The sequence below is a fragment of the Monodon monoceros genome, unplaced genomic scaffold, assembly GCF_005190385.1.
Source record: "Monodon monoceros isolate NGI ecotype Baffin Bay Population unplaced genomic scaffold, NGI_Narwhal_1 Super_Scaffold_21, whole genome shotgun sequence".
NCBI classification, from domain to species: Eukaryota; Metazoa; Chordata; class Mammalia; order Artiodactyla; family Monodontidae; genus Monodon; species Monodon monoceros.
Window position 1 is genome coordinate 9,640,444 of NW_021703778.1, and position 72,089 is coordinate 9,712,532.

Below are 72,089 nucleotides of genomic sequence, written 5' to 3' on the forward strand. Positions count from 1 at the left end.
CTGAGCGGTTTCTGTAGATGGTAAATTAACCCAGTGGGGATTGGGGGGAATATTTCTGTGCAAAAGATTCCTTTATTCATGAGAATAATTGGATATTGAAAAGCCATCATGTATTGTATCTTGATTTGAAACTGTCAACTGATGTGTGAAGCCCCCTCCCTCCCTGCCCCCTGTCCTCAGCCCTGTGTGTCTTTGCTCAGCCAATTATGGAGCTGCCTCGCTGCAGCGATGCCCAGAGCCCCGGACCCACGATGGCTTCCAAATCACAGCGGCTGGGGCACAAACCCTCCGGCGTGAGAAGTCTATCCTGATCGGCATTGTCCGTACAGGTCATTCAAGTGACCCCAAGACCAAGAGGAATATATATATATATATATATATATATATATATATATATATATATATATACACATATATTTTTAAGGAGATGAAAGAACAGTCCACTGTTAAGGCAGACATGTGAGATTAGCCTCGAGGTAGCATCCTCTAGGAATTAAAGGGAAGGCTTATTTTTTAAAGCATTTTCTTTCCACAGCTACATTCCAAAGATATCATTTAGAGAGAAAAGACCAGACCAATGCACTGGAAGTTCACAAGTTATGAGGTAATTGCATTAGCACATAGAAAAAAAGGGAAAGTATGCACAAAATCCTGATTGGCATTTCTCTGTTTAAAAGGCATTATTTTCCAATACCTGAGCATGCCCAGAGGGGCTGTCTCAGAGCAGCTGTGAAACAGAACCTTTTTACTTCAGGGTTAGTGCAGGGAGCTCATTAGCACGGCTCTACCCCCAGCTAAACAGCCTTGTTTGCATATCGAAGCAATAGATAGTGAAGGTGTTAAAAAGGAAGAATTGCTCCCCTACTCCTGACTGACATGTCTATCTGGGCTCTTGTGTTTACAAGAGAATAACGAAGCTGCCCCAAAGCCCCTACTGGGCCTGATTATTATGCAGAGCTTCTTAGATTATGTATAATTGATATCCTTTTTCCCTCCAGCTAACCAATGGCAGCTCTCAAGAGTAATGCTAATTCTCCTGCATCTTACCATCCAAGCAAACACTGGAAATTGCTATCTTTCTCTCTGCTTAATAATTTTTAAAGACCAAAAAAGTGACATTTATGTTTTTTAGAAGCACAATGACTGCGCAGTTGGTGTGGGTTTACTGCTTAATAACCATCATTGAATCAAACAGTTGAGAGACAGTATTCAGGACCTGCTTAGCCCGTGTGTGTGTGTGTGTGTGTGTGTGTGTGTGTGTGTGTGTGTGTGTGTGTGGTGTGAGAATGCGTACTACGTGCTTGATAGAAATACACTAAACAACAGTCACTCTTTTTTGAAGGCAAAGTATTGCCTCAAACAATCCCCCTTCATTGGGGGTAGGGGGAGGAGAGCATCGAAATCCCAGGTTACATGGGAGAGGATTTCTGATGCTTTAGGTCTTGGAAGTTAATTTTTGAGGGACAAAGCCATACGTATGTGACATGGTTAGGCAAAGCCAACAGAGTTTAGCTGGGTTGCATTTCTGATCTCGGTTTGCTCAGAAGAAACAAACGAAGGGAAGGAGGATTCGTGGTATGAAGTCCCCATACTCCAGCCCCAGGGAGATCCCTCGGTCTCCACTGCAGTCACACTTCCCAACCTCTTGCAAACATAGGTTTCAGCGTGCGACTTGGAGACTGGAGCCTATCAGCTTAAACAGGCCTACCTACAAAAGACAACAATAATGCAGCCAGTTCAGCTGAAGGGTTGCCTCCAGCATGATAGTGGTACCGAGGCAAGTGTCTGGACAGCAGAACATCCTCAGCCCATGGACAAATCCAGAAACAGCGAGGTGTGATCTCCTTAGCGGTCAGCTCCAGGCCCCCTCATTACTCTATGGGATTCTCCGTAAATTTTACTTAATTGTTTTAAACTTATTTGTATTTCAGTTGCTACCATTTGGGGGAACGGTGTCCCCCAAAATTGTACTGTGTGAAGAGGGGTTGCCCTGTGAAGAGAATGTAGGTGGGTGCCAGGTAAGAGGGATTCCGCTTCCTTTTTCCCACAATGGATGCTTGTTCCCGTCTATTCTCAAAGGAGAATTGGATGTAAGGCATAAGGGCATAGAGGGCTCAATTCAGCTGGATGATGTGGTGGAGAAAGAGCTGAAGTATGAGGAAAAGAAACAAAAAGATAATTGTATTTTCTTTCAAAATAATTTGGCCCACAACCTTTGTGCTGGTTCTTAGCACCGCCAAATTCCTGGTGCTTAGTCAACCTCTGAAATTTAAGAGTGACTTGGATCATGAATCTTAGTCACTACCCTCACCAGTATGCGTGCACCTTGCGGAAATATCAGAACTTCATGCTTTGAGTTGGAATCGTTTTAAAAAAGCCCATTTCCCGGTGCAGTGACAGCTCTGTTTCTAATGCAGACTTATGGTAACTGGGTCTAAGACTGGCCTTAGGGTGAGGCCCGGGTGGACGTAGGGCTCTTTGAAATGGCAAGAACGAGCAGGTCAGACCTAGCCCCGGTTTCTAGAGCACACTCCTTTTCCAGGGCTCCCTTTAAGGAGGAAAGGAAAAAGGAGACACCTCTAGCCCAAAAGTTGTTTAGCTGCCAGTTTTCACCCAATTCTCCATCATCCACCAAGTTTCTCCTTCCCTACAGCAGCCAAAGCCCCCGAGGATGTGAAATCCCAGCAAAGCTGGAAACGTAAAGCCTTTGAGAAGGCAACTGGGGGACGTATCTCAGCATCTGTCACTCTCTCCTTGAGACAGTCAGTGGCTCTACCTCTTATTCCACGAACACAGAAGTCTGCGTTTCTTCCCTCTGTTTTAAATATTCCTCTCTTTGTTTTTGTTTTTTTTGTTTTTTGCACATATTTTGTGAGATTTATTCCTAGGTACTTGATATTTCTTACAATTTACTATTGTAAATTGTCTTTTAAAATTCCATTTCCTAAAACAAAATTCCATTTTCTTTTTTCTGGTACATAAAAATAAAATAGATTTTTTACTATTAACTTTGTGTACAGTGACATAGCTAAATTCACTTATTAATTCTAGTAGTTTGACTGCAGATTATTTTGGGATTTTCTAGACATGCCTGTCATTTGTGAATAAAGTTTTATTTCTTCCTTTCCAATCCTTATGCCTTTTATTTGTTTTTCTTGCCTCATTGCACTTGGTAGAACCTCCAATACAATGTTGAAGAGATGTGATAGCAGACATCCCTGTCTTGTTCCTAATCTCAGACCAAAAGTTTTCAAAATGTTGTATTGAAAATATTCCTCTCTTTGGATTAACTTCTTCAGGGCTGAGGCTGATGAATATTCCATTGTGCACCTCTTATTTTTAAGTTAGTTTATTGATTGATTGATTGATTTTTGCCTAGATTTTCTTCCAGATGTGTTCTCTCCAGTTAGCTTCAAAAACAAGACAGATTGTCCCTGTTAAATTACAAAAAGAATTAAATGATCACCTGCGTGCGAGCGTCTGTCTGGTCCCTGTCTTCACTGGGTGGCGCCAAGAATATCGAAATCTTTCTCTTCTCATTACTATGACTAACAGGATGTGATGGGTTGGTTCAGACTAATCCGTGCTAGCAGTGCGTGTGGTCACTTTGGAATTTCTCCCCAGCATCTCTTCTACAGAAAGACAGTCTCCAGGAAGGAAAGGAAGGAAAAGGTTGCCTCTATTTTAATCGAACAGAAACGATAAAGATGGCTAGCTCTTTTAACCATTGGGCAAACTACCCAATATGGAGAGTTTCCTTCAGGAGCAAAGAAATGAGTCAATATGAGGACCCTGGTCTGCCCTGGATGCAAAGACGAGGAAAACTGGTTGGAACTGAAGGCAGTTGTGTGAGTATCAATGGAACCGTCTCATATGGAGCATCTGTAAAGTGCCCGAGCTGCCAACAGTGAAAAAGCCAAAGGCCCCACCCTCCAGGAATGCCCAGCCTTCTGGGAGAGAGAACAGTGCAAAGAAACAAAATAGAGTGAAGGGAATAATAAGTGGAGAGGTGCTCAGAGGTGGTAAGTAGTCAGGGGAGGAGGAGAGCATTTAGGATGGTTTCAAGAGAAGCAGAGAAATGAGGCTTTGAAATATGGGTAGGAGTTTGCTCCACAGAAGAGGGAGGAACCAGCCTGAGCAGAGGGAACCATCATGAAAAGGTAAAGAGACATATTGAAGAAGGTAAAGTTGAGAGGAAACAGAGTGACCAGAACCTGACAAGAGCGAGAAGAATATGGGATGCTGGTGGTCACAGAAATGCCTTTATGACAATTAGTCAGATCCCAATGATGGAGCTTTACTGGAGATGTGTCCTGAAAAGAGCATCCTAAAAGTCAGAGCACCAGTCAGCTCTGAATTTGGGTGATCACGTATCCAAAGTTCACTGCCTTGTAGCCTTGGCTCTAAAATTTAGTCAGGATCTAGAAAGACTCAGCAGCAGTATCTGGGTTTTCCCAAAGTTGCTCGCCCAAAGTTCTCGCATGTTCTTGATGAGAGAGTCCCTCCAACCCTTACAAAGTGTCTATCTGTGCTTAGGTTGAAGATAACTCTAATAAATGAGATTATTTTCATGGATGTGAAGTAGTAAAAGGAAGGGATGGGAAAGGCTGTTAAATTGACTCTACTAGCATTAATAAATAATATTTACATTGAAGGAAGAAAAAAAAAACTAAAAAAAGAAGCCCAGGGATCTGACACAATGAGCCTTCATTTTCTTGACTGATGAACATACAATTTTTAAGGTTTTAGAGCCGTAGAGTGCTAAGTTTCAGTGTCCAAACCTGGACAAATATTTAAAAGTAACATCTTATTTTCCTGACAGCGCTGATGATAAAGTTATACATGCTCTTAAAATCTGTCTCTAAGCACCACAAAGTCTGCGCTGCTGTAATCTGAGAATTGAATCTTTAAGAAACTGCATGTGATTGCAAGGTAATAGAAACACAATTGTTTAAATCAGCATTCTTCAGCTGGGGGTGATTTTGTCCCCCAAGGGCCATTTGGCAATGCCTAGAAGTACTTTGGTTGTTACAGCAGGGGAAGGAGGATGATGCTACAGTGATTGGAAACCAGGGAAGTTGCTGACTTTCCTATTGTGCACAGGCCAGCCCATCACAGTGATTACCCAGCCCAAACCACCAACAGCGCCAAGGTGGAGAAATCCTGGTTTCAATGAAGGAAAAGACGTGGGGTCCTAACAGTTCCATGTTCACAATGTTAGATTTATTTTCCCCGGGAGACCTTTCAACCACAAAGAAAATTAGTAGTTATATATAGTGGTGTGTACATTTTAATTTATAGCTAAAATAATAAACTGTTTATCAAAAACAAAAAAATAAGTCTAAACGTCACTAGACACACAGCCATGCAAAGCAGCACACAGACCAAACCAAAATCAACAAGTCCATCAAAGCAGGGCACAGAGGAGCACACACTCAACATGATGAACAGAGTCAGGCCAACTCAGAAAGCAGCTGTGTGTTCTTGGCTGTGGGTTCTATGCCTACATGAAAGGGGCTGGTCCCCCCATCAACGAAAATCTCCCTGTAACCAGCGGTTGTCTCTAGTGTAGGAAATCATGTCAGTAATTAATGGAACTCCATTTGGACATGAGAACTGGTGAAGGCGGAGGAGGTCCCTCTAACCCTGGAGGAAGGTCTAAGCTTTTCTAGCGCTGCGTGAAAAACAGAAGTTATCTGCTTCTCGGAATTTATATGAGATTCACTTCAACTCACCTCCAAAGTCATCAAATACTAGCTTTAAAAAAACCCCGAGATTTCAAAGTATCTTTAAGAAAGAAGTCTGTCGTGAGAATGACCTCAATTAAATTAGTTCAAGACTTACTGACTTTAGATTTTGGATGAAATAAAAAATTCCTTGAAAGTATGGACTATGCCATTAATATATATTCAAGGGAATCGTGCATCCGTTCGCGACAATCATCACCAACCAAATGTCCTCTTCATTTATTTCTCCACTGATCGTAATCGTGTACACATCATTTTATAGGAAATTTAAGGATGCAATGACACAAACCTACCAATTGTACTATTATGTCAATCACTTTATTTAAGGTAGCCCCCCAAATAAAAGAAGTAGCAGGTGTAAGAGCAGGCTGGATTATTCTCCCAGGATGCACTTCGCATTGCACCGGATGAAAAGTGACTCTAGGATAAAAGGATGTTTCATGAGAGCCTCCAAGTCATAATGTGTCCCTCATGCCGGAGCTAAGGACCCAGAAGAAATCTGTGCTATTTCAGCACACTGTCGGTGCAGCAGTAAAGTTCTGACAGCCTCATGGAGAAGCCTCCAGATGGTTTGCTAGATGAGATGACAGCCATCCTGTTTGGGGAACAGTAGCCAGTTGTCATCAGGCCCCAGCACGACTGGACATGAGAAAAGTCAGGGGCTGAAGAGTGCTGGAAGATAGCATCTTACCCATGTACCAACAGACACGTGATTTATGCATTCCATTCGTTTTCATGAACCTAGCACCTACCGTCCGTGAGGTCAGAAAGCTTTTACACCACAAACCGGTAGAACTTCAACCTCTATGAAGACTGAAGTTCAGCCAAACTCTTCTGATTAGTATTGAGATCCACCTTCACCCTCTCTCCTGAATTGATACGAAATATAATATTGAGTAACCTCCCAGTTGATCATTAGAATTAGCTCCCCTCCTGTGGTCAAAATCCCCAACACCATACAGATATTTGAGTGAGTGGGTAACTTGCTTGGGCTTTTCCAAGTATTTATGATTGACCAAGAATTCTTGGGAACATGGGGTTTTTCTAATATATTTTTGGTAATATGTCCTCTTCCGAGATAAGACAATGATCAGGAATAATGAGTAGAAATTAGAAGTAAAATGAGTTTATATTTTTCCAAATTAATCAAGGACTGTTTCTCCCTTTTGTTAATATCTAAGTGACTCCTAGGAAAACAACCTTATAATTTTTTTTAACACATATGCCATTACCAATTATATTTATCTCTCGTCTTCAGTCTGGATATGTTGCCTCACACCCGTGGACAAAAGGATTCATGCTTCTGTTAAGAATGGCTATTAAATTGGATTTCCAAACCAAAAGTCCTCAATAAATTGAGGCCAGGAAGATGATAACTTTGGAGATAAATGTGAGGTGAAGCCAAGTGGCCGGTGTGTCACTGAGAATTTCTGGTATCCTAATTTAGCAACTTAGGGTGAGTTCTCCCTGATATAAAAGTCAGAGGGATATAGCACTGGGAAGTTTCTTAGAGGTTATTCATATTCAAAACTTTTCATCTTTTTCCTTATCTCAGGAAGGACCTGGCATTTGGAGAGGTTATAGGACTCCCATTGATAACCAGCTGCGCAATCAAAACTCCAGAGTCTGGACGAGCCCCAGCACTCGGCCCTGCCTTCCAGCTCTGGGCTTCTTTTCTTACAGCCCTGGCAATCTCTTAAAGGAAGAAACCCCTCCAAATCCCTAAGTACTCAAGGAAGGCAGGAGACCCGGAGTGAGAGTGCAAAGTGGGCTTTCCTCTTTGGCGAGGGTAGCTGCTGACTGTGGAAGGAGGGAAGGTACGTACCCACCTCTGCAAGGCGGCAGGGAGGAGACCAGGCTTTTCTGCAGAGCTGGATTTTGACAGATCCCTGCTCACCTCTCAGGGAACGCTGTCTGATCCATCTGTCATGAGTGACAGCTCTGACAGGTGTAAATACCCCTGTGTTGTAAATTTCATGAAAGCAATACACCTGGGCCATCTGGCTCTACACCGCAGCCTGCTGTGCACTCCTCCCAGACAACTCAGCTGCTGGGGAAGCACAATGCACAGGTCAGGCCTCGAAGGGAAGGAAACACGGGGCTGGCGGGCGGGGTGGGGAGACAGGCAAGACCAGCAGAATAGTCACAGCCGCTGCAATTGCATCCCTGACTGCCCCATTACTGCCTGGATGCATTTTCTAATTTACATCCCTTCTTATCCATTCGTTTAATCTTAGATAATATCCTCACTTACTGATAAAGACACAGAGAGGTTAAATTGTTTGCTCAGTGTCCTGAGACAATCAGCAGCTGACCCATGATTTAAACCCACATCTGTCGACTCCCGCACTCGAGATTTTTATGACTATACTAAAACATTTTTATCCTATCTCCCCCCCGAGTTCCTCTGTGCAACTGCTCCAAGAGGTGGTAATAAGGGTTTATTAATGTAAGAAAAATCAGTGATCTGTAAACTCTCAGCCCTAGAAAGTCGAAGCAGAACATTTTTCTTAGCCTTTTAGAGGCTGCTGAGGGGCCAGACATAATAGTTAAACAGCTGGAAGAATCACTTTAATGGCTCACCACAGCTGTACTTTTTTTTTTTTTTTTTTTTGGCATTGGCTGTTTGGATTAAAACATGGAAAATGTAATGAAATCTTTTAAAGAGAGGAGTAAAAAAATTACAACAGAAGCTGAATTCTGAAATGCATGGAGATATGATGACAGACAAAAGCCATCGCGGGGCAAGGGCAGCGGGCGTCACCCATCTCTGTAGAGGAGAAGGTCCTGGAAGCCACACAGCTCTGGGTGCCAGACACCATCACCAGTGCTTCATGGGTCCTGCGGACGGATGTGCCCCCGGCCACTAGTCCACGTGTGTCGGTTGTGGAGCCACGGAGCTGACGACTGGGAAGAACACCTTTTCAGCGATGAGGCCATGGCTGTAAATTATTCCCACACATGCTTCAGGGCTTGGATGGCATTAGGAGGCTGTTTGAAGCAACAATACCTAAGAAACTAAGAATAAAAGACAACTTTGAAAGGCATATATTTTTAGAGAGTTCTCAGGAGCCCGTCTGAGTCCTGCTACAGTTTTACATACCTGATGGAGACAACATCCATCTCTGCACAGCACGCGTCCACGCACAGGGTTGCTGACAGCTGGCCATGCTGCCCTGGGATGCTTGTGGTTTGCTCCCCTTTCCTGTCCGTCTGTCTTCCCTGGTCTCTTGGCTGCCAAGAGTGCAGCCTGGTTGTCAGCCTCAGGCTCCACTCCACCCAGTCCCCAAGCTCATCCTGTCCAAGCCTTGCAGAACACCAGAGCCTGCCCCACGTGGTTTCTAGAAGATGTCTATAATTTCAGTAGTAGATGTTCCGAATACTACCGCTGTGCCCATCAAGCTGTGTATCGTTACCTATTGCTGGGTAACAAACCAGCCCACCCTAGTGGTCCAGAGGAACCACCCATTTATCTGGTCCCAGTTCTGGGGGTTCACAGTGAGGGTGGGGTATAGCTGGGATGGCTGGTCTCTGCCAGGTGCTGGCAGGTCAGCTGGGGACTGGCTCATTCCAGGTGGCCTCACTCACACTTGGCAGCTGTCTGGGGCTGTCAGCTAGGGCACCTGGCTTCTCTTCCCCAGGCCTCTCATCCTCCAGTGGGCTGGGCAGGGCTCTTTCTCATGATGGAAGCATCCCAAGAGGACCAAGGGAGAAGCAACAAGGGATCCTGAGGCCTTGCTTAGAAGTCACGCAGCGCAGCGTTCACTGTGTTCTATTGGGCAAAGCCAGTCGCAAGGTCAGTCCAGGTTCAAGTGGTGGGGAATAGACCCCATAGACCCCGTGACTTAGTGGGAGGAGCTACAGAGAATCTGTGAACATGTTTAATCCACCACAACAGGCTCACAACATTAGGTAATACCCTCTGCTATGTACATCCATATCCTTGAACTGCGATGCTGAATCCATTTACTGATGGATGTCGGTTACTTTGCTGGGTCTAGAGTCCTATCCTGAGCCTCAGCCTATTGGGTTGTGGCTGTCCCCTGTCCCCCAGGGAACAGCTGTACCCCGAGGCCCTAGCTGGTATCTCATTCCAAACATAAGGATGCTCCAGTCACGGCAAGAAGCTCTTGTGGCTTCTAGCCTTATTCATAAGATTAGACACCAGAATGTTAAATTCCAGCCCAGATCATTCATCCAATAAATGTTTACTAGGCTTCTGCTATGTGTCACTAGACACTAGATACTTAAGGAGTTTCTGATGTTTTGGAAAGACACATATATGTATAGGGAAATTGCATTGTAATGTAATAATTGTGCTCCGGAAATACGAATGACAAGCCGATGGGAATCAAGGGCTCGGGGAAACTTGACCAAAGAGGGGACGTTTAAACTGGATTATAAAGGATGAATAAGAGTTTGTGAGCTGATGATGGTAAAGAAAGGAATTTCAGATAAAAGAAGCTACAGAGTTATGGTGAGGATCTCAGTCACTTTTAGAAAAGCCTGAGTCCAGTTCCACGTGGATCTGAAGCTCAGAGAGTGAGGCAGAAGGCTAGGTTTAGTCCTATGGGGAAGCAGCTAAACCAAGCAGTGTGTTTTCCATCCTGCAGGCCAGAATCCAGCTGCAAGGTGTGCCCAGACTTGCTGATCCTCAGAATAACTGGGATCTCAGCCCAGACCAATGAATCAGGAGAGCCATGGAGCCTGGGAGTCTTAAGTTGTTAAAAACTACCCCAGTCACGCTGATGACCAGCCTTATCGGGAAGTGCTGTCCTAATCTAACAGGGAAGGGTTTAAATAAAGAAAGTGATGTGATTTCATTTGGAGACTGGAGAAGTCACTGCAGAAGCAGTGTGGAGGTGAACGCAGTGTGGGGGGCTGAGAGAAGCCACCTGGAAGGTATTGCAATGAACAGGGAAGGGAGTAGTGATGTGGGTCTGGTCTCGGAATATGGCTCTATGGGGAGACGGAAGAGGGCTTTCTGTGGAAGAATCACCTGAATGTTATGGGGAGAAGGTGGGGTCAATGAGGACAAACAGAGGGTAACTCTAAAACTTCTCTCTCTAAAGTCTAGGTAGATAATAACGGCATTAGCTGAGTCCCGGTATTTGGAGAATAGATTTTGGGGAGGATGATAAAGCATTTTGCCTTAGACAGGTGGAATTTGAGATACCAATAAGGCATCAAGGTGGTTCTGTCCATGTAATAGTTGGAAAATATATTAGAAGCTTAAAAATAGCAAAGAACCCTAAACTGAAAGATACCTACAAGAGACAGGAGCTGAAGACAAGGCAGTAGATGAATTGATCAGGGACCATGCAGAATAATAGTTCTCAAACTTTAAAGTGAATAAGAATCAGCTGAAAAACTTGTTCAAAGACATACTCCCTGCGCCATTCCCTCGAGATTCTTATCCAAGAGGCTGGGATGAGGCTCAGGGATAAATATTTGTAACCAGAAGTTCAGGTGGTTCCTGGGACCATATTTTGAGAAACACTGATGTGGACAGAGCAGAAGGATAAGTCCGAAACAACGCCTCAGGGCTGAAAGTCTTTCATATGTTGAAGGCCTACTCCCCACCCCCGCCAACCCCTTACATCAGAATGTGACTGTATTTGGAGATAAAGCCTATAAAGATGTAATTAAGGTGAGACAAGGTGATAAGTGTGGTCCAATATGACTGGTGTCTCCATAAGAAGAGAAGATTAGAACACAGACACACAGAAGGATGACCAGGTGAGGACACTGAAAGAAGATAGCCATATATGAGCCAAGGAGAAAGGCTTCGGAAGATGCCAACCCTCCTGACACCTTGATCCTTAAATCTTTAGCCTCCAGCCTCCAGATCTATATGAAAATTAAGTTCTGTTGAGTAAGCCACCGAGTCTGTGGTGCTTTGTTATGGCAGCCCTAGCAAATGAATGCAGAAGCCAAGATGGAATATCAGAAAGATAAGAACTAAAAACAAGAGAAAGTATACTCCCAAAATGAAGAAGGGAGTGATCGACAGTGTCTGATTCCACAGGAAGACCAAGATGGTGAGGACGGAGAAGAGGGTAATTGCTAAGTGATCTTCACCAGACCAGCAACAGCAGGGTGAGGGGGCAGAGAGCAGGCTGCTGAGGGTCCAAGCTGGACCTGGCAGTGGTGAGGTGGGAATCAGGCTGATATCCTAAGGGCAGGTGCATTTGAGGGGAAGTATTTTTAGGATCGAGAAGAGCAGAATGTGTTTGAGATTAAGGAAAAGAATCAGCAAAGAAGAGAAGAGTAGAACATGTTTGAGATTAGGAAAAGGACCAGCAAAGAAACCACCTTTCTGTATGGAAGGTGAAAAAAAAAATTAAGGCAGGGGACACACAGAAAGGTAAAAAGAAGTAAACCCAGGTTTAGATGAAGGAGGAGGAAAAAATGGAGCAGGTGGAAGAGATGGAGAGGAAGAAAAAAAGGAGGGGGAGAAGGAGGAGTCGGAAGAGATGTTTACACCTTTTCCTCAACAGAAGAGGAGAAAAAGATGGGAGATTGGGCAGACAGGGAGTTGACACTGTATTTTCCTGGGAAAGTAAAAGGTGTGGTTATCAACGAGAGTTAAGAGTTTGGGGTGAGATTTTTATCTAGATTAAGCAGACATATGGGATATTGAAAGGGAACCTCTATGCTTCTGATGACGTGTAATGAGATGGGGACTATCTTATTTGATCCAATTCACAAAATAAACAGGGGGGACTTGGAGCCAACCCTTCCTGTCATTCTTTCTTTAGCTGACTGAATGCATCTGAAATTAGTCCATTCAGGTTTACAATTAAGTGCTCAGTCAACGCAATGTTGTCCTTAAAATTGGGGGATATGAGATGGGGGAAAGAAAAGTCATACCAACTCTGACCCACATAGCCATTTCATTGAGTTAGGGACTGGCTTCAGGCATTCTGTTTGCAACACTTTACTGAGCTTCTTACACACATCAATAGAGTCCCTGTAGAGACAGGAGATACAAAAACGAATATCTATTATTGCCTTTGATATTATACAGGCCCTAATCTAACAGGAAAAATAAAAATTGCTTTCGGCACTTAGGCTGAAGGACAGGTAAACATAAGGTAGGGAGAGAGCAAAGAGGGGGCAAATGACATCAAAAGAAGGGGTCCTCGACGGGTGATCCCCAGGATACAGGGCCAATTGGAGGTGATTCCAGGCAGCAGGAACACACATGCAAAGGCACGGACGGAGGGGGCAGCCTGATTTGTGCAAAGAGCAGCATGTCGTGTAAAAGTGCTGTCATTTTGGACATGAGGAGTTGATTTGGGAGAGATAAAATTGAAAGTCAGACAAAAAGGCATAACATGAAGGCTTCGTTGGCTTTGTCAAGGGGCTCCAGCCTTGTTCAGGAGGTAGGAGAAGCCACAGGAACGTGTGGGGTCGCGCGGTACAGTAGAGTAGAAAGGAGAAGGAAGAGGTCCAACAGGGATAATACAATCCCAGGGAATGCCAGTATCCAAAGAGTTTAAGAAGGAAGCTGGTGGAAAAGCCTGGAAAGAAGCAGTCTTTTCAGTAGAAAGAGAGCCAGGAGGAGGTGGCATCAGATCTCTCAGAAGGTTCTTTGAAATAAAAGGGCTGGAATTCTATTTGACTTGGCAAATAGGGCAGTAAAGACCTGAGCAAGGGCAGTTTCAGTGGTGTGGTAACAACTCAGGGGTTAGTGCCGAGGTGACCTCTTTATTTTCTGCAATGTCTTCATACCTCAGTCCACATAAAGTGCCACCAGGTGACCACTGCTTTCTCATGGTGTAGGCATTCACTTCCCATGGGCACAGTTACCTGAATCAGAGAATACAGAACACGATACTACCCCAAATGATTCTATCAAAAACATTCAACATTCTATTAAAAGACCATTTAGAAAAAGGTTTTTTAAAACATGCAGAAACAATGCAATCGATTTCTCTTTTTTTAGTTGTGGTAAGAACATTTAACATGAGATCTCTCCTCTTAACGAAGGCTTAAGTGCACAATTCAGTATTGTTAGCTACGGGCACGATGTTGTACAGCAGATTTCTAGAACATACTCATTTTGTAGAACTGAAAACAATGAGACAGATGTCTTACTAATCTAAAAAGTGTTGACATTCTCATTTTCCAATGGTCTGCATTTACCATTGTTTTCCCTGGTCTTGATTCAACTAAAGCTGAATTGCCCTCGGTCCAGGAGGGACGTCCATTGGTGAGAGGTGCTTTTTTTCTCTCAGAGAGCTTCCACTCCCCCTTGATCATTTAGGTCCAGTAAAAGAGACCCAATCACTTCTGACTGATTTGAGAGGAAGCCCATGCACGTGTTCTGAGCACTCTCTCTGATTCTAGTGTAGATTACCTTTGCCCTGTGGCAAAGTGGAAAGCACAGAAATGAGGCAATAGCTGAAATCAAGTTCTATCCTTCCCATCAATCATTTCCTGTCCTCTAATTCCTCCGTCTCCTCCTGTTCGCCCAACGTCAGGGACCAGAAATCTTACTGTCAACGTCCCAGTCACAAGGAGCCTTCAAGATCAGCCTCTTCTATTTTCTAATGTAAAAGGCATCACATATGGTCTAACATTTTTAAACAAAATAGACAGTGTTTTTTCACAAAACAGAACAAAAACTTGCTTTTTCTCAATAACAAAACTTTATTTATACTCTGTTTGTTTCAGTGAGGTCAGCAAATTAATCGAAATAGCCCTAGATGAGGTGCAGCCATGGACTAGACTTTGAACGAGGTTTTGTTTTTCTTCTGTTGCTGGTCAACCGAGACTTTTAAATGGCTTTCTTCCATTCCTGGTACCATTTTCCCTAATGAGAATTTTACTTTCCATGAGTCATGACTTATGAAGTCAGCTGTTTTAAAAGAACCTCCTGAAAATTTTACAAAAGACGTCAAGATCCAAGGATCAAATTTTAATGATGGACTTTTCAGACCTGTAACAACTGAAAACGACTTGGAGGAAAGCAGTGTTGCTCACGGCCTGTCAGTCAACCTGCACGTGTGCCCTGGTACAGGGGACACCGGGATGGACAGGTCAGTCACACTGTCTGACAGCACCCACGGCGGCTGAAATCAGGACCACCCAGACACTCCCAGGATGTGCTGGTGTCTTTCTCTATCAGGGTGGCCACACTTTCCTTGTCGTGCAAAAAGCATCCGGTTCCTCAGACCAACCCCGTCTGTAGCTGGCCCATCTATTTCTTGGCAATCAGAAAGTGAGCTGTTGAGTCTGCCAGGCTTGCCCACCTGTCATGTGTCTCGGTCTCCAAACAGCTGGCGAAAACCAATATCGCCCTGAGCGCCAGCCCCTGCTGCGGAGGCGGACGTGGCTGGGGATTAGACACACACATGTTCACTCAAGCTCTCTCTGACCTGGCAAACACATTGTGACAAGTTGCACACCATTCTGAACAGAACCACAAAGCCTTGGGTTTTGATTACAAGAAATGCCTCTGGTAAAAAGGAACAATTTTTCAGCAACATGTGGTATCTGACTCTGGATTTGGGGTGGAATGGACCCTGCCTGTAGAATCTGTCTGTTCCACTCCCACAGACTCTGAGCTGAATTCCGTTTTGAGTTAGGCCAATGCTCCTAGCAGCAGGGAAGCCTGAGTGGGGATCTTTTCCCAGACAAGACCCAGCAGGGCTAAGATTTTCCCAGGCAGAGGAAAGAAGATGATTTTCCCTTGTCACCGGCTCTATTTATCTGGAAGGTAACTATTTGACATGTTGCATATGTCTGTTGTAAGTAAGCCCGATGATATGAGCCTTCCAGGTTATGGCTATACTGTCAAGTATCAGGTGTCACAATCCATATCTTGATTCAATAACGTTAAGACTCTAGGTCTAGTTGGCAATATCTGTCAAAAGAGCTGGGCAGATCCAGATGAACAGCCTGGCAGGACCAGTGCTATGGCTTTAAAGAGAAAAGGAGGGTAGAGATCAAAAACACAGTTTATTCATCATGATTTTTAGGGTTCCTGGAAGGGATATAAGAAAACAGCAAAGGGCAGATATATGGAAGACCTTTTTAATCTCTTATAGTGCCTAAGTGTTACATCACTCTCTGGTGAGACCTACTTACCTAAGTATGTTTTAAATATTCTCCACCTACTTTTTCTGCACTCAGCCATCATTCCTCACCCTCTGGACTCTTTAGATGCATTCTGTGGCATCTTTATCCTAATCCAAGCAAAACCTGCAAGTAGGACATGAATGTGCAGTTAAATCAATGTGATCCCTGTTTCCATTGGATTCTGAACTTGATCTCCGATAGGGAGAAGGGGGAGGAAGACTTTGACATTGTCTCATTTACCTTTGATTACTTGGCTTTGACTAGGGAATAAAGCCCAAATTTCTTAACACCAACAAATCAAATATTTGAGTGCCTAACATTTTTATTATACAGCCCTAATACTATGGAGGGAACAAAAAAGTTTGCTGAAAGAACAAATAAGTGAATGAACCAAGGGGTGGGTAAAATACATATTGTCATCCCTATTTGTGTTTGTGATGAGGTCGAAGAGGTGGAATATTTATGTTGGGTTGACCAGAACCATATTCTGAACCAATTATGAAACAGGCAAGGAGTGGAACAATGAAGATCAAAATAATACCTCCATTACTGAGAAAGGCTGGCCTGGAAAATGTGCCCTTGGTATGTGGCAGTGACGGGCTTCTTAATAAGAAACCCCCAAATTAGACAAAACCACACAGTCATAGACACAGTGGACACCCACAGGACTTTCTGTTAAAGTTGTCCCCAGAAAAATTTTCAAGCAGAGAAGCAAGAAATGATGTGTAGGAAAGCCTGGCCCCCAGGAAAGGATAAGAGAAGAAGGGGTCAAGCAATGGACCGCCCAGTTCCTCATCCCAGGCTCACCAATCAGGGCAAGGAGCAGTGTTTTCAGGAGAACATCCTCCCTCCTGGAAACAAGAGGAGTTGAGAATAAGTGTTCCTCCTCCTTGACAGTTTACCATGGACATCATCCAGCATCATATGTATTTACATGACAAAGAACTAGTGTGAACAAGAATTTTGAGAGAGGTAGACATCATCTAACACTTGGGCGTGAGAAAGCAATCCAGGCCTGAGTCTCAATGGGAGCATTTGAGTGGAGGAAGAGGCATTCCTGAGACTAGAGGGGACATTGGGGGATGGTGCCTGGGGAAGAATATCCCAGTACAAGCACATCCAACCTTACTCTCCCTTTCACTCCTGTTCCCACGATGCTCTCCTCATTCCCAACATATGCCCTCAGGTTCCAGCCTCTGCACTTCTATTCCCTCTGGTCTAGCCAGCTGGCTGCTCTCCCGACCCACCTCTACCTGGAGAGACCCCACAGATCTCTGCCATCCACCTTACCCACCACTTCAGAAAGCCTTTTCAGACCTGCTTCCATCCTCTCTCCAGACAGAATTCTCTTTCCACTCCTCAATCTCTCTTGGCTTCTTCTTTGAGCATTTATCATATTCTGCACTGGTTCTTAGTCATTCTTAAACATGCCTTCCTCCCCAAGAAGACTATAAAATTTACTGGGACTAGAACCTGCCTTTTTACCCCTCAGCAGTCTAGGACAGTCAGTGTTACATGAAAGCATTTTTAATTCTAGATCTCAAGTACTGGTGAGTAACATTTCTTTGGATAAGGTTAATCTTCTTTGTTTTCTGAAAAATCCTTCATAACTATCCATCTTAAAAGAGAAAAGGTAACTTCATCATTCCAGTCCTGTGCATTTTATAACAAAGAGAAAGGTAGGCCTTTAAAGAAAAAAATAACCGCTAGTTAGGGTTACAAACACTTAACTGCTAACTTTACCTCTAGTTCAAACAGCACAATTAATTGAGGTGTCCTTGAGTGTAAGTTTTAGGTACAGAAAAAACTATAGTTACTTTGGACTTTACCATAAGATTTATCATAGTTACTAATTCAAGACTCTATTTTTTACCTAAGCTTTTCTGCTTTTTTTTTAATTTCATTAGAGTATAGTTGATTTACAACATTGTGTTAGTTTCGGGTGTACATCATTGTGATTCAGCCATACATACACATATACTCATTCTTTTTCAGATTTTTCTCCCTTACAGGTCACCACAGTACATTGAGTAGAGTTCCCTGTGCCACACACAGTACGTCACTGCTGGTCATCTACCCTATACATAGTACTGTGGGTATGTCAATCCCAAGCCCCCAGTCCATCCCTCCCCTCCACGTTTACCCTTTGGTAACCACACAGAAGATCTAAATAGACATTTCTCCAAAGAAGACATACAGATGGCCCATGAAAAAGATGCTCAACATCACTAATTATAGGAAAAATGCGAACCAAAAATACAATGAGGTACCACCTCGCACCGGTTGGAATGGCCATCGTCAAAAAGTCTACAAATAATAAATGCTAGAGAGGGTGTGGAGAACAGGGAACCCTCCTACACTGTTGGTGGGAATGTAAATTGGTACAATCATTTTGGAGAACAGTATGGAGGTTCCTTAAAAAACTAAAAATAGAACTACCATATGCTCCAGCAATCCCACTCCTGGGGATATACCCGGATAAAACCATAATTCGAAAAGACACCTGCACCACAATGTTCACTGCAGCACTATTTACGATAGCCAGGACATGGAAGCAACCCGAATGTCCATCGACAGAAGAATGGATAAAAAAGATGTGGCACATGTATACAATGGAATATCACTCAGCCATAATGCCATTTGCAATAACATGGATGGACCTAGAAATTATCACACTAAGTGAAGTAAGTCAGACAGAGAAAGACAAATATCTTGTGATATCACTCATAAGTGGAATCGAATTAAAAAGAAATGATATAGATGGACTTGTTTGTAGGGCAGATGCAGACTCACAGATTTCTAGGATGGACTTGTGGTTACCTAAGCTTTTAAGTTAAGTTTATAACTTTATAAAGATTTTTAAAAATTCATTAACTTATATATCTTAATTTTTATAACATTATATTATCATAATCTGATAAATTTATCACTTATAAGAGGTCTTCTATAAGAGTGAAGTTAATCCCCTTAATTGCCTTATGCTACACGGATAAATTTAATATATTTGATTTTCTTTTGCATGACTCAGTAGCTTCTAAGAACTAGAAACTTTCTAAAATACAAGTTCTTAAAAATCAAATAAATGCATATATTTGAAAAATCTTAAACTTTCTAACATGTCAATACTGTGTGCACACTCAGTAAACCTGTCAGAGCTTTTGACTTAAAAGCATAATACTATCAACTATATTTTGAGTCTGACTCATGAGGCCTATTTGTTTGACATACTGATTTGGCCACTATTTAAATCGCCCAAACATGTACACATGACTCCTGCGTAGGATATTGTGGGACAGATTTACGTCATCATTCTATGACTGTTCTCATCATTCCCAAGGATAAAAGACACTGAACGTTAAAGGGGCTGCTATGGTCTGAATGTCTGTGTCTCCCCCAAACTCATGCTGAAACCTAAATTCAATGTGATGCCTTAGGAGGTGGGGCCTTTGGGAGGTGATTAGGTCATGAGGGTGGAGCCCCCATGAATGGGATTAGTACCCTTCTGAAAAGACCTGAGAAAGCTCCCTGGTCTCTTCCACCATGTGAGGACAGAGTCTGCGGCCCTCTTCAGAACCTGACTTTGCTGCCACCTAAATCTTGGACATCCAGCCTCCAGAACCATGAGGAATAAATTTCTGTTGTGTAAAGGCACCCAGTCTGTGGTATTTTGTTACAGCACCTTGGATGGGCTAAGATGGAAGCATTTATTTTTATCCCAAGCAAGTAGAGTTTTCCAACTTGTGGGCCAAGGTTAAATATTAACCAGAGAAATCTGGGGCTGAGATGCAAGACTAAAATCTTGACCAAGAAGATGATGAGACAGGCTGAATTTTTTTCAGTCACTGTAACACAACTCCATGACATACAGAGGGATGGACCTCCCGGTCTACAATCCTACATTGAATTCCATATTGCTTAACGCTTCCCTCTGATTTGAGCCTATTTCCTCCCCTTTATAGGGACAGTTAACTTCCTTCCCTGCCTGATGGGATCTGGGAGGTTTGTTTGTTGGTTTGGTTTGGGTTCATTGCTCTCTCATGACATTCTAATGTCTGTCTGATTCAAAAGACCCTTTTAATGGCATTTCATTTGCTCCTTCAGACTCTAATGTATTTCTTTCATAATTTTTACCACCTGATTGTGGAAGATCAGGTTCAATAACCATTTTCTCCTTTCATTTTTTCTTATTCTGCCAAAGCCACAATTCTTAAGGATAGTAATATGACACCCACTTGGGTTCTGCATTCTCTGTGGCTTTGTGAGGCTCTGCAGTTATAAGACTAGAGCCACACTAATTACAAGAAACACATGGAAAAGCCATCTAGCACTCCAGCTCCTGGCCTAATTTAAAACTGCAACCCTCCTTTGAATTCTCCTGACCTACTTTTACCTTGCTCTGCCTTTTCCATAGCATCCATCATCTTCAAACATGATATATTGGAATTGTTTGTTGTGCTTGTTTTTATTGTCTTCTCCTGGCAACTGGAATGTACACTCCATGAGGGCAGGGAACTCTGCTGTCTTGTTCCCTGAAATGTTTCTGCACCAGAACAGTGTGTGGCAGTTGGCCTTCAAAAAGAAATGTTGAACGGGTGTATGAGTATGATCTGGATAGGCTCCATATTTGTGGGACCCAGTGTAAAAAGAAAATACAAGACATCTTGTTCAAAAATTAGGCATACTAAAAAGAAAATAATTAAGGCAGACCTGCAAGATAGTAATAGCAGAGTATTAATCCAAGCACGGGCCACACCTCAGCACAGGACGCTGTGTGATAACACAAGTCACATACCCATAAAGCTGGCCCCCAAATAAGTGTACAAGGACACATGCCAAAGTGGCACATGGAATTACAATCTTGTATGTGCATCTGTCTGACCCAGTTGGTTGTAAACTCCTTGTGGGCAAGGCCTGTATGCTCTTCATGTCTGTGTGTCAAGTCTGTGCATTGTTGGTTGTGTCACTAAGACAGCATCGTGTAAGAGGTAAGTGATCTAGCGCTCAGGAACAAACAAACAGATGTTTGCCGATTACACGGACAGGTGTTCACAGAGGAACACTCTGACCAAGAATAGAGCGATTATAATTCAGATTATCCTTTCATTCTCTGTAATCCCATGGATAGACCACAGGCATCAATAAAGACATGCAGTACTTTCAGTATTTATGTCTTATTTGGGGACCCTTGAGTCTGAGACTGTACCGCCAAGCCTCTGTTAAAGAATCATCACCTCATACTCAGAACATCTGTATTTTCACAGCAGGTATTCTCTTCACGCAAGTGTGAGGAACAATGCCAGCTACAGAAAATGCCTCCCCAGGTCACACCATCAGAAGCTAGCACACCAAAAACCCCGACAGAAACGACAGAAACAGGTCAATTGCAAAAGCAGATAATACGAGGTGAGATGCTACGTTCGTTCTCAAGGAATCAATTCCATGTAAAACTGGAGAACAAGTTTGTATAGAAAAGGTATTTGTGAAGGCAAATTTTAGCTTGCATCCGACCCCGCATTTAGTTGGAAGATCATTTCATGATCGAGTCAAGGAGAAAAAACAATAGTTAGGGATATTTTGCTTTGCTTTTAAATACAGAACTTAGTAAGATTTCTTTCCGTTAAAATTATATCCACTCAATCCTTAAAATAACCTAAATCATTTAATTGTAGAATTAGTCAATAAGGAAGTTTAAACCAAAGCGGAAGGATGTACAGCACTGGATGTAGGGCAGCGACGCTCTTCCCTGTGGTGAGAAAGAGACAGAGGCTTTGCATCACAGAGGGCGAGTCTGGGTGACTGTGAGGTCACCCCTTGATGAGTGGAGATAGAGTCAACACAAAAAAATAAAGTCAGGAAAATGAGTGCTGCCGGGGAAACAAACACATGAAGCATAACTCAAGTTCTGGAAAAACCCCAATGTTTTCAGCAACAGTCAGGATATAAATCAGATGTGCAGTTAACCATTTGACCGTTTACCTGACGCCAATAAGTTTCAGGGAAAACATGTCCACACGTGCCTCCTCGGTGAGTTCTAGAATCTCCCCTCCTTCCATTCCCCAAATATGCACCAGTCTAACGTCCGAGCGGGGAATTGTAGAGCCAACAGGAAATACAGATGGGCCCCAGCCAGGGAAGTTTATGTAGCCGTTGGCTGGAGCACTAAGCCAGCACCACGTTAGTGGTAAGCACAGTGCAGCACTGAGACACGATCTCTAAAAGCATCTCCGTGGTGTATGAAAAAGCCCGAGGAAGCCCCTTAAGCCCCTCAGAACACGATCAGACATCCTGAACCAGGCAGATCCAACAGACGAAGTACTTCAGGAGCCAAAAAAGCAGGAAGGAACTTGCAAAAGTCACATAAAGGGGATGACAGCAGCCTCAGAAGGACGGACACAGGGACACATTGCGGGGGAGGCAAGCGACACGCCATCCCTATGCATCAGTTTCCCAGTTTCCTTGGCCGTAGACGGACTGGGAGCTCGCTACATGTTCTTTACTTAATTAGCATAAAGGTTCAACTAGAGTTTGCTAATAAATACAATGGGGTGTTAAATTAGGTTTTTCCTTTGACTATACAGTGTTTTCATGAGACACAATAAGAAAAAAACTGCCCTCTAGCTGATTGAAGAAAACTGCCTTAAATAGTTTGCAAGTTCTGAAAAAAAGGATTTTTCTAAATGAAGAATTTGTCTCAAAAGTGGAGACATCGTCTACCGTGTCCTTCAGAACAAAATGGAAATAAACATACACAAAGAATTCAGCTCACCAATAAAGTTAGGCAAGATTTGAAAAAAAAATCAAAGACTCAGAGTAATATGACACAGAGAAACGGTTTGGCAAAGCAGAAGGAAAATGTGGAAGTACTTTGCCTCTCTTACAACCTGGCCCCAGGCCAGACGTGAGCATCCAGTAATGATAAATGAGACTAACCCGATAAGTGGGTGTGTGTCCACCTGACATTTGCATCAATGGGATATCCACTAGACACCAATTACCCAGACTGTATGTCTGCAAAGACTAGTTAGAAAAAAGATCAAAGTCCATTTGAAGTGAGAGATTGTAATTTTAAAATTAAGGGAAAGGACAAGAGATTAAATGGAGTAGTTCCTGTTGCCCACTATGATAAAGCCTTCAAAGTCTTTGTTACTCTTTCTTCTAAATTCAACAACCAGGACGGCAAAAGACAAGATGCTAGGTAGGGCCCCTCCCACGACCCTGTCTTTACTGGGAGTGGGGAAGTTTAGCGGGCATATAGAAGGAAGCAAGTTCTGAATTTCCTGACCTTACAAGAATGCAAAACACTTAACCATTTTACCCAGGATTCGTTACGTTAACTTTCCCTGAATAAGGGATTTCCGTGCCTGTCACAGCTAGCCGTTCACCTACCAAATAATGCCTCTACGTTCACTTGATAAACAACTGTCATACAGAAAAACATGTACATTTATCTCAATTGTCCACAGTTCCTAGCCCTTGGTGGTCCTTCCTTCATTCATCGTAAGATCCCTGATTGATGTAGAGCAGTGCATTCTGGTAGTCGAGGTAGAAATGAATACATGGGCCAGAGGAAAACTCCCCAATGATGGTGGTTACAGGAAAATCTATATCCATTCTCTGGCTTCTCCTCATCTGTCCAAGGTCCCAATCTTCCCACCTCCTGAATCCCCCTCCCATTTATCCACCCTCCAGGCTTTCTGGGTTCTTTTCTCTCCTTGTCAAGGAGAGATGGCCAAAAGTCTGATGCTCAAGCCCATCCGTTGTATTATGCTTTTAAAAACTTGGTCAAAGGTATACACACTACTGTATATAAAATAGGTAACTAACAAGGACCTACTGTACAGCACAGGGAACTCTAGTCAATATTATGTAATAACCTATATGGGAAAAGAATCTGAAAAAGAATGGATACACACACACACACACACACACACACACACACACATATGAATCACTGAATACCTGAAACTAACATAACTTTGTAACTCAACTATACTTCAATTAAAAACACACACACACACAAAGGAAGAGTATAGAAAATATCAGAGTACATCACCTAAGTGTTGTTTGTGAAATGTACTGGCTTTTTTTAAAGCTTAAAAATCTTTTTATTCTGAGACAATTACAGATTCATAGGAAGATAGATACACAGGTAGATAGATAGATAGATATAACTGATTCACTTTACTGGACACCTGAAACTAACACGCATTGTAAATCAACTATACTCCAATAAAAATTTTTTTTAAAACCTTGATCAGATAGGTGAAAAATGTTCTCAGACTCAATCGGGCCTTGGGGTCTTCTCTACTCAGTTTCCTGTTACCAAAGAAAAAAAGAATTAGCTGTAGTGCTGTTGATGGTAACGGGTCCTTGCATCTCCCGCTTGCAGTCCTCAAAGCACCATGTACCACTACAGTTCGGTCTCATCCTACTTCCTCTGTTATTTAGTTCATATTATTTCCTTCGGGCCAGGACCCTACCGTGGTCTTCCCCGTAACTCTCTCCTCCTTTGCCTCTTGGACGCCCCACTCAGATGCTGCCTGTGATTTAATGACTCTCACACTCCCTTCCTGACTTTTTTGTTTTTATTGAGGTGTAAACTGATGTATAACATCACATTAGTTTCAACTGTACAACATAATGATTCGATATTTGTATCCACTGTGAAATGATCACCACAGTAAGTGTAGTTAACATCCATCACCATACATCGTTACCAAACTTTTTTCTTGTGATGAGAACTTTTAAGACCTACTCTCTTAGCAATTTTCAAATATGCAACACAACATTATTAACTGTAGTCACCGTGTTGTACATCACATGCCCAGGACTTAATTTATTTTATAAGTGGAAGCTTGGACCTTTTACTCCCTTCACCTGTTTTGTCTGACCACCAACCCCGCCCTTTGTTAACCACCAATCTACTCTCTGTATCTGTGAGCTTAGTTACCTTTTTGTTTTAGATTCCATATATAAGTGAGATCATACGGTATTTGCCTTTCTGTCTGAATTTCTTCACTTAGCATAATGCCCTCAAGGTCCACCCACGTTGTCGCAGCCTTTTCTGAGTTTCTAGAGCTTTCAAACCATACACGTCCAACACTTACCCTATGCGTGCTGCTCTGTACTCTCCTCTGATTATTTAGTAAGTTTCAGCTTTGTCTGTGCTTGAATGCAAATCTCATGTCCTATACTTCTTTCCAATCTAGAGTCTATACTATCATCAACAATATTTACTTGCTAATCTATGGGAAACCACAGACCTATCTCTGTTTTTTAAGAGGAATATTCTTAGTGTTATAACTTGTCCCATGTCATGTTGCATCTTTCTAGTAAAAATAACATCAAAGGTCATAGCTTTCTGAGTTTCTACATCCCCAAAACTCTGTTATATAGCACTTCTTCTGCATTAGAAGGAGCAGGTCTATCTCCGACCAAATTAGGATCCACTTTCTCTAACAAAAGTTGTACAACATTCTTGTGTCAGGCCCTCGGTCAAGAAAAATCTATTTTATTTGCTTCACCATTTACTTTTCATCCATTTACTTATTTATCTAGTCAATAAACACTTTATAAACACCTATGTGGAAGGTAATTTTTAAAGTCATTTCTCTCTCTTTTTCATTCTGGTGAATGTCAATAAACTGAAAAACACGTTGTCTGATCTACCTAGAGTTACCGAAACACGTGGGTGCAAATTACAACAACAGTAAATGATGACACCAGCCTGCGGTGTGGATAAGGCAGCATCTCGCAACTCAGACTTCACACGTTCTGAGTTACAGCTGCACCGACTGCATCCGAGCTGTGTCTACAGCAGAAGGTCCCACAACAGCATGTTGACAAAATACGTTCAATTAGGTTAGTGAAGTGCATTTGGCACTTTTTTTCCCCACTCTTGTCTGCCTTTTGATGTCTAAAAAAGTGTCACTTGTTAACTAAGTTACCACCTATGAAAGAAACACCCCTTGATTTGAGCCTTGCGTGGCCAGACTTGCCTTCTTTCTTGTGACTCCGCTGAAGTTGGGTCTGGCCTCTAACCTCAACGCTGAAACTTCAAGGGGGTGGACAGGGGCATGGGGGGAAAGGAAGCAGCTTGCAGTGGCAACTTCTCTGCTCTTGAATGCCACCAGAGTGGCTTTTTGGTTCATTAGTATGTTTGTTTCTTGTTGTAATTTTTCCAATTCTCTCTCTCTCAACAACCAGTTCCTGAATTATTGAGGATGGAGTTGCAGTTTTTTAAAAGAGCAATCCCACCAGATACCTGTATGATCATTCAGAATCTAGCCCTTAAGGAAGGGAAGCAGGTAGCCTGAGTTCCAGCCCTGGCTCTGTCATAGACTAGAAACAAAGCAGTAGTTAAGGCAAACATGGTCATTCTATATAATTTATGCCATCAATTTGATTTTCTCTCCTTTAAAAACAAAATCAATAAACAAAAAAAAATAAGGAATTGAGGGGATCTTACAGAAAAATAAGGAACTGAGGTACATAATACAGGTTAAAAATGAACATGGATAAGGAAAATGTAAGAAAAGATGAATAAAATAAACAATTTATAACACGCATCTACTATGGGTACCAGTTGGGGATTTAAATTAGGTGCTAAGACTCCTAGTGACCAGAGCAAACAACATCACTTAGATTTCATTTCTTCAACTCTCTCATCTATGAAACTGGAACAAAAAATACACCTAAATGATTAGACAATCATGAGTGCAAACATTTCTCACCTGGTGACCAGCACTAACTAAACTCAAAATTTAATTAAATCTGAATCTAACTTAATTTCTTGAGCACATGCTATAGCAAAGTCACATTGAAAGGTTAAAATTCTACCTTACTTTAAGATGTTTTTTGTTAACCTCTGTGTCAGAGCAGTACTGACCTATAAAAGGATTTATTGCCTCTAGTTACCTCATGACCAACTGTGTCTAGAAAGCAAATCTCAATATGATTTTATTTTCCTGTGAAGAATTTGAAATTTTAAGGAAGATTTTCACTATGTCTATGAATCTAGGAAAAGTTTGTACCAAAAGACACTGTACAGCAAAAATGCCTTCTCTGTGTGGCCTTCAATGTTTCCTATATTTCTAGTTCATATTTTATGAGTTGGAATATGCCATATTTTTTGGTAGTTTTTTGTACTTAATAAATAATAACTTATTCAGTACTTTTAATTATTTCTAAACTTTAAACTTACAGAACATAGTATACTTAGTGCATTTTTAGGGTATGATTACAGGTCTCAGTTTTAGCAAAACATGTTATGGGTCATTTGTGTAAATGTGCAGTTTTTGTAAAATTAGAGTTCAAATCTGAGCTGCTTAGAGTCCCTGAGGGTCATGAGGTACAAATCCAGCGGCCACTGTAAAGCTAACACAATCACTTCTCTTCTGAGGTCCAACTTCCTCTCTCTCCCCGCTGGCCACTCACAAAGATGTTTGGTGAGGTGCTCACTTGAGGGGGTCCTTGGTCTCTGTTTAGTCCTCTTGTATTGTGGCTGAGGAAGGAAACCTTTGTCAGGTTGACACATTGAGTTAACGGAAGAAATGAGGCTCTCCTCAGGCTCCCCTCAGTACTGGTCCCAGATCTAGTGCTCCATCCACCTGTGCATGGAATTTTCACCATTTATCGGAAAACAGCAGGTTCTATAGTTTCCTATGTATTAGCCTTCCTATAATAATATAATATAATATAATATAATAACTTTTAATGGAATATAACCTGTAAAAATATTGAATCACTATGCTGTACACCTGAAACTAATTTATTATTATAAATGAACTGTACTTCAATAAAAAATAAAATGTCCAAGGATGAAGAATTAAAAGTTGGAGATTACTGAATTTATTCACAGTGCAACTGATACACATAAACACAGAGGAGACTGCTTCACAGGCTTCATACTAGCTTTATTACAAATTTCTATTGTGTGGTCTAACCTACGCATTACATTTTGTCTTGTTAGTTTCTAAATTCCACAGGTGCTGAAATTAGACATCCAGGCATTTCTCCCTAAGACCCTTTAAAGCTTTGCACAGAAACCTTCACAGTTTATCAATCAAGAGTAAACTATTTCTCACTACATTATATAATTTTTCATATTTTGGAAGAGACCACAGTTTCAGAAAAGTCTGAAAGAGGTGATTGTTAGACCTAGAAAGTGTACCTTACTGCTGGGAAGTCGAGAACGCTGCGTCATCTTCCTTTCAACACACTTCTGAGAACAGGGTTAATGCTGTCTGGGAAGGTCCCTCAGCTCCGCGCTGTTCCCCTCTTAACTGGCCGGAGACTGTGTGACTGTTTAATGAGCATGAGATAGCAACCATCACACCAGATTGTTCGTCTGTAATTTGAGATTCCTGGAAGAAACGTACTGCACAGTAGCTTACATTTGACCTAGTTGAATTTCTCTCAGCATGTTGATGACAGAGGAAATCTTTCTCGTGCTCTGTCTGGATGGCTTATGCTTTGGAGTTAGGCAAGTGTGGCTTTAAAACCCAGGACCGCCACTTGTTAGTGGTGAGAATTTGGGCGAGCAATTTAACCACACTGAGCCTAACCTTCCTCCTTTTAAAAAATGAAGATAATACGTCATACCCCTGCAAGATGCATTGAAAGTGACTGGCTCATAATTGACTCTAAAAATATTTGTTTTATTCTTGCAATTTCCTATTCATGACATCAAAACAACCATTATCGCGGGGACAATGATGAGTAGACAAAGTAATTATTTTATTGTCTTTTCTTTCTTTCTTTTTTTCTTTTCCGGTACGCGGGCCTCTCACTGCTGCGGCCTCTCCCGTTGCAGAGCACAGGCTCCGGACGCGCAGGCTCAGCGGCCATGGCTCACGGGCCCAGCCGCTCCGCGGCATGTGGGATCTTCCCGGACCGGGGCACGAACCCGTGTCCCCTGCATCGGCAGGCGGACTCCCTACCACTGCGCCACCAGGGAAGCCCCATCTTTTCTTTTTCAACTATCCGCTTTAGTAAATTACAGAGGAACCTAGAAAAGATTGTGAAAATGTGTTCAAACTAAAATAACATTTTTTTGCTGATCATAAACTGCTATTAATTAATACTAGCATCTTGAACAGTTCTTCATTTTTACCAACTAGAAAATTCATCTGTTATTTATTGAACGAGAAACTAAAAAGAGAACATAACCCCTTATCAATTTGCAAGCTTTTTCCAGCTGTTTGTTTAGAATGAATGTTATAGAACTTTTAACCCTGCTCCTTAGCAATATATAACAGAACATAGACAATATTCGCAAAACATAAAGGCAACAGCTATGAATTGTGTTCAAGTCACAGTTTTGACTTGGTTTGGGGTTTTGTTACATATAACCTCTGCTTGTATGTAAAAGATGTCTATAGTTCATCTGAGCTACTGTACCGGACCATCTGAAATCCAGCAGGAACCAAAGATCCGGCAGCTGAGGAGATCTCTGGACAGTCAGGGACTTATACCCATAGCATGGCAGCAATATCTTCTGGTTTACCTGGAATTTAGTGGTTCAAAATGGTTCAAATTTCCCCCAAACTTGAGCCGATACGCTAATGGGTAGACTACTAATAGTGCCACATATTCATCATAACTCTGGTGAGGCTCCCATTTCTTTGAAACTACTATTCACCCATTTGATAAGTGGCATTTGTGGGTTAGGCTTGACTTATGCTAAAAATCAACCGTGCTATTGTGACCTATGGTGTTTTGTATAGATCTACACAATGTCAAGGGTCCAAAGTCTCAAACTTGGCACATGTAACTAGATGTTTGTTTTACATCCTACTAAATGCTCAAATACTTATTAATAGATTACTTTTTCAGATAATCATTTCAAAGGAGATGTTCACCTAGAGATATAGCCTTAGCCAAACTACAGATGTAATATAAGAGCACATATTTCTAAGTATCAGAAAAAAAAAATAGATATAAAAAGGTTTTATTATTCTTAGGAAGTAAAGGATCCAGTTTAAGATGTTTCCCCCAGATGTTTGCTTCATGGAAAGAAGCAAACAGCGACAAGAAAAACCTGAGTCTGTCCAAGATAATCATTATTAAGCAATGTGTCTGGGAACGTGTGCCATAAACCTGAAAAATTAAAACCATTACGGACATTTCTGTAACTACTTCTTGCGTATTTCCTTTACTGGAAATGTTTTTAACTTGTTTGTTTTCCATTTCTGTTAGTTAGATATTTTTTTCCCTTACAGGAAAAAAGGATGAGAGAAGACAAAAATTTTATATAGTGTATTTCTATCTTAATTGCATTTAAGTATTTAGAAAACAACCCATCGTATATCCTAACATTCAAAACCCAATTATTTTCCTCACATTTATTTCACAGTTTTCACTGGTCTGCTCTCTCACCACATAAATAAACATTTTCTAGACCTAGCCTGAGTAATCACAACTCTTTCTCCCACAAGCCTTTCCTCGATTCAACTAAACTTAGTAAGATTTTCCCCCTGGGTCATGCACTTCTAATTATTAGCGGGTCTTCAGCATTAATCACATTAGACTCACTGAGGAAGGTCAAGGTGTGAAGCTGAGGCAGCCTAGAAGCGTGGCCAGAAAGCTTGGGCCTGAAAACGTGGCTCTCTTCCCCTGAGCCGTACTGGGATGAGCATCACATGAGCAGCCACAGGCCAGTCCATGAGGGGCCTCCTCTGGGACGGTTCATGACCACTTAGTTCATTTAAACAAGAAGGGGGGCCCCAAATGTCCTAGAAGACACGCCAGGGGTCATGTACCCAGCCCCTATTTGCGCAAACAGAAAGTAAGACCTGGAGAGGCTGGGACCAGACCCCGTGAGCACAGCCGGTCCTGAGGTCCCATCTCTAACTCCTTGTTCTGTCCACAAGTGGCTTCGCTCAAAGCAACATGGAAGCTCTCGGCAGTGACGCAGTCATCTGAAAAGCTTGACCAGAGTGTGGAATTCTCGAGACCGTCAGGGCTGGAAGGACGTGGCCGACAGTGTCGTTTGCCTACTAAACATTCCTCCTCCTGGCTCCAGAATCCCAGTTCAGCTCCAGCAAAGGTGGGCCTTCTCCGAGCCAGGTCCCCTGGTCCCCTTGCCAGTGAGGGGTCAGCAAGGGCATAAGTCACAACTCCAGTCTGTGACATAGGAGATTTCTGCTAGTTCTTCTGGGGACATTTTCCTCCCTCTTAAGTTGGGACATAACATAAGAATGAGCTCTCGTTTCTCCTCTGGCCTCAGTGTTGTCTGAGAACAGGACATTTTGAGCTGCATTAGCCAACTTACAGTCATGAGGGAGCAGCCTGAGGACAAAAGGCAGAGAGAAAAGATGAGGGGAACTTGGCCCTTGATATCTGTGGAGCCACTGAATTCACTTCCCAGGATCTGTTCTTCCTCCAAGCTTCTTGGGAGAGATGATGACTTGTCCTTATTGTTCAGTCATTTTGAGTTGAGCTCGGTTGCTCACATCTGGATACATTCTTTTACAAGGTGTTTCAACTACTCTGTTCTCTTATGAGACCAGCTGTTGAATCACATGCCCCATTTTGGCCAAAGAGTACAAAGTTTCAGTTATGCAAGATGAATAATTCTAGAGATATAAATGCACACAGTGTGGTAACTATAGTTCACAAGACTGTATTGTATACTTGACATTTGCTAAGAAGGTAGATTAAAGAAATGGTAACTCTGTGCGGTGATGAATATGATAATTAGCTTGGCTGAGATGATTATTTCACAGTGGATATGCATATCAAAACATCAAGTCATGGGACTTCCCTGGTGACGCAGTGGTTAAGATAATCTATAGGTGAATAATCTATAGGTGAATAATCAAAGTGGACCAATCCGTAATCTTCAAAATAATCAGCTTAGTCATATCATGGCTTGACTCTGTGGGTTTAATATGTACTAGTAAGGGAAAGAATAGAATAATAATTTACTGTTATAATTTTTTTTTTTTTTTTTTTTTTTTTTGCGGTACGCGGGCCTCTCACTGTTGTGGCCTCTCCCGTTGCGGAGCACAGGCTCCGGACGCGCAGGCTCAGCGGCCATGGCTCACGGGCCCAGCCGCTCCGCGGCATGTGGGATCTTCCCGGACCGGGGCACGAACCTGTGTCCCCTGCATCGGCAGGCGGACTCTCAACCACTGCGCCACCAGGGAAGCCCTACTGTTATAATTTTTGATAAATATGAATTATTTCAAAGATTGGGGAAGTAAACACATTTTCCACTGAATTACATCTCTGCTTCCCACACACTGCCACATTAGGCAGAGCCAGAGAGGAAGATACATATGTCTTTTTAGCAGAATAATTTTACTAGGATCAAAATGCAAATATCGTAAAGTCAAATATTTTAAAGAATTCTAGACCATAGTTATACTTCCACAATACTAGCAAAATATTGCTAGCAAAATAGAACATTTCTAAGTGTTCCTCCACAGCAAAAAAAAAAAAAAATGTGTTTCAGAGTCCCAGCCTGGAGGCCACATGCTGACATGAGACATTTCTGGAGTGTGGGTCTGAAACATGAGATAAAATATTGGTTTCTAGTTAAAGTCTTATGGCCCCAAAGAGAGCTGGTGGGTTGGCATGAAAGGATTCTCATCAAACTTTCGGTTCCCCAGGGAGGCTTAAGGATGCCCAGTAAAAATCAGGGGAAGAGGAATCTTCTTGCTCTTCTTCATAGGATTTTCCCAAACCTGAACTCAACTCAATGGAATGTTAAAAACAAAACAAAAAAAAAAAAAACTGTGAGCAATGAGAATAAGGAAATTGAGAGGCAGTTGGGCTAAGTCACTGGGGGCCCTGAGGGAAGTCGGAGTAGCTCTCTGGCCTCAGTTTCCTCAACTCAAAAACAAACAGGATGCTCTCTGGCTGCCCTCCTCTACCCATCACTCGGCCTTGTACACAGTGACCCTGATCTAAATGTAAAGACGTTGTGTGTAACTCTGTAAAATAATTCGCAATAATACCTTAAGATCAAATCCAAAATTTTTGAGAGTAAAATTTCAAGAATCGCTTAAATCATTATTATATGATCTTCTATACCCATCTCCTCACTAGGACCCCCGCCCTGGTTTGTGAATCTGGTCATCCGCCAGCCCTGTCTACTTTGACGAAGATTCAGCACCGAAAGTCACCGGTCAGCTCAAGGCAGGAATAAGGACGAATCCTGGGCCCCTCCCTTTGACTCATCCCCCACCTCTAATCTGTCCCCAGACTTCCTAAACGTCTCCAACGCCACTGTCTGGGCTTTAATGTCTATTTCAGCGACCTTGAGGCTCTGATCCACGTGACTTTTCCCCCAAACTATTTACCATACTACAGAGGAGAGAACTCTCTGTAAAGGTCAGTTCTGATCATGTCTCTTGGGTGTGGGGGTGTGCGTGCACGCACGCGTACACACACACACACACACACACACACATACACACACGCTTCCCAAACCCTTCAAGGATCATCTTTAAAGATCCTTCAAAGATCTTCAAAGATCACCTTCAAAGATCAAATCTATATTTAATGAGTTGCTTTTCTGAGTCTTAGTGGCAGTGATATAGTCCCAAAAGCAAAAATCTTTTAAAAACTTCTGCCTTAAAAATTTCTGTCAAAGGAAGATAAAGCTGCTCATTTGCCCTAATAAGGGATAAATGAGCAAGAAAAATAGCTTGTTATCATCACTAGACTTGGAAATTTTTCTTTCAATTTTCTTCTATATTATGTCTTTACCAGCTTTACTGAGATACAACTGACAAAATTGCAATATATTTAAGTGTACAACGTGATGGTCTGATACATGTAAACATAGTGAAATGCCTCCTACAATATTTAATTAACACATCCATCACCTTACATCATTTTCTTTCTTTCTTTTTTTAGATTCCACATGTAAGTGATATCATAGAGTATTTGTCTTTCTCTGTCTGACTTATTTTTCTTAGCGTAATACTCTCTAGGTCTGTCTGCGTTGTCACAAACGGCAGGATTTCCTTCTTTCATGCCTGAATAATAAACAGTTGACCCTTGAATGACACAGGTGTTAGGGACTCCAACCCCTACGCAGTTAAAAATCCTCAGGTGAGTTTACAGTAAGCCCTCTGTGTCCACAGTTCCACAACCGAGGATTCAGCCAACCTCAGATCGTGTAGTACTGTAGTATTTGCTGAAAAAGTCCATGTATAAGTGGACCCGTGCAGTTCAAACCCATGTTGTTCAATGGTAGGGTCAACTACATTAACTTTATCCATTAATCTGTCAATGAACACTTGAACTGTTTCCACGTCTTGGCTATAATAAATAATGCTGCCAAGAACATGAGGGTGCAGATATCTCTTCAAGATAGTGATTTCATTTCCTTTGGATATAAATCCAGAAGTGGGGGGATTGCTGGAGTCTATCGTAGCTCTATTTTTAACTTTTCGAGGAACTTCCATACTGTTTTCCATAGTGGCTGCACCAATTTACATTCCCACAAGCAGTGTACAAGGGTTCTGTTTCCTCCACATTCTCACCAACACTTATCTCTTGTCTTTTTGATAATAGCCATTCAAACAGCTATGAGGTGGTAACTCATTGTGATTTGATTTGCATTTCCCTGATGATTAGTGATGTTGAGCACATTTTCATACACCTGTTGGCCATGTGTATGGGTTTTTTTTTTTTTTTTTGAAAAATGTCTATTCAGGTTCTTTGCCCATTTTTTAATCTAGTTACTTGGTTTTTTACTATTGAATTTTAAACGTTTCTTATACATCTTGGATATTAACCCCTTATCGGCTATACAGTTTGCAAACATTTTCTTCCATTCCATAGGGTGCCCTTTCATTTTGTTTATTGTGTCCTTTGCTGTGCAGAAGCTCTCCCCCCTTGTCTATTTCTGATATTGATCTTGGCAATGACTTCTAGGATCTGACACCAAAAGCAGAGGCAACAAAAGAAAAATAAGCAAGTGGAACTAAATGTATCATGTCAAATATGGAGATGACTTTAGAGACCTATCAAGTTCAAGTTTTTAATTTTTCAGTATAAGGAAACAAGGGCTCAGAGGTGAAGTCATTTGTCCAAGGTCACAGGGGATCATTGGTGGTGTCTTTATAAATTCCTCTAGCTGTGGGTATGGGGACAGCAAAAGTCATACAAGAACTGCCAGATATAACATGTTTACTTTATACTTTCCACCAGCTGCTCATTAATTTATTTGATAACCTCTTTTTGAAAATGCTAAATTATACTGAGGTTAACAATAAATTTCCAGCCCCGCAGAGGTCTGTGGGGTTGATGAAGGGCAGAGTGGGAGACAGGAGCCGCCAGGAGAGCAAATCCTGATGGAAGGGGCAGGACAGCTGGGTGGGACCTCGGAAAGCAGGAAACCAACACGGGTCTCCTGGATATCTGCATTTAGGTTCTTAAATTTTTTTTTCAATTTATTTTATTGAAATTTAATTGACTTACAATGTTGTGTTAATTTCTACTGTACAGTGAAGGGATTAAGTTACACACACACACATATAATATACATTCTTTTTCATATTCTTTTCCATTATGGTTTAGCACAGTATATTGAATATAGTTCCCTATGCTCTACAGTAGGACCTTGTTGTTTATCCATCCGATATACAATAGTTTGCATAGGTTCTTAAAATTTTGAAACTTTTTCTCACTTAAAAATGGAAAAAGTCACATACATCATATAAAGCCAAACATCACTCAGCATTTTGGTATATTTTCTTCAGGTCTGTGTGTATATTTTCACAGAGTTACGACCAAGTGGTTAAACAATTCTACTAGCTATGTAGCAGCAACATGTGACACTAATATGATGTCACGTTTTACTAAAATATAAGGTAGGTGTCAAAAATAGTACCACAAATTTTCTGTAGCCAAAAGGTCCCAGAACTCCATGTGGTTCTCCTTTATCATTGTTGGGAGTTATAGTTGAGGAGCGTAGAAAAAGGGTATGTTTTATTCACATAGAAACAAAACTTAAAAATAAATAATAGAGTGAGCCTTGAGTATTACTGACCCAGACTCACTTGTGTCCACTTTCTGAACGGGTTTGAGGGGGTGTCATTCACAAATAAATATCACAACTCACACTTGCATAAACTGAGGAGCAACTAAAGACAAATCTTCTCCTCCAAAATGTCATAGTGTGAATGACTTAATGCCAGTTAATAAAAATTCAGTTAGTCAGAGCAGGACATTAGCAGACCGTGCTGATTGAGTTAGAGTTTCTACCCAATATAATTTCAATTTCTTTGAAGATAAACTATAAGCGTCCAGATCTTGGATCCTAATACCATTCTCCAGTAAAAGGGACCAGGGCACCTTGAAGATATGACTGATTTGAGGACTGGGGCAGGAAATATACAGGATGAGCTTGGAGCATCTGTAGGACTCAGAAAAAGAAAAAAAAAAAAAAGCCCACGATGATGAGATTGTGTCAAAGGGACACAGGAGTCAAGTGAAAGAGCTCCCCAAGGCCAACACTGGGACAATTTCAACAACAAAATAAAGTAGTATTGGATTATAATCCAGAGTATAAAATAAATACCCATAAACCCATACTGATATAGACAAGCAATTGAATAAATTAATAAATGGGGGAAATAGCGACAAATCTCTCATGCATGAAAACAAATTATGTAGGTACTTCACCCTAAAGCAGGTAGAGGCGTAACTCTGCTCCTTCAATGGGGGCTGTGCTTCACGACCTCCTTCTAAAGACTACAGTCTGGAAAGTGGAGGGAAAGTAACTTCAAAGTGGAAAAATCTGGCAAATGCTACTCAAACCAGGCAGTCAAGGTCAACGTCCACAATGATACTATGTACCCCAGCTATGATGTGATGAAAATGGCACCTTACCTCTGTGCTCTCCTCCTCAAAACCTATATTCCCAGGCTGACCATAAGGAAAACATCACACAAATTCCAATCGAGGGGCATCCTACAATATATCTGCCCAGTACTCCTCCAAGCTGTCAAGACCACCCAAAATAAGCAAGGTCTAAAAAACTGTCACAGCTGAGAAAAACCTTGACTAAATGTAAGGCAGTATCCTGGATGGGATTCGGAGACCAAAAGAAGAGCATTAGATAAAAACTAAGGAAATCTGAGTAAACTATGGTCTTTAGTTAATTATAATGTATCAATATCGTTCATTAATTATAAAAAGTATACCATACCAGCGTAAGATGTTAAAAACAGGGAAAACTGTACAGGGGGATATATATGAATTCTCTATATTATCTGCTCAATTTTTTTTTTGTAAATCTAAAACTCTTCCATTAACTAAAAAGTAAAATAAAATAAACCATAAGATTCATAGTAAGTTTTTAATGAACAGGAATGTCCGGCTTGGTCTGTCTCCTTTTCACACCGAGTTCCTAACAAAATAAGCACCTTCAGGTCAGAAAGATCTAGGCAGGCTCAGTAGCTCTCAGCCCTGTAGTGCATTTAAATCACCTGGTGCATCCTAATAGCAATAAATCAGAATCTCTGCTGATGGGCGTCAGCAATTTTTTAAACCCTTTCATGCTACCAAAAGTCTAGTTTTGCCAAAAAATCCCATATAACCATATCATAAAATTGCACCTTTTTGTCATCAGCATGAAATGTCTCTTTTTCATAGTAGAAAGCAACGTTGCTCCCTTTTCCTTTGTCCCTTGGGGTACCTGGGGGCTTCAGCAATGATTCTGGCAATATAAAGGTAACTAAGAGCGACTCTAGCCAACTTAACAAATTTTAGAAACTTAAAGCAACGAATTGCAAACTCTCTCGTTTTATTTCTCTTTTATTTTCTTGGGAAATTCTTTCTTAGGATATTGAAAGTTAGTGTGGTTTAAAAAGAAAGGATCTTGAATTAGGGAAGAAAAAATGAAATCTTTTTATCTTGAAAGAAAAAAAAATTAAACTTTAAATTGAAGGCACCCAAAGTTCTAATGAATGCAGACAGAATCCCTGCCACTCTAGGGACGTGGAATCAGAACCTTCTGAAACACAGACCCACAGAACCTCCTTGTGTGTCCTGGACAGTGAATCACCAGACAAGCCCCAAGCCCTGGATGAGGCTCCTGGGTACATCTCCAGCTCCCAGCCTGGCTTCCTGAACACCTGGAGAGCTTCACCAGGCTCTGAGTCTGTCTCCACCTGTTTTCATTAGGCTATGTTAAAAAAAGGAGCCCGTCTTAGCCATTTACTGGAAAAGATGTCAATTGTATGCTAACTGAACTCTTCTAATGCCATGAAGTCAGGAAGCTGCAAAGCACAGGCACACAAACATGAAGAAAGGAATTCGGACGTGTTTTTCCCGTGCTGCCCTTTCCCACCTGATCTGGAGAGGTCAGGAGAGTGTAAAACCCTATGCTATCACATATATATGGAATCTAAAAAAAAAAAAAAAAAAAAATGGTCATGAAGAACCTAGGGGCAGGATGGGATTAAAGATGCAGACCGGGGCTTCCCTGGTGGCGCAGTGGTTGAGAGTCCACCTGCCGATGCAGGGGACATGGGTTCGTGCCCCGGTCCGGGAGGATGCCACATGCCGCGGAGCGGCTGGGCCCGTGAGCCATGGCCGCTGAGCCTGCGCGTCCGTAGCCTGTGCTCCGCAACGGGAGAGGCCACAACAGTGAGAGGCCCGCGTACCGCAAAAAAAAAAAAAAAAAAGGTGTAGACCTACTAGAGAATGGGCTTGAGGACACGGGTAGGGGGAAGGGTAAGCTGGGACAAAGTGAGAGAGTGGCATGGACATATATACACTACCAAATGTAAAATAGATAGCTAATGGGAAGCAGCCGCATAGCACCGGGAGATCAGCTCAGTGCTTTGTGATCACCTAGAGGGGTGGGATAGGGAGGGTGGGAGGGAGACGCAAGAGGGAGGAGATATGGGGATATATGTATATGTACATATTCACTTTGTTATAAAGCAGAAACTAACACACCATTGTAAAGCAATTATACTCCAATAAAGATGTTTAAAAATAATAAAAGAAAAATAACAAAAGAAAAAAAGCCCTAGGGGTGGCAGGTCTACGTCAACAACAGATATAAGCTGAGATATATTTTAAAGGGGGTGGTGGAGTATCCTTCCTTAATCAGGGGGACATCCATGAGAACCCTGGTTGCTGAAGACAGTCAAAGAAACCCACCAGGTTTAAGATAGCTCATTCTGAGACCCTGGGTACAGAAGCCATAGGCCCTTCCTAGATGCTTATTTCAGCAAATTAAAACTCTGGTCCATGCACGTGGTGAGGTGGAATTACAGGGATCTTGGAGTCAGAAGGCATATGGGCCGAGCGTCAGCCCCATCATAACAAGCTGATAGAGGAACTTCTGTGCCTCTGTTTCATGTGCAAAAGAAAGCTAACAACTCTTCATATGCCAAGGATGGGATGCTGAAGATCAAATGGATCCCGTATGACTTCCCTCTATACCGTGTCTGTAGAGAGAGGGCCCACGTTATTATGAAGAATCATATCATGAACATTCATGACTTTAAGGTGTATCAACAACTGACACCCTCACCTGTCTCGCTGACCTCCAACCTCAGCTCAGGTATATTTCAAGCAGAGACACTTACCTTTCATCCTCCACACCTGTGGTTTGTGTCTTTACCGTGATCCCACCTCCAAGATCCTTCAGTGACCCACCTCGCACCCCTTCAGAGCTCAGCTCCACCTCTGCCCCCTCAGGACAGCACCCCACTCAACATCAGGCCCCTCACTACCCAGGCCCGTGGGCACGCTTGCCTGTAGAACCAAACAACTCCCACGCCCTGCTTGCCAAGGACTCACAAATCCATTCAAGAGACGAAAGAGACCGTAGAAACCGCCCTGTCCGATGTCTTAATTTTACAAGTGAGGAAACAGAGGCTCGGGTCACTTAAGTGACCTGTGAATTGGTAGCGGAATGGAGACTGTAGTCCAGACCTCCAGAGAACATGGGCCAGCATTTGGGTCCAAATCTTTCAACATTAATCCATGACAGTGTCAACACCTTTTTCTAAGATACACATGCAGAGGTATTTAACACAAAACAAGGATGCCCCAAAGTCTCCTTGTCCGAGCAGTCATTAACTCCTTTTACAATGAAGGAGTACAGTTGATTTGTCTAAAACATGTGAGTGAAGTAGGAGGGTGGAAATACTTGTTGACAACACTTAGCATTGTGCTACATACACAGAGGGTGCTCAGTTTTTGTTTGGCAAGTGGGTGAATGCATGCAGTAATGAATGAGGACCCGTGAGGGAAGGGCTCCTAAAACCATCATCACAGGATTTCAACTACAAAATTGAAAGCTTGATTTAGCACAGAAATTCATTCTTTCTCTAGAAATGTAGACCTTTTGAAATTAACTTTGCAGAGTCATTGTGCTGTTTGGAGACAGTATATTCCACATGTGCAGACATAGAAGGCAAATAACTATCCAGGATCATATTAAACCAATGCAGCTCTAACCAAAATTCCAGCTGGAGTCTGAAAAACAAGAGCCATGTAGTTAGAATTACTCTACCAGATATTAAGGCATGGAACATGCTGTAACGATTAAAAGATTATATTTCTGGTCCAGTTATTTAAAAAACTGAGCAATGGAACAGAATGGAGAATTTAAAAACAGACCCAGACTCATACCAGACTGAGTTGTGATAGAAGTGGCATCACACACAAGCAGAGGAAACATGGATCATGTTCAATAGTGCTGGCAAAATGAGCTCATTGTAATGAAAAGATGCAATTCTAGCCCTATCTCAATCTACAAGCAAAAATAAATTCAGATGGGTTTAAAACCTCAGTATGTGGACCTAGAGAGTATCCTACTAAGTGAAGTAAGTCAGACAGAAAGACAAATACCACATGATATCATTTATACGTGGAATCTAGTAAATGATACGAATGACCTTGTTTACAAAAAAGAAACAGACACACAGACACAGAAAACAAACTCATGGTTACCAAAGGGAAAGGGTGGGGGGAGAGATAAATTAAGGCTTTGGGGATTAAAAGATACACAATACTGTATATAAAATAGATAAACAAAAGGACCTACTGTATAGCACAGGGAACTATAGTCAACATCTTGTAATAACGTATAATGGAAAAGAATATGAAAAAGAATAGGTCTTTTTTTTTTCATAGCTCATGGGCCCAGCCACTCTGCGGCATGTGGGATCTTCCCAGACCGGGGCACGAACCCGCATCCCCTGCATCGGCAGGCGGACTCTCAACCACTGCGCCACCAGGGAAGCCCAAGAATAGTTTTATGTATATGTATAACTGAATCTCTTTGCTGTAGACCTGAAACTAACACAACATTGTAAATCAACTATACTTCAATTGAAAAATTTTTAAATTTCAGTATAAAAGAAGCAAAGGGGGGAGGGGAAAGTAGAAGACTAGCTTTATGACCCTGAGATTAAGAAAGATTTTTTGAAGTATGCCAGGAAAAGCACCTAAAGGGGGGGAAATGGAAAGATCTGCTTACACCAAAATTAAAGATTTCTGCTCTGCTAAACACACTATAGACAAAGTTAAAACATAGGTGATAAGTGGAGAGAAGATATTTCCAATGTATATAATCAAGAAAAGATTAATACCCAGAATAGTTAAGAAACTCCTATAAATCAGTAAAAACAAGAAACCACCCAATAGAAAAATGTACAGACTGTAGACGCTCAAATTGCTGAAGTAGGAATGGTATGGTTGATATGAAGAGGTATGTGTCCTTACTAGTAGGTAACCAGAGAATTCCAAAATACAGGCATCAATTTAGAGACATGCTGACAAAAAAAATAAATATTCAGATAATAGCAATGTCAGCAAGCTTGACGGGAAACAGTCATTCTCACATGTGCTAGCGACTCTGCAAATATTTACGACAGCCATTTTGGTGAGCAGTCTAGCAGTATGTAGTAAAATTGTGTTAGTACACGCCCTATAGCACAGGAATTTCCAGCTATGTACCTCCAGAGAACTCGATAAGCACAGAGACACGTATAAAGATTGTTAGAGTAGCAAAAAAAGGGGGAAATATTTTCAAAGTGGGGTTTATGTACGTATTATTATTCAGAGGTCAACAAATGATTCATTACCAAGAACGGAGCTGGAAAACAATGTTGTGAACAAACATGTAAGTTCAACCTGGTACCTAGTACAATCCTATTAAGATCAAGTTCAGAGGATACGGGAAACATGTATTTTTCATAGGTATTCATATGCAGAAGGAGAATGCTCACTAGGCTTATGGGAATCAGCGCCCTATGAGAGCCAATGCCACTGGGAGACAAGAGGAACACTTAAAAGGTTTGCAATTGGAAGACATCTTTTAACTGACACAACAAGGAGCAGTATTAATACAATTGTGTGTGCTTAGAGGTCACAACAGTTACAAATAATAAAGAGAACAGTTTAAAATGGGGCTGGGAGGAGAAAATAAATGACCTGTCTTTCATGTACGGTGAGTGTACAGAAAGGGGTTAACCTAAAATTCACTGAAGTCAGAAATTTGTCTGGAGGAGGGGCAACCTCCCTGGACAGCCTTTCATCCTTTTCAACGTCAGGGGTAATTGAGTGTTAATTCTGCTGACCTTACTTGCTGCAGTTCCTCCATCCCTGGAGCGTCCCCGGCTGTCAGGCAGCAGGCTTTACAGAGCTGTCGACTTAATGTTTTTCTTTTGACTCAATTTTTTACCCGAGGCATTTCAATCCTGTAACTTCAGCAATCAATTTAGGGCCCAAAGCAACACAAGCCTCAGCTCTCTAGAAGCAGGTATTTGCATGTGAGCTAAGAGCTTAGGCACTGAGGAATGAGTTCAGTCCAAGCAGGCCTGAGAAGGAGGACCTTATGCTAAATCGCCACCCAGTCAGCTGACTTTGTGCAGAATTACACTGTGTGTGTGTGTTAGGGAGATGATGTGTTAAACTTTTATACTATTTTTGAAAGTTGTAAGCTATTTTCAATGCTGTTGGCTTTAATGATCCTAAGCCAATGTTTTAAAAGTCATCATGAAATTCCAATAGCTAGGTGTGTCATAGAAAGAGAAATTGTTTGCAACATAACTTTAATGGAATTGTACTAAGAAGATCAGAAGTTTGATTTTTTAATTTTTTTAGACAACGCCATTTCTTCAAAAACTAGAATGACAAAGGGCACATGCTAGGCATGGCCTGCCAAGAAATAGGAAGTCACCTCCGCTGAGGACTTGTCATTATACATTTAAAAAAAATTCTTAACCTCTAAAATGACATAGAGGTTATTTTCTGTTCACTATAAGGAATTCTGGATCCGGGATCAGACATTTGTTGGGATCTTGCAAGCCAGCCAGTGGATTGCTTATTAGATCCAGATCTTCTACCCAAGAGAGAAATTGCTACATTCATTGCCATTATTTGCCAAGGCAGAAGCCAGGCTCCCAGCTAGAAGTTTCCCGTGTCCTCCCAGCTGTGCTACAGAATAACGACCTAACCTAAACAACCAAGCCTAGTGAGACTGACGTCCAAAGCGTCTCAGATCCGGATACTTTCGTGGGTGTTTGGAAAGAGAGCAGCTTCCCTCTCAGCTGTGCCGCAGGAGAGGAGACCACACCACATGCTCAGCTAGCCTTGGCGTCGACAATCAGTATCCCTAACTCCACCCAACAGACGGCACAGCTCGATCCCCTAACGGTCAAAATAAAATAATCGTACTGACTCCAGTGGCCCGCAGGTCAGTACCGAGAAAAGCAGTCATTCCTTAGTAAGAAATGACACATCTATTTATGTGAGGCAAGAAGAGCCTGGAAGTGTACTAAAAAAAAAACAAATTGAGTCAAGGTGCCTGGAAATTGAAGCTAGCAGGCTTCAGCCCACCCTGCTGAGATGAGTTAGTTACCGAAGATACTGAGAAATAAAGGCAGGCGTTCTGTGAGCCACAAACCTAAGGTGAATGAGAGGGTCTTCCTGGCGGCCGTTTTGTCCCAGTTATACAAGGATTCAGGGGAAGAAAGTCTTGGAGGTGCAAAGATACTCCTTGTAGAAGACCACCTTTAGAGGTGCGCAGGGCCTCCAGGCTGCGGTGTCGGTTGGGAGAAATGGCTACTGGGCGCTGTCCCAGCATCTTCACACAGAGCTCCCCTCCTTCCAGCAGCCACCCCGAGCCCCCTGCAGCGGAGAGCGAAGCCAGCGGGAGGTTTCTCCTTCCCACGAGAGCAGCACAGAGCCCTCGTCGGGACAGAGAAAGACCATCTGAGATTTCAATAGTCACTGAAGGCGCAGGCGGAGGAGGAGAGAGCAATTGCAACCTCGCCGTGCAGGTGACTCACCTGGGGGTGGGTTCAGTCCAGCAGAGCCGAGGTGCAGCTGGGGAGAGCGCGTTTCCAACCAGCTCCCCCGTGTGGACCGCGCTGAGGGTCTGACCTCACTCTTGAGTGACCGGGTTTAAAGGAATGATGGAAAAAGCCAAAGGGGATGACGATGCCAAAACTCCTCTAATGTGATGAACTGATAGGGAGATGCTGTTAAGTGCACACCTGCACACCTCTTTGCCTCAGGAGAACTGTGTCCCCAGAGATGCTTACGACGGGCCAGGTGCTGCCCTGACTGTTTTCCCTGCAGTCCTGCTCTGTTTCCGGGTGCCCGGGACGCGAATGGCGTCACCCGCCACCCAAACCCTTGAGACAGAGAACTCAGATTTATTCTCAATGCCTCCTTTTTCTCAGAGCCACACCAGACTTCTTATTTTACACCACTGAGTTTGGGTGATTTGTTCCTAGGCCGTGGATAACTGGGAAAGGTACCCAATGACTGTCGGGCACTATGTTAGGTGTTGGGGATACGCCTCCCCTTGTGGAGTTTAAAACTCGATGACCCCGTGCTCTCTGTGAATGTGAGAAACAACCCCTGGCCTCCCTGATTTTGCTGTGCAAATAGCAATATAGGAAATACTCATACAAACAGCTGTATGCCAATATAAGAAAACACAGGTAAGTGCAATAGGTTTGAACAGCAAACAGAACTGACTGAAAAGAGGGAGCTCCTGGGACCTGTACAATCAGAGAGAGTCAGTAAGGAACCAGGAACTGGGTTGAATGTCCAGGATTCATGTGGGTGGAGGTGCTGGGAAGGGCAGGCGTTTTATCCTGTGTTCAGTGCCATGGACGGGTGTGGGAGAGAGTTCCCACCCAAGGAAGTGTGTGAGAGAAATGACCAGGAAAATCAACAGGAGGCAGAAGACAGCGTCTTGAAGGTCATAGGAAGGGTTTAGATCTCATTTTCTAGGCAAGAGGATGGTACCGAAGGTTTACAAGCCATAGATGAGCCATGTTGAGAAGTGCAATGAACCTGACAGCGGAAGGAACATGAACTGGATTCACACAAGAGGCAGGGACCCCAACGGGGGACTCTTGAAATAATGTTCAAACAGAGTAAGGGGGGTCTTTCACTCTACATAACCCCCTCCCATGACAGGCCCCACCACTGCTCTTCCAAAATGTCATTTGCTGCCTCTCCTGTCTGGGTCTGTTTCAGCACTTTCTGGCCTCTGGAGCCGTGATGTCCTCTTACTGACCCACGTTTCCCATGCTGAGCCCGGTGATGGAAATGCTGCCCGGCGGCTGGCAGCCCAATGAGCGGGCTCCTGCCATCACAAGGCCCCTGGCAGCTGCTTCCTGATGATCTGAGGGCTTCTCAGTGCCTGTTGTTTGTTTTGACCGTTTGATCCTCCAGGCTCTACACACTAGCATTAATTCACCGATGCCTGACAAGTTTTATCCTCAAGTGAGCCATGCATGTGAAGTCAAAGTCAGGTGTCCCCAGAGTAGAAGCATTCCTGGCTCCTGGAAGAGATGCTCTGTAATGACAATTGTGTGGTGCTTTCATCTTCAAAGCCCAGTGCAAACATTACCTAATTAACCCTCCCTGTGTACCTGGAAGGCAGGGAAGCATCTCTGAACTCAGTTTCAGGAGAGAAGATGGGAAGCTGCAGTGAAATGGCAAAAGCCCTCCACCAGAAAGGTTCAGCTTGGTACCAAAACCAGCAAGGAAGAGCCTGACCCCTGCACCCCCATGCAGAGCCAAGGAGGTGGCTCAACACCGAAGGGTTCAACTTATTGCCAAGGTCATAGGCAGAACCTCCTCATAAGGTTTAGCATTGGGAAGGCAGGGTGCTGGGCGCTGGCGCTGGATTTTACTGTCTAGTTGTACGGCCTCTCCATACTCTGAATTCCTCGTCTGTCAAAGAAGCCCTATTAGTCTGTGGTTCCCATCACATAACAGCGCTAAAGCAATTCGTGAAAAGAGTGCTCAGAAAATGAACCCTAATGAGGCCCTCCAATACGGATCATTTTAGCAGCTGGGAAAAATCCTAAGCAGAAGAGTCCTCGTTCCCCTTTTGTACAAAATCTCTACCTCATTCAGCCACATCCCCACCGGCAACAATGTCCCTCATTACCTCTCTGAGCAAAATGTCCTCAGGAGCTCTCCCCCTCTCCCCCATCAAACTGACCTCAGAAACAGCCTCCCGTCTCACCGACACTAAGGCTAGAAGAGAGTTAGGTTTTAGCGTAAGCCGTCCAGGGGGACTTTGCATTTCAGCTGAAGTCCTGCCTGTGGTGGTCTGGCCACAGGGAACTAACCTATAGAGGCATCTGGGTGGCAGGACCCTGATATCATACACCTCACGGCTAAAGAGTTTTGAGTGCTTAGCAGAAGCCAAGCCCTGTTGAAAAGGAAGCCTCGTGCTGTGGTTAAGAGCATGGCCCCCTGGTCTTTCCACCACTGAGAAACTGCTTCATCTCTCTGCGCCTGTTTCTTCTCTAAACTGGGAATAATAACTTATCCCCTAGGTTTGTTATGATGCTGCAATGAATTAATGCACATACAGTACGGAGCATAGTGCCAGCACATAGTAAGCACCAAAATACAGCTTGTATTGTCATAGGCACTTTACTTGCAGTAACAAGTGTGTGTTATACGACTTTTGACGTGAGCACTAGCTCCAGCCCTGCTTAAACATAGAGACGGAGGCACAGAGGTGAACACACAGCTCGGTCGCACAGCTGGTCCACAGTGAAGCTGGGTGCTCACCGGGCCGCCTGGCTGCAGAACCGGACCTTACCCCATGCTGCGCTGCCCAGGCCTTGCCGTGCGCAGGGCCCCGGGGAGACGGGCCCAAGGCAGCCACGCGGGCTAGGTGAGAGGAGCCTGGGTTCAAGCCGTGCGTCATCCGCAGCAAACACGCCAAGGAAGCTCTCTCTCTCTCTGTCCCTCCCATCTTGGCATCTTCACCCCTAACACAGACATGATCCACCATTGCAGGTGGCCGCGAAGATCAAATAACTGTGCAAGGGGATTTAGAAAGTCTCAAGAGCTCTCTCTTCAAATGTAGGGAATTGTTAGGGTCCACTGCCGCACGAGCTGATGGGGGGTAGCTCTAAGCGAGGCACTGAAGGAGGCAGGGCTGGGAGGCCTTGGGGGTCACTTGTGCTGCCCGGGGGTCCTCGTTCATGAAGGTGATTGGCTACCAGAGAAACGTGGTAGGAGCTGGGCTGGGGGTCTGGCACCCGGGGCCAACGCCACCCTACAAACCCGACTGTAGGTCTCACTGTGCAGCCCTCCCCATAAAGCAGGAACCCGCCCCATTTCAGATGCCTTGTGAGGCTGCCCTGCACTCCCTCCCAAGAGCTCCTCCCGGGCCGGACACCCACGGGATGGGCCTGGGACTGTGGTCCTTAGAGGTCCCTAGTGGGGCAGCATGAGAGGCAGCCCCTGCAGGGTCTACAGTCCCCCGTATCCTTGGCCCCTACCACGGGGCTTGATCAACTCTGCTGTACCATCTGTTTTATTGCAGAGCCAGGCTGAGGTCCCAAGGCACATGGGCTGTCCCAGTCAGCACCCAACCGTGGGGTCTGGGGAGAATGCACTACTCAGGTCTTCGGAGAAATTCACCCAGTTCCTGGTTACCTGATGTTCTCAGTGTGCAGACTTTTAAATTCCCAAAGGCAAGTGACCCAAACTGCTATGCTGTGGATGTGAAGGGTACGCAAACGCATTTTCAAATGACTGCGTTCTTTGATGGCAGCACATCTGCTTTCGCAGCTAATCAGAACGATCTCTTTTAAATCTCGTTACTTTTTTATCCTGTGTTTTGGTTAACAAAAGCCACCATCCCTTGCCCCTGGATGAGAGCAAAGAACAAAGGGCAGCCCAGAGAAGACAGTATCCAGCCCACAGTTCAAGTCCATCCTCCACCTGCAGCCACCCTGAGTGCCGAGCTAAGGTGGCAGGTCCCGGGGGTGATGACACCGCAGCTCCCAGCTGCTCTGGGGTCCTCACACCATCAGGTTGCTCACTGGCTCCTCTGAACGCTATTTCCTATGTTCACAGCTTGATTTTGCTGCAATTTGCACATATTTTGCCTCTCATGAATAATGCCCCATTCAAATCTGTCACAAGACGCAGTATATTTTGGAAGCCACTTAATGGCAAAGGTGAGTGATTTGCCCAAGCTTGTATACATTTTCCGACTCCTACTTCCCACTGGTTTTCTGCCTGCCAGCCCCAGCTCACGTCTGTGTCTTTTGTCACAGTATCACCATTTAACCGTATCAAGTATGCTCTGTGTGCCCAGTGCTCTAGCAAATGAACAGAAACATAATGTTCCTGCCAAGTTGATTTAGCATCTAACCAGGGAGCAAGAGAAGAAACAAATAGTAGAAGGAGAGGTCCCTGTCACACTGAGGTCAGACCACTGTAAAACTGGGCCCGAAGTCTTCCCCATACAACCTCCCATGCCTCCCCCAACAGATGCTTCTCCAAGAGAGACTACTGCGGGGAGAGTTGTAGGAAATTTTTTTCCTGAAATAAGGTTACCACTCTATTTGGGACCTCCCCTAAAACAGGATCCCGGTCTGAGCAGCCTCATTTATCCACCCTAACCCACATCTCTGGTCCCCTTCGGCTTGCCACCCTTATCCCATCCTTCAGGGGAGTATTCGTCACACACAATTTTATTTGAAATTGCATCAAAAAGAATAAAATACCTAGAAATAAATTTAAGCAACGAAGTGAAAGACCTCTAACTGAAAACTATAAGACACTAATGAAAGAAACTGAAGAAGACACAAATACATGGAAAGATATTCCACGCTTACAGTTTGGAAGAATTAATATTATTAAAAAGTCCCTACTAACCAAAGCAATTTACAGTATCAATGCAATCCTTATCAAAATCCAATAGCATTTTTCACAGAAATAGAACAAACGATCCTAAAATTTATATGGAACCACACAACATACCAAATAGCCAAAGAAATTGAGCACAAAGAACAAGGTTGGCAACATCACACTTCCTGATTTCAAGCTATATTATAAAACTATAGTAACCAAAACAGAATGGTGTTGGCACAAAAACAGACACATAGATTAATGGAACAGAGTAGAGAACCCAGGAATAAACCCACACCTACATGTTCAACTAATTTATGTTAAGGCAGCCAAGAATATATTGATACAGTGGGGAAAGGACTGTCTTTTCAATAAATAGTATTGGGAAAACTGGACAGTCACATGCAAAAGAATGCAACCGGACCACTATCTTGTACCATACACAAAAATCAACTCAAAATGGATTAAAGGCTTGACCATAAGAACTAAAACCATGAAACTCCTAGAAGAAAACATGTTGGGTAAGCTCCTTGACATCCATCTTGGTGATGATTTTTTGGATTTGACACCAAAAGCAAAGGCAGCAAAAACAAAAATGACCAAGTGGGACTACATCAAACTAAAAAGCTTCTGCACAACAAAGGAAACCATCAACAGAATGAAAGGGCAACCTATGGAATGAGAAAATATTTGAAAATCATATATCTGATAAGGGGTTAATATCCAAAATACATCAAGAACTCATACAACTCAATTTTTAAAAATCCAATTAAAAAATGTGCAGAGGATCTGAATAGATATTTTTCTAAAGAGGATATACAAATGGACAACAGGTACATAAAAGGTGCTCAACATCACTCACCATGAGGAAAATGCAAATCAAAACCACAATGAGATATCACCTGACACCTATTAGAATGGCTATTATAAAAAGAGAAGAAATAACAAGTGTTGGCAAGGATGTGGAGAAAAGGGACGCCTCCTGCACTGTTGGTGGGAATGTAAATTTGTGCAGGCACTGTGGAAAACAGTATGGAGGGTCCTCAAAAAATTAAAAATAGAACTATGATATGATTCAGCAATTTTACTTCTGGGTATTTATTCTAAGGAAATGAAATCACTCTGTACCCCCACGTTCACTGCAGCATTATTTACTACAGCCAAGATAGGAAAGTAACCTAAGTGTCCATCAATGGATGAATGGATAAAAAAGTGTGATACATAATTCAGCCATAAAAAAAAGGAAATTCTGCCATTTGCAACAGCATGGATGGACCTTTAGGCCATTATATTAAATGAGATAAGTAACTCCAAAGTCTTATGAATATAATTACATGTAGAAATTGTTTTAATGTGTAATGCTTGGTTCATTTCTCTGTCTTGTCCAATACCTTGTATCCTACAATGACTATCCTTGGATTAGAGGCTGATGGTACTTTACAAAGGTCTGGTGACTCATCACGTCACACAGGTGAGAGGGAAACTCAGCTGACCTGAACTTCCCTGCCATGTCTTGCCCAGGATCTCGCTCACATTTACATGTGCCTCCGGAGAGGCAAAATTCCTCCCCAGCATGTTCTGTTCTTCTAGGGTCTTCTCTTATCTCCTCTATTTCTGAAGCAGAGTCTGGTTAATGAGTCAGTTTGGGGTTTGAGTCTAACTTTCTGTTTAAGATTTGATAGTAATTTTCATTTTTAAAAACAAGTAAGAGGAGGACAATATTTTGACCACTAACTTGTAGGTTTGCTTTTCTCCTTTGGACTATATTAAAAAAAAAAAAAAGTAATGCTTTTTGGTTGTGCCTGCAAACCCCTCATTATCTTTATCATCAGAAAGCACTCATTAAGCCCTAATTGGACCAGGTGCTTCAATTAGAGGTGGCACCATCAAATGTAGAGTTGTAGAAAGCTTCTCATTGTACTCCTAATGGAAAGATGCATGTGTCTGAGAAGGGTTTAACTTCATATATTCGAAAGTATGTTCAATCCCAAGGGATTTGTTTTGTGTGAGTCTCCAGATAGCAAGATGGAAGATGAGAGGAAAAAGGGGGGGATGGTATAGCCGCTTGCTTGCAAACAGACACTGGTGTCTATCACTAAAATATAGATATGCACATATCTATATTCCCCTGAAATAAGTCCTCTAATGAAGGCATCTCCCCCTAGAGAGCAGCATATTTAATTAGAATGGATTTATGTATGCCTTGGCTCACCAGGAGAGCCTCCAGAGATGAACATCTTGTTACGGGAAAGCCCAGGAGGTGGAGCTGCCAATCTTCCTCTAGCAGAATTTGCACAATATGAACAGTAGGTACAGGGCATTCTGCTTCTAATAAAGACACAGATCTAGAGTCACCGGCTTCTGCTTATTTTTCAAGAAGAGCCCCTTAGAACCTGGGTATCCCTCCTTTCGCCATATTAGGTAAACCTGCTTCTGTGGTCAGCGTTGAAACTCCAAGAACCTATCCCTTGGCCTCTTAGCTGCTGTAATTAGCAAGGAGGATGGTGGCTCACTTCTACCTAAATTCATACCACGTTGGATTCCTAAATAGAAAGCACACAAGTCCTTTAAATGTAAATATTTCCTTCTTTCCTCTCTAACCAAAAAGGCACTCTGATAATGCTGCAACGAGGTCCACTTTTTTCATTAATTTCTTCTAGAAAACAATAGTCTTCTTTCAAATAAGGTTTTTGCATTTCAGATTATTACATAAAAAGAAAACGTAATGATTTTAAAGGGATGATGTTTTATACAGTTTCAGTTTTTAAAACAAAAACAAATAGTGGGTAAACATGTTAAAATATTGAATAATGGAATGAAATAATGGAATGTCGAAATATCTTATGTTTGCACAGCCCCTCTAAGTTGACAAAAATCTTGGGAATCTTTCCAACAGCTCTTTGAGGAGGGCAGGGGAGGTATTACCATCACTCACAGTCTACCAGCAAATCATAGCTTCCTCTGCTGACTTCACAACTATGAAATAGTTGGAGATTGCAGGTCTAAATTATAAGATTTTTAAGTTGAATTGCAGATTGTGTTAAACTAAAATGTGATGGAAATGGCCATTTATACATGCATCTATCATCCCAGCTGCTCTGGTCATTGCTACTGGTTGACTAGCAACTTCTAATCCACCATTTATTCAGTCATTACTAGTGTTCATTTATTTTATTTATTTAGTTTTAGGGCTTGTGCAGCATGCGGGATCTTACTTCCCCAACCAGGGATGGAACCCGTGCCCCCTGCATTGGGAGCATGGAGTCTTAACCACCGGACAGCCAGGGAAGTCCCACTAGTGTTCATTTAAAAGGGACCTCATGGCCATGTGAGAAGTGCCTGGTGTCTCGATACAAGTAATATAAATGAACTTATTTACAGAAACAGACTCACAGACTTCAAAAACAAACTTATGGTTACCAAAGGGGAAAGAGGGAGGGAGGGATAAATTAGGAGTTTGGGATTAACAGATACACACTACTATATATAAAATAGATAATTGACAAGGACCTACTGCATAGCACAGGGTACTCAACATTCTGTAATAACCTATACGGGAAAAGAATCTGAAAAAGCATGGGTATATGTATATGTATAACTGAATCACTTTGCTGTACACCTGAAACTAACACAACATTGTAAATCAACTATACTCTAATAAAAAATAAAAATTAAAAAAAACAGTTGTACCACAAATTTTTTTAAAAAGCAAAAAAATAAATAAATGAAATAAAAAATGAAAGTTCTTCTTGGGGTTTTGGGTCACCCCTCTTGTCCAGCACGTGTAATCCATAATAACCCTTTGGTAACTGACCAGTTTAGCTGAAACATTTCATATAGAAGAAAGTTGAGCACAATGATTCCCATCTCTTATTGTGCCCATGCACTCAGCTATCCCGGCAATCGCTAGCAATTTTGGTGAGGTTGTAGAAAACTGCTTTATCAGGAGACTTACCAAATAAACAGAAAGAAAGTTTCCAGGATTTAGCAAAACGACACAGGCAAAGAAGACAGGCTGACATAACGACTAGGCAGCTCCAGAGCGGAAGGGAACGAGAGTCGCCAGCGCCCTCCCAGGGTTCATTATGCCTCTTGAGCTGTTGGTAGGAAAGTTAATTTTTAAATGCTTTGAGGTGATTAAGAAGCTGGGCATCACTCTAAATGTAAATAAGTCCCATTTCATTTCCTCGAAGCTGACTCTGATTGGGGCAGTCACCAGCTACTTAGCTTGCTGATAAATTTCAGATCCATAGTCTGGTTCATAATTAACCCTGCCTTCTTATGGAGTCAAAGCATAGCAAACTCATTTGTAAACACAAGCGCAGCCAGAGACCTCAGTTCTCGACAGTTTCACTGGGGAAAAGTTGGTTTATCGCAGAAAGCCATATTAAGACCTGAAAGCCTTTTTGCGTTGATGATGGAGTGCTGACCAAATATTTGGTGGAAGGTGGTGTCATTTCCTTCAACCAACAAATCCGCATTTGAGAGACCGTCCTAGTGATTGAGTTTTGGTCCTTTTTTTTTAATACCAAGATTTCGGTCCCTTCAACATACAGCTTCTGGAAGGAGCCCGATTAATTATTTATTTCCCACTCACTCACTCCTTCTCCCTGAGTAGGCGCTATTCATTCTTCTATCTTATCGTAATGAGCCAGGTCACCGCTGAACTGAACTTAAATCACGACTGTTTGGCAGTGCCTTCTCTACAGGCCTGGATGGCCTAGTTTATATTGTTTGTACTTCACTGATGTCGGTGCGCTGGTGTAAGATTGTATAACTGCTTTACCCCGGGGACCCTCATAAAAATGAGCGGGTTGGCTCATAAAACTGTCACACTGTGCAAAACTGTAAATAGCTTCCTTAGAGGCAGGACAAGCCCAAGGCTGCAAAAAGTGCATGCCCTCGGTGCCAGAGAATGGAACTGCCCCGCTAGAGTTTGCACCTCTGCAATCTGGCAGGGTCCTGTTTGTCCTGGGAATTGCAGTGCCAATTGTTTTATCCGTGTTTTGCAACTCAACACCGCATCCTCACTCACGGTTGCCTTCTGTTTCCTCTTTGCCACTGTTTGCAGACACAGGAAAAGGCCAGTGGGCTCACATGAGGACAAGGCCCCTGCTGGAGCTTGGTCATGTTGACAAGCCAAGTGATGATCCGTCATCGTCGCTGTGTTTACGTGAGGGATTAAATAAATAAACGGTCTCCGTACAGCTGCTGTTTTTACTATCTGCTTTCAAGATTCAGAATGATGTTCCAGAGGAGCTAGACTCTGACCCAGTAGATCGAGCAGCAGTGACTTGGGGGATGATTCCTTTGCCTATATTCTTTGTAAGCCTTCCACTCCCAGCACGCTGGGACATCCTGAGATGCAGGAGATATTTTCTTCAGCCAGCCATGGGAACAACCAGCACCTCAATTCAAAACAGCTTTCTCTCCAAAAGCACTGAAGGAAGAGTAGAACCTGAGACACTGTCACAGATACGGATTCAGCACAGGAGAAGCAGCCCTACGGCATCCTGGCCCTTCCACTGATGGGTGCGGTAAATGCGAGCTGCAAATTAATTGCAAGCACACGTTTCACCTTTCCTAAAGCAACTGGAACCACAGGGGTGAGAGCACTCAGGGGGAGTGGAGCCTAGAGCTGCAGTTCTCAAAGTAGAGGGGTCCCATTAATACCATCTGGGAACTCGTTAGAAATGCAAATTCTCAGACTTATGGATCAGAGACTTTAGGAGTGGGACCCAGAAATGTGTGCTGTAAAAAGCCCTCCTGGTCATTCTGATGGAGCTAAAGTCTGAGAACCACTGGCCTAGAAAGAGGAAGCACAGGCCACAGCTTGAGTCTGTCATCAAGCTGCTGTGTGCAAACCTGGGCTCTGCTGCCCGTGGATGAGTTATTTTTTTTCCTGAAACCCCAAACTCCATCTGGAAAACAGGTATAAGCTGTCGGGACTGTTCAGTGAATGTATTCGGCCTATTAAACACTTAGTATATATAGGGCCTGCTAATAGAAAATACTAAATCTTAGCTAGCATTGTTTTAAAGCACTGGGACTGGAACAAAGTATGTGCCCAGTACCTGAAACGCACAAATGAATCCATGAATGAATCCATGAATGAACGACAGGATGACGGATGCTCAGCCTGTGCAGAGAAGGAAAATGCTGAAGCGAATGCAGAACACAGATGAGAAAAATACATGCACGCTTCCCGGAGACCCTGTGAAAATCAAATGCATGTGAACAACTGGGAAGGGGAGGAAGAGAGAGAGAAGACAAACGTGAAGGGGAGGGAGTGGGAAAGGCAGGAATTGGAATTAGTTGTTTTCCTGCATTTCATTAGACCGTGGCTCTGAGCATGTATTTTCTCCAAGTGGTCCACCCCAGAGCTTGAAGTTCCTGATGCCTTAAGGGTCTTGGTCCTCTTCTTCACCCGTGTCCCTTCAATTTAAGGCCTCCTTTTCCTGATGAACAGGTACTTTGGGTTTCCCGTAATTCTGCTGCTTGCAGGGGAGGCGTGCAGAGTGGGGGATGGAGGATGGAGAGTACCAGGTACGTGAGACAAGGAGGTGGGACCCCAGGGCTGCGAAGGGGGAGCCAGAAGACGTCAGCTCATGTGGTCGTCACAGCAAACATCTGCTAATGGGGTCATAGGGGACACCTGATCACGGCTTCAGAAAACAGAGTTGCCACAACCAACCCAGGTATGAAGTTAGATCTGGTGAGGAAATGAAAGCTACCAGCTGGAAATCTCTGTAAAAACCAGCAGAATCGGGTAGCTCTGCTGCCTTCATTTTGCTGTGAGAAAAATCTGCAGTAACTTGATAGATTGCAAAAGGATTTCCCTAGGCATGAGGTCATGAATCAACTACAAACCCAAACGGAGACTAAGGGAGACAGTTTGTCATTCAAGCCGATGGTGTATTTCCTCTGCTGGACACAACTACCAAATTCTAGAGAGTACAAGAAAGCAAAGAGGCAGCTGAAGAATGATAAAAGGGAGATCTTCAAATGAGTTTAGCTGGGCATTTCTTCAGTCTTCTACCCAAATCAGGTCTAGCCAAATCAAGGAACAACCAAAGAAAATAACATATAATTGTGAGGTAAAGGCACTTCTTGTAAGTCAGAAGCGCTGCACTCTCAAGCAAGAGCAACAGGCTTGACCCAAGGCTTAAGCCAACAGAGTTGTCTGCTCTCAACAGTGTATCTGCAGCAGTGTCTTAGGGCTATGACCTATAACCACGGTCCCACCTTCCCCAACGCATTCTGATCAAACTCTCTTCATAAAGGATGTGACTGCGAGTCAGGGTATAAACTCCTTTCAAGTTGGGTTAATAGCATGTCTCTATAATGCACACAGGATGCTGTCTATCTTGGGTGGGAGGTGCCTTACTAAGTGACTCCCAGCTGTTCACCGCTATTTTCCAGCCTCTGACAATATCTGACCTGACAACTCTTCTCGGTGAAAGAGACTTCTTCTCTTCCAAAAGTCCTTTCTCTCCATCTGGCCTCAGTAAGACATATATATCCCTTCATCGTCCTCCTTCCCCCCATTCAAGACCATTTTCCCATTAGAAAGGGAATTCCAGCTCGGAGCTTCTAGTATGCCTAATGCTGAGAGATGGCACTTATAAGTGATTGGGGGGTTGTTTTGTCCCCAGAGCGTGAAGCACTTCTACTGAATGAAAACCTTTTTCTCCATTTGTTTTCTTTTTTTTATCATAACAGTAATTCTTTATTCATGAGGTCTTTTTATTTCCATGAAAAACACTGAGGTCATTTTAATTTTTAATTACACTAGAGTTCCATGGATTTGAACTCTGTAGTAGTAAGCACAGAAGCTAGAGCTTTACTCACCCATTTCTACTTTAAAAAAAATATAAAGGAGGAAAAGCTGGTTTAAAATGGTCATGAATTTCATTTAGTTACAACCTTTTAGCTGTATATTATTTCTAATTTCACCTAAACCTGCCCTGCAATTTTATATCCAGTTAATTCTCTTATTTTTGTCTAGACCCTTTGGCTAAAAGTATTGTCACAGGAAGCAAACTACGATAGAAAACTTGGCAATGGATGTTGGTAGAATAAGGAGTTTGGGAGATACATGAGATTGCTGTGAAGTACTAGAAGAAGCAGAGAACTACTTCTGCTACTTAACTGAGTAAACTTGGGCGAATCACTTCATTTCTCTGGCCCTCAATTTCTTTCTTTTCTTTTGTGTTGTTTTTGAAGTAGAGTGGATTTACAATGCTGTGTTAGTTTCAGGTGCACAGCAAAGTGATTCAGTTTTATATATTTTATAAAATTTATAATATTTCTTTTCCATTATAGGTTATTACAAGATACTGAATATAGTTCCCTGTGCTATACAGTAGGACCTTGTTGTTTACCTATATTATATATTAAAATTACTTCATTCTTATCTCCAAGCCTTCTCTTTCTGGTCCAGTTTACTATTCTCTACCCAGAATCATCAGGTCTGTTCTACATAGAAAATCACCCCCTGCTTCCCCACAAAAGCTACCAGACACAAGAGAAAGTGAAATGAGAACCAGGGGGAGTGACAAATTTCTCATCTAAGAACAAAAAAGTGAATGTTCTAAAGCCAAAATGAATAAATACATAAATAAGTCATGAGTAACCATGTTCAACCTGTAAATCCAACCCTTTGTGATAAAAGTCTTTTACCGGAGCTTCTGGCGTAAGTTACCTGTGTTTACCTTGGTTTCCTCCTTTTTTTTTCTTTTTACAAATGACCACAGGCAACAGAAAGGAGATATCGTCTGCTGTCCTAAAGTAGGAATGTTTTACAAGATAAGTTCATTTCCCAAAGATCTGACTTAGATCCATAACGTAATCCACATATTAGGCAATGAAGAATGCACAATGGCACTCGAGCCATAGGGCTACTTAATGAGGGTACTTACTGAAGCCTTCTCCTTTTTTATTGTGGTCTTTTCAGGAGTTATTACTTAACATCTCTTCCTAAATGCAATCAGTCACACCTGAGGAATCTAAAAGCTGCTCCATTAAGGAAGTGTTACCAGGTCAACCCCAAGGACCATCATCTCTGAGAAAAATAACCTGCTTTCATGAGGCCATTGTCATTTACTGAAACAATAAAAGCAGCAAAATAGGACATGGCTGTGTGGACAGCGAATAAAAACCCGAGCTCAGCAGTCACGTAGAGGTGGGTTTGAATCTTGGCTCTACTGCTCTGAGCCTCCGTGTCTTTAACCAGAAAATGGGGAAATAGCATTATTTTCCTCAAAGGGTCATCGTGAGGCTAAAGAATACATTATGCACACAGCGCAATTCCTGGCACCCGGCTTGTATTTCTATGTAATTTAGTATCTTTACAGTTTTACACGTTGCCCCAGGTGATCCCGACAGCATCAAGGTGAGGCACGCGAGGCCAGCATTCTGGTCACCCCCGTTTTACAAATTCTAATGAAAATTGGATCAGACTGATGAACTGACCTGCATTTGCTCACCAAGCAGGTGGCTAAACCAGCGCTTCAATCCGGGGCTCCTGACTCCAAAGTACACGCTCATTTTCTTCCACTGTTTTATACTGTTGTGTTCACACAAATTTCTTTTATAACTCACATCAAGTTATTGTAATTCCTTCTAACAGCAGTCCCAGGAAGCAGGAGGGGTAGACATCATGATTTGCAATTTGACAAATGGGGGACCAAGCTCGCGAGCAAAGACCGGCTAGTTTCTGGAACGAGGCTTTCACCGGGTCCTGGGTCCACGGAACCCGCCCACACCTCTGCACCGAGAAGCAAACTCCTCCTTCAACCGAAAACGGAATCTAGTTTTTTTTCATTAGTTACCCCTGCCCTAAAAACTTGCAAAAATTAACGACTTTCAACCTACAGAAGGTGATCCCAGCAAATCATTCCAAGGGCAGTTAGCCTCCCAGAACCTTTTAAAGGGCAGTTTGTAATCCAAGGTGGGAAAGATAAGCTCTCTAATAAACACCAGTCCGGAGACTCCGCCTGATCTGGACTCTCACTTTGCAGACCCTGGAGGTGAGGACGGAGGTGGAGGGGCAGGGAGGGCGCGCACCTGGCCCCGCAGGAGGGTCTCCCGAAGGCCCTTCGCAGACCCAGACGCGCAGGGCTCCTCCCGACTGGAGAGGAGAGCCTGCAGCGCTGCGGGAGCGCCGGTAATTTTGCGACCAGCAAATGAAAGGGCAGAAAAAAATCACCAGGAAGCCTTTCATTCCGAAGTATCTCTAATTTGTGCAATTATGTAAATGCATTACGCAGCCCTCCTGGATTCTGTACTGCTGCCTGACAAGGCCGGCTTGGACTGCTTGCTAGGTTGGAAGGCTGGCGTGTGGGGATGGAGTCAGAGAAGAAGGCCTTATTCAATTCAAGTATTTCACACTTTTGGAATCTTTTATTTCTGCTGCATTTTCTAAATCTTAGACTGAAGCTGAGTGAGACTTTCGTGGTGTGCCACCATCCAGTTTCACAATAAATCTTATACAGACTGACAGTCCCTAAATAGAGTTATTTCTATGCCACAAGCAAGATCAAAGGCGGCCAGTGGATGATTTGACAGTAATGGGGAGAGGGGCGGACTGCACCGCCCCTGTGCTGGAGGAAGGCTGGGGGAAGGGGTGCTGGTGCCTGACCCTGTGGGAATCACAGCAGTCAGCGCTTGGCCACTGTGCAGATAAATAACGGATCCCTGACTCTCATTTCTCAAGTGATGGTGGTAAAACGTCAAATTGAAATTAATATATAAACTAGTAACAGTGTTTGTCATCACTTTGTGATAACAATTACTAGTTTTTAAAAATGTCTTGGCTTGAGACTCATTTTGCTTTACTTTCCAGAAGTGTCAGAACTCGACTGGGTGGTCAAGTAACGTCTCACATCTGGTACAAAGAGCCCCCTTTGTTTTACCTACAATTTCTAAGCAGCGTTTCTGATCTCATTCTCTAACGTGTGAGCCCGAGTACAGCTGGAGTTCAGAGAAAGGAGGTGAAGTGTAACCTGGACATCCGTGGGCTGGGTGATGGGGCTGGAGTTGGGGCCAAGGTCAAGGCCTCTGCCTAGGCATGAAGACGGTCTGTGGTACAAGGCTGGCAGGACCACGGATTGGAGCAATTTGAAACTGGATGGTGGAAAGAATTAGGAACCTGGCAGTGGGTACGGGAAAGTTTACAGTTATTACGTTTGTGCCTCAAAACATCCCTAAAAGTTATTTTTGAATCTCTTATTTTATAAGTGAGGAAATCGGCTCAAAAAGGTGAGGGGTGAGCTCAAGGTCATGTGGGGTAGCACAAGGGCTCGACCCCAGGCAGTACTCTTCTGGGTGGTGATAAAGGCTGCTGAATTCAATAGTCATTTAGGTGGGAAATCGTTCATTCACCCCTGCACTGGAGGGGTTCATGGTCTCGTGGAACAGGCTGGAGGAAACAGTCACCTGGTGTGACTGTGGTGGGCTGAGACTCAGAGGAGGACCCTCCTGGACCAGAGACCAGTTACCAGTCCTAAGGGAGCAGTGCGTAGGCAAAGGTCACAAAGAAGCTCACCTGGAGCTCAGACACCTGAGGGGAAGAGGTGGCAGGGAGGCTGGAAGGGGAAGGTAGGTCCAGACATCACGTCCTGGCACACACGCTGAAGCCTTTGTCCTAAGGGTGCAGGGAGCTCTTGGAAAGATTTAAAGCAGAAAATGACCGGGCTACGTTTGCCTCTTAGAAGATCCCCCTGCCCCAGGGATGGAGAACGGGTTCTGGGCTGCGTTGGACACAGAGGTTGCTACCTCCTTCCACATCCCCCTTTCTTCTTCCTAACAGATTTTTTCCATCGACGTGCTGCTTAGGCCGCATTGGTCCTTCCAGAACTAACACTCCCACCCCCGGCCCTTCTCACCGGGTTCTCCGCATCACCTGGCCTTCCTTGTCCCTGGGCTTCTGTGTGGGTCAGCCTTGGGAGGCGTCCCAGCCGGGTTCCCTCCTGGCTACAGCTCCCGTCTGCTGGGCTTTCTCACGGCTACGACTCTCATCTTGTTTCAGTGACACGGCTACCCCTCCGCGCACCTCAGACTCAGGGGTGGCAGGAGCTTCCTGTAATTACTAGTCCCCGAGAGCTTCACCGTTCCTTATTGGCCCCCTCAGCCCTGCTCACACCTAGGTAATTTGCCCCCTTATTTAATTCTTCTGGAGTTGAGTTTGCTGTCTAATTCCTGTGGAGACTACTGCCCCATCCTCATATCCAGAGGGCAATCCTGGTTAGTCTAAGCCAATCAGCATCTGGCTTTGCCTTGACCGCTATTCTTGGTCCAGGAGTTGGCAAGAGAGCACTGTGTCTCTCTCTAACATGCGATTCCCATTGCCGTGAGTCACCACAGATGTCACTGTGATAAAGCTGATCCTAAGAAAGAAAGCAGAAGGTGGAAGGACAGATTTCTTCACGTCGTGGCTCAGCTGCCAGTGACGCTGTGCTTTGAGCCAGCTCTGCCTTTGGACTTCCAGTTATTTGACATAATAAATTGTCCTTCAAGTCCATTTAGGCCAAGTGTTTCTATCACTTGTAGCCAAAAGTGTGCCTGGACATAATAAGGGGAAAAAAATGGAATCAAAGAGACGTAAGACTATCATACTTGTCCAAGCCATAAAAAGAAAAAACAAAAGGAGAGAGAGAGAGAGAGAGAGAGAGAGAGAGAAAACGCCTTAACTGGCAGCAACAGAGGGCAGAAGGAGAGGGCCAAATGCTTGGTAGGTCTGTCTCCACATGTTGCATGAGTGGCAGATACAGATCACCACACCACCAATCCAGATGAAGGACAAAACAATAGGTAGAAATGAACTGTATTCTTAAAAATGGTTAAAATGCTAATTTTTATGTTATATATCTTTTACCATATTTTTTAAAATAAATTTTTTAAATCAAAATATGGACCAAAAAAAAAGCAAAAAATGATGGGTAGAAATCACCACCGGGTATCTAAGTACCCAGATAAGACACAGAATGTGTCAGAGATCACGTAGGAACATGCTATAAATTATATAAGCAATCATCCCTAAGATGGTTTTATGACTTCAGGTCATTCTAAAACGCCGTTTCAGTTTTGTCAGATATTACTGTCAGAATTTGGAGGCGTGGTCCTCCATCAGTTCTAATGACTCTGTTACTAGATATTCTAATGGCACGAGCACGTGGTGCTTGGTGCCATGGATGCAGCATTTCTATGTCACGTGTAATGGGATTTCGTATAAAAAAACAGCCACGCATTTCACATTTTAAGTCCTCTGGGGTGCATTTTTAAAATAAAATCTGTGCTACGCCTCCTTTAAATTTTTGTTAAAGTGAAGAATTCTCTTATAAAGCAAATAATCACATTCTTGACATGTGTGTTCAGATTTCTAAATTCCTGTTTTTGCCTACAAAAATTTCTTAAGGGCTTCCCTGGTGGCGCAGTGGCTGAGAGTCCGCCTGCCGATGCAAGAGACACGGGTTCGTGCCCTGGTCCGGGAAGATCCCACATGCCGCGGAGCAGCTAGGCCCGTGAGCCATGGCCGCTGAGCCTGTGCATCCGGAGCCTGTGCTCCGCAACGGGAGAGGCCACGGCAGTGAGAGGCCCGCGTGCCGCAAAAAAAAAAAAAAAAAAAAAATTTCTTAAAACAGGGCATAGCTTTACACATCCAACCTCTTAAAATTGCATTCTTCAGTCAACACATATTTATTGTTTCTATGATATTTTAAGATACTTTTCCAGGTACTCTACGCTCAAAAAGCCCTCAGATATTTTGCCAACAGCCTAATTAAAGGAGTGAAAAAAATAAGCTTTGCAAAGAAACATGGTAAGTGAAAAATGCAGTAAAAGATGCACAGGATCTCTGGGAGTTCACAGTAGGCAGAGATCAGACAGATCAAGGTAATCAAATATGGCAGATACTATAGATTGAATGCCCAACTCTCTTTCTAAATGCCTTCTTGAACACCCATGCCAGAGCTGCAACCTGCATTTCTCAGACTCCTGTGCAGGTATGCGTTCTGGCTATGGTCTTAGGTGCTGCCACCAGGAGACGTCTGCCCCATGAGGAAGCATTGCATACACAGCTGGGTTATGCTTGCTGGCACAGTGGTTAATGCTGGTTGAAGCTCTCATGTCCCTTCCCTAGTCTCAGAGATGTTAGGGAGCCCTAGGCTGTGGCTATATCTCCTTACTGCTGCTGTCACTAGCTGTGTAGCATCCAAACCTGGTTTTCTGACCGAAGTTATTTAGTCCTCTCTGATAAATCACTTTCTGCTTAAACTAGCTAGAGGGATCTAAACCCAGACACACGAAGTCAAGGAATACTGTATGGGAAACAAGGGATTTGGGCTGAGCCTTTGAAAGCTGGGTAGAATTTGAATAGTTAAAAAGAGAGAAGAGGAAATTCCAGGTGACAAGAGACAAAAAAAGCAGGGGAAAAAATACATGCAGATAATAGTAAGATGGAGGAGAGGGCTGATAGGGAAGAAATGCAGAAATAAGATGGAAGGAGGGTCTAGCTCAGAGTGACTCTTAAGTCCTTATGGGATGGAAATTAACAAGCGCTGCAGGTTCTTACCCTGAATCCAACACAAAATGTACCAAAGAAAAGGGGGGTATGATTTACAATCATCACACTACAGAACAAAATTGATGAGACTTCTTTAACTGAAAGCATTAAAGGAGGAAAAATAGGTAAGTAAAAAACATGAATAAAAGAGAAGTAAGTCCTAATCAAACTCTAATTATAACCCAGAGACACCATAGCATAACTGCTAAAACTGTGAAGCCAGAACCAGATACTCTGAGCTGTCTCCATTTACTTGTTGTGTAACCGGAGCAGCTTTCTTAGCCTTCTGGTATACCTCAGTTTCCTCGTTTATATAGAGAGTATGTTTCATCTACCTCATAAGGTTAATGTGACGACTAAGTGTGTTACATCCTTAGAACCATGACTGGTATGCGGTAAGCACAACACAAGTGTTTATTGTTATAACTAATACATCAATTTGTTCAACTCACCAATCAAAAGAACTTGTGGTACAGATTGGATTAAAGAGAACAGATGATCATGTTCTCTTACTTAAAACTTAAGAATACAGAGGTTGATGGACTTCCCTGGTGGCGCAGTGGTTGAGAATCTGCCTGCCAATGCAGGGGACATGGGTTCAATCCCTGGTCCAGGAAGATTCCACATGCAGTGGAGCAACTAAACCTGTGTGCCACAACTACTGAGCCTGCGTGCCCTAGAGCCCGAGCGCCACAACTACTGAGCCCACGCACTCTAGGGCCCGCATGCAGCAACTACTGGAGCCCGTGCGCCTAGAGCCCGTGCTCCATAACAAGAGAAGCCACTGCAGTGAGAAGAGTAGCCCTCACTCGCTGCAATTAGAGAAAGCCCGCACACAGCAACAAAGACCCAAAGGAGCAAAAAAAAAAAAAAAAAAAAAAGAACACAGAGTCAGGTGAATATGTGCTAAACTTTGGTACCTATTTTTGTATTGGAGAAAAGACAATTCAAAGTGAAAATATCATATATATATATGGGAGGATGATATATACTCTTTTAACGAAAAAAGGTAGATCAAAATGTTTTAATAATCATGAATGCACATGCATCTGACAATACAGCTTATCAGAGATTTAACACATGCCTCTCAGAGTGATAAATCAAGCTGTCAAAAATTAGCATACACAGAAGATCTAAATAACATGAATGTTAACATGAAACAGTAGCTATATGTAGAACCTTATACCCATCTAATATAAAAATATTATTTTTTTCAAGCATACATGTAATATTTACAAAAGTTGACCAGATACAGACCACATAGTAGTCCTCAATAAATTATTTTTTAAAAATGTATTTCAGGGACTGTTTGCTTATCACAATGAAACAGAAGTGAAAATCAGTAACAAAAAATGTTAGTGAAATAAAAAACCCATATGTCTAGAAACAAAACACCACTAAATACATCTTATTTGAAGAAGAAATTATACAAAATTTTCAAATACTAAAAAACCGAACAATAAAAAACACTTCCTGCCGATATGTATGTGATAAAACAAACGTAGTACTCAAAAGGAAATGTATAATTCCAAATATATTTATCAGAAAACAAGAGAGATAAAAAATAAATCACCGAAGTGTTCTAAGACTGCATGTAAATGTAGGACGTATTTGTACTGAAAGCTTTTCTCTGTAGCTTTAATTCAATGCAAGGAGATTTAAGGAGACATCCAACCTTCTTAATTTCTCCTGATCGAAGATCTCAATTTATGTTCTAGGGACTGGCAGATTCGTGTTCCTAGGAGTATTTATTTTCCATCATTCTATCAAGGTTCAGTGAGATGACTAATTTTGCTGGCACTGCGCTCCCATCCAGCAACAAGGCACCAGCTGCAAGATTCAGTGGGAGCTCCTCGGTTTCCAGTTAGGATTCTTGCCCTCAGGCATCCGTGGCAGAAACCTTCATGAAATCTCCCGACTCCCTTCTTCCCAGGCAGCCCCAGACAAGCAAGACTTACACAGACTTGTCAGGTCTTTCTAGTCTCCTGGTCCTAAGTCTTTTTATTTCCCCTCATTCTTTCCCACATATTGATGAGCACAGTAAGTCATCGAAGTACCACTTGAGTGAAATTTCCTCCTTTTTTGAATATTAAAAAAATCTAAAATAGAAAACAGACCTAAGTGTTCTGAATGTGTATATATGCACACACATATATTTATATGTACATGTATAAATTAGAGAGAAATAGACAGAGATCATCTAGTCCTTTTTGCTCTAAGTTCTAAGAATACAGTAATAAACCAAAATGACAGTATCCCTGTCCTGGTCAGGGGTAGGTGGAAGCAATTAATGAAATATATATCACATAGTATGTATGTATTGTATGATGACTGTATTGTATGACGATGCTGAGGAGAAAAGGAAAGCAAGAAATGCATAAGGAGTGTGAAAGGGTAGGAGAGAGATGTGTGGCAATGATGAAAGCACAGATTCAGAGCCACAACCTGACTGCAGTGAGGAAAAGGAGACCACCATTCTCTAGTCAACCAGAACCTCTGTCACTGGAGACCCCTCCTTTCCCTCGTCCTTACCCCCCTCAAAGCCACCACCACTTTCTTCATTCATTCCTAGTCTTTGTAACCCATTTCTCCTTCCCATGCCCCACACACGGATGTCCTTGTCCTCTCTCCACTCCTCAAGACCCCGCTCACACCTCTCCCCTTCCAGGAAGCCTTCCAGGATGCCTCCCGGGAGCCTTGGCTTGAACTGACCTCCCTGGCTTCTGCCTCCCATCTCGTTTACTATCAGCAACACTCTCTGGGCACTTAGTACTCACTGCTGTGAGCTCTCGACTGTTTGAGGACAAAGGAAAATCTCAATTATTAATGTTTGGGGGATGAAACTTTCTCTGTATCAAAGACCATGAGTGAAAAGAAAAAATGTATTGACTGTTGAAGCTGTGCTACAAAGGTCTGTAACTGGCTTGACAAAATGCTCCACGGAGCCTCCTGGAAATCTGAGGGATTGCACTGTGTAGCTTTTGAAGCCTCAGCTTCCCCATCTGTAAAATGGGAGTGAATCATCCCTACTTCATAGTACTGTTAGGGGGGCTGAACAGAATGAAGTACTTAGCACATGCCTGGTGCATGGTAAAGCAGTGTTTCTGCCGCCATCCTCACCTCAGAGGTGATATTTCTCTTCCACTTCCTCTTTTGGTGGTCCCTCTCCCTGAGTTCAGATTCCCAGAGCCAACCTGGACTCCCTGCCTCCACCATTCCCTGTATTAGAGTTTAAAAAGCAAGTCTACGGTTACTCATTCATACCCGACCAGTAGCGTGAGTCTAATTACTGGGAATGAATGTTCGTGTGTCACCTCAAGGAGCATCCACATCTTATCACTTCTATCTAAGTTTGGAAAAGCTTCCAGCCTCACAGATAGGTTGGGAGGAACGTGGGCAGTTAAGGGGGGCTTGGAGGGAGCCCCCAGAAGCTCTCCTTCCTTCTTGCCTGCGATGGATAAAAGAGCTCGCCCAGTTGCTGCTGTGGAAAGCTGCCTTCCTGGACAAGGACATTCTCAGAATCTAACATCCAGCCCTCTGAGAGCCCCCCTCCTCACCTGTCAGGAGTCAGCTGAATGCAGGTTCCCTGGCAGCTCGCACAGGAGGGCTCTTGGGACCAAGGAGACAGGTTCCCTTCTAGGAATGGTGCAGAGGACCAAACTCTTTGCTCAGGAAGAGCCCGCCTGCAAGAGCATCTTGTGTGAGGCTCTGGAAATGGCATCCCAGTCTCCTTCGCACCTAAGTTCCTCCCCATAAATGAACATTCAGCATTGTTTGTCAATCTCGTTTTTGGTGTGGATTTGGGTAGCTGGAACCCAAGATTCAGGAGCTGACAACTCCCAGGGGTGAACCTGCCAAATAAGTCTCTAAATCTGCCAAGTCGGAGCCCACATGGGGCTCGGGGCAGGGGGTCGGCAAAGAGCAGCCCATCCCGCCCTGACCCCATACTCTTACAGCAGTAGTAAGAGGCAGAAATACTTTAGGATTCCTTACATAATAGGGTCTCATCTGCCAACTCTGAATACAAGTGCCTTGAGGGAAGACACATTTCCCATGGACTCTGTCAGTCCATAGCACGTTGTACGTGACACAGGCTTCGTCCCCGTTGGTTAACCAAATAGATACAAAAGCAGAGTTCTCCACAGTCCACATCCCATCAGGCATTTTTTACGGATAGGCCCCCAGTGGGAGGGGCTCAATCTTATGGTGTCTTCAACTCTTTGGCTCTGTATCCTACACATGAGGAAGAGAAATTGGGCAGTGTCACTCTACGGCTGATGGGAGGGAATTCCAATCTCAACCAAAAACACAGGCAGTAGAGTTGTTCTGAGACTGACGCATAGCGTCTTGTTGAAAGGGACAGGACTCAGGAACAGTCTCCACCCCTGTGCAAGCTTTTCCTTACGAATCACGGATTGGAAACATGAGATTGTAAGTCACTTCAGGCTGGTGGGGTCTGTGTTCAGGGTTGCCAATTACCACAGACTCTGGGTTGACAAAGCTGAGACTCTTGTGTGAGCGATTTAACCCTCTGCAAAGCTGCCTGTGATGAAACTGATCCTGAGGGGAAAGCCACTAATACATGGGTTCTTAGCTACGTGGCGAAGCAAAGCAAATGTTTAGTGACAAAAAAACAGTTTTTTTAAGAAAAATCACCTAAGCAGTAGAATTGCTTGCTTTGTTTCAGCGGCTTCAGAGACGGACTCTAATAAGCACCAAGCAGCCGGACAGCCTGCCTTGTTATCCTCAGCTACAGCTGATCACACACCTGTTCATGGTCATTAACCCTTCACGTCGGGTATCGTTTCTGTAATTTCCATGGAAGGGGCATTTTCTCCTCACCTCGGTAAGGAGCTGTGCAGGGCACGCAGCTGAAGAGGAATCCAGGGGGCGCGCAGGAATCAAACAGGGTCCGATGATCCAAGGCTGCACGTGAGTGAGATGGGCACCTGGTCCTTGGGGTGCCCGGGGCTGAGACCCCCTCTGTGCAGGGGCCCCGGGAGGCTGGGGGTCAGCAACTCTTCTGGCCCAGCCAAATGCAAGCGCTCTTTCCTCACCTCATAAAATGCATTCTCATCACAGGCTTGACATATTTACAGATAAATGACATTCCCATTCTTTCATTTTCTCCCTGAAAGCCTAACTCACAGTGACAGTAATCGTGTTTGGTAGAGTGTCCAAATTAACTGGGATTTGAAGGTTTCAAATGACCTATGCAGTCTCATATACGTACTCCCACCAAAACAATCAGAATTATCCACAAAGTGTCAGAGATATTCACAGCCAGGAGGAGTGATGCTGGGGAGAGGGGCGCAGGCACAGTAAAGGTTATTTTCCTCCAATGTCCTTCTTGCACCTGCCCTGACTCCACTGCTCCATGTTTTATTAAGAACCTATTTTGGTCTAATGCTGCTCTGGCTTATATAGGTCTCTGTCACTGTTCTTGCAGTCCCTGTTGTGTCAGCTTCTGCAGAAGACCTGTTGTCTATGTGAGTGTCAGGGACACCCTGGGCACTGGTTGGGACTCGGCAAGGTCTGTAGAGCTGATTGGAGCCCAGCCTCCTTCGGCCTCAGTGCCACGGCTGTCTCTGGCCCCCCTCGCCTCTCTCATCCCTTTCCCACCTGTAACAGAGAAAAGCAGAAAAGAAATGCCTCCCAGAGCTGCTGACTTTGGTCACCGGTGGGAAGCTTTGCCAAGCTGAAGCATCATTCTGGGAAATCCTGCTCTCCCTGTGGGCTCAGAGCCGAAATGTGTCTTGTCCCTGAATACCCTGCTGGAAGCTCCAGGAGGGAGGAGAGAAGAGACTGCAGCTGGTCCTGGAAGCAGGGCCCCTACCCTGCCCGTGAAGCTCCTTCATCTCCAGGGGCAGGCGCTGCCCTCCGTGGCCTGTCTTTGCCGTGTCACTCCGGGGCATGGGGATTCTCCTGGGAGGCCTAGGGCTTTCTCTTTGCTCACACTGCATCCTCTGACTTTGCACACGGCTGGCACGGTGCAGGCCTTGAATGGATGTCCTTTGAATACATAAGCAGATGGGTCGGTCTCTGCATTCCTTTCCTCTGTGTCTCTCTGTCCCTCCCTCGGGCTACAGTTTGGCCCTTTAGGATCCTTTCCCTTCATCCATTTCACTCTGACTCTACCTGGATGAAAGCCCCTTGAGAGCTCACAGCCCCTCTTCACGTGGCCTCCACTGACACACGTTTAGGTCCAGTGTAGGGAGAAGGGGTACTGATCCATGCCTCAGGGGTGCGATTATTGGCATTTAATTTTTAATTTTTTTGCTATTAAGCCAGTTCCTCAGAGAACTGGGGAGAAGTAGAATTGGATCTTCTTTCACCCTAAGATGCTCCCGAGTTTAACTCACCAAAGCCAGTCCAAAGCCAGGGATTGACTCGGAAGGCTTGAGGCAGAGACTGTCCACAGTGGGGTACCTGCTCCCCTCCACACATACTTACTAGTTGTGTGACTCTGGACAACTCACTAAACCAAGCTTTCTTTGAAAGTGAGATGACAGCACATATCCTTGGTCCCCTGGGGTCCCTCTGAGGATCCCAGGAGCCCTGTGTGGCAGGGCTTTGTAAATGTAAATTACTACCTGCGGGAAGTATTGTTTCCTAGTCCATTTGCAACTGGCAAAGATTTGGGATTTTGTAGTAAATTAGAGGAGCCGCTGTAGAGCCACATTTTGGGGCTAATATTTTTCTCTGTCTTAGCTCACCCTTTCTCGGGGTCTACGAGTAGATACAAAGCATTTGGGGTCCTTTGCTCCCACAGTGGAATTCACACTGGACTCGCCCACCTCCACGATTCACTCTGCCCTGTATGCAGCAGTTGTAACCGTTTTGAAGCCCTTGAGCGCCGATGGAGATCACACCCCTTACGCTTCCTTAGGAGATCCTCTGAAGAGGAAATCAACCATGTGTCACGTTGAAAGGGTGAGGAATTGTCCACCACAGATTTCCCAGATAGGAGGCTTTCTGGCTCCAGAAAGAGTGATGAAGTGAGGAAGAGCCTCAGGGCAGTTTCTCTTCCTGTCCTCCCCAGCCTGGACCCCGATAGACAGCAAAGGAAGCTTGGAGGAGAGAGGCATGGAGAGAGTGTGGGAGGCTGAAAAGAAACCCATAACCCTTCTCACCCCAGGAGAAGAGATCCAGAAGGTGACCTCCGCCGAGGCCCTGTTTCTGAGCACACACCCTGGACTCCACTGGCCCCATGAGCACTGCGGAGTGGGATGAGGGGGAGAAGAATGTTAGCAAAGAGGAAAGATGTGGAAAGGATATTTAAAAATACAAAGTGAAGAATTAAAGAAGGAGCAATGGAAGAAGAGGAAAATGAGAGAGGGGATACCTGGGAAAGCTCCGGTGGGAATTTGTAACGCCAACCAGGGACATCTGGATGGAGATGCGGCACCACCTCATTTGATGAAACACTCCTAAGGTTTCCAACAGCTAATGCAAGTTGCATCAGCAAGCTTCTCTTCTTTCCCCTGCCGTCCCCCAAGTTCAAGTCAAGGTCACCTCACCTGGACTAGGAGATAAATAGCTTTACGACCTGCCTCCCGGCCTGCCAGGCCTGCCCTCCAACTGTTTTCCACAACAAGAAAGCTCTTTTCCTAACATAAGTCTATCTGTGTCATTCCCTAATTAAGACCCACTAACGGACACACCTCCCTCCCTCCAAATGCAGAGCAAAAAATAGATAAAATAGAAAACAGAAAACTAGAGGCATTAATGAGGTTCAAAAATCAAGGTAAGGGCTTCCCTGGTGGCGCAGTGGTTGAGAGTCCACCTGCTGATGCAGGGGACACGGGTTCGTGCCCCGGTCTGGGAAGATCCCACATGCCGCGGAGTGGCTAGGCCCGTGAGCCATGGCCACTGAGCCTGCGCGTCCGGAGCCTGTGCTCCGCAACGGGAGAGGCCACAACAGTGAGAGGCCCGCGTACCACAAAAAAAAAAAAAATTTCTCCATGAACCAGAAACAGAAGAGAAACATAAGTCAGTGGGCTCTGCTGGAGCCACAGGCCTGCTGGAGCCCATTCGGGAAGGACGCAATCTGCATTTTGATTCCAGTGGAGTAAGGAAAATAAAATTACTCCACTCAAGAGTAAGAATCTGGGCTCGTGTCACTCACCAGCTCCCACCCCCCAGTTCCAACACCCACTCATAAAAGAAACTAAAAGCTGTAGTTAACCGTCCCTGGGGGTTGAATTTTTAATAGGCTACCAGTGCAGGAAGGAAAAAGAAGATAGAAATGCAGTCTCCCATCAAGTCAGGAAGCAAGTCACAGTATCCCCAGTTCCACCGTGGGACAGAAGCTCTGTAATACCAGGTTTGGGGCAGGGAGTCCTGAGCAGCTGGGCAAAGGTAGCCACAAAACCACTGGCCCAGGAGGGGTGAATGCAAAGGAAACAGAAGAAAGAAAAACAAAAACAAAAGGCTCCCACTCAAAATAAGCCTGCAAAGCAAAATTCCAAAACAGAGGGTGAAATCTAATACTGAGAAAGACCGCCAAGAAAATCAACATTCAAAACATGAATATGCCCCCAAGGAAATTAAGTTTGTGAACCATC

General features: G+C 43.4%; 1 long non-coding RNA gene across 1 annotated transcript; it reads right to left on the reverse strand.

The window, feature by feature from the left end:
* Positions 1 to 12,620: 12,620 nt before the first annotated feature.
* LOC114903453 lies at positions 12,621 to 53,038 on the reverse strand. The gene is made up of 3 exons (XR_003795732.1): positions 52,915 to 53,038; positions 13,485 to 13,562; positions 12,621 to 12,720 (listed from the first exon to the last, which is right to left on the reverse strand). It is a non-coding gene; the product is annotated as an uncharacterized LOC114903453 (long non-coding RNA).
* Between the last annotated feature and the right edge of the window lie 19,051 nt (positions 53,039 to 72,089).